This window comes from Cannabis sativa, chromosome 9, assembly GCF_029168945.1.
Source record: "Cannabis sativa cultivar Pink pepper isolate KNU-18-1 chromosome 9, ASM2916894v1, whole genome shotgun sequence".
In the NCBI taxonomy this organism is placed as follows: Eukaryota; Viridiplantae; Streptophyta; class Magnoliopsida; order Rosales; family Cannabaceae; genus Cannabis; species Cannabis sativa.
Genome location: NC_083609.1, coordinates 52513453 through 52585541, shown reverse-complemented (window position 1 = coordinate 52585541; position 72089 = coordinate 52513453). Strand labels below are relative to the sequence as shown.

General features: G+C 31.9%; 3 protein-coding genes across 3 annotated transcripts; 1 reads left to right on the top strand and 2 right to left on the bottom strand.

Annotated features, from left to right (window-relative positions):
• Positions 1 to 33855: 33855 nt before the first annotated feature.
• LOC115723681 (triacylglycerol lipase 2-like) lies at positions 33856 to 39403 on the bottom strand. The gene is made up of 9 exons (XM_030653163.2): positions 39203 to 39403; positions 38848 to 38955; positions 38585 to 38725; positions 38335 to 38445; positions 38049 to 38195; positions 35645 to 35688; positions 34562 to 34641; positions 34333 to 34428; positions 33856 to 34250 (listed from the first exon to the last, which is right to left on the bottom strand). Exons 1-9 carry the CDS (start codon positions 39401 to 39403, stop codon positions 33934 to 33936), a joined length of 1245 nt encoding a protein of 414 aa, XP_030509023.2. The 3' UTR covers positions 33856 to 33933.
• An 18933-nt stretch (positions 39404 to 58336) lies between these two features.
• LOC115723680 (triacylglycerol lipase 2-like) lies at positions 58337 to 62277 on the bottom strand. The gene is made up of 9 exons (XM_030653162.2): positions 62012 to 62277; positions 61800 to 61907; positions 61550 to 61690; positions 61331 to 61441; positions 61089 to 61235; positions 60964 to 61004; positions 60645 to 60724; positions 58814 to 58897; positions 58337 to 58732 (listed from the first exon to the last, which is right to left on the bottom strand). Exons 1-9 carry the CDS (start codon positions 62219 to 62221, stop codon positions 58413 to 58415), a joined length of 1242 nt encoding a protein of 413 aa, XP_030509022.2. The 5' UTR covers positions 62222 to 62277; the 3' UTR covers positions 58337 to 58412.
• Positions 62278 to 63907: 1630 nt separating this feature from the next.
• On the top strand, positions 63908 to 65454 carry LOC133030978 (uncharacterized). Its single transcript, XM_061104134.1, has 2 exons — positions 63908 to 65105; positions 65213 to 65454. The coding sequence occupies exons 1-2, from the start codon at positions 64406 to 64408 to the stop codon at positions 65239 to 65241; spliced, it is 729 nt and encodes a 242-aa protein (XP_060960117.1). The 5' UTR covers positions 63908 to 64405; the 3' UTR covers positions 65242 to 65454.
• Positions 65455 to 72089: the final 6635 nt, after the last annotated feature.

Genomic DNA, 72089 nt, shown 5'->3' with positions numbered 1-72089 from the left:
GATCTAAAAATTGAAAGCTAAAGTCCATCAAAGTAGGGGTGTTCATAAAATAGCCGATCTAATCCAATCCACACGATCCAATCCAATCCAATCCGCAAAGTGCGGATATCCGCACTTGTGCAGATTGGATTGGATTGGAAAATTCAAAATCCGCACTTGTGCGGATTGGATATTGATTGACATGTAAAAGTAACCGATCCAATCCAATCCACACATATTTATAACAAAATTAAAAAATTATTTATACAAATAACATTTTAATGTAAAGAAAATAGTAATTTAAAAGTCTAATACATATAATACAATTATATTGCAAAACTTAATAGATAAAATGTATATTCTATTCTTATATTTTTTTTTACATACAATTTAAAATAAAATTAATTATTTTTTTTATATATACATTTTTTTTTCTTTAAATTTGTTATTTGTTATTTTATTAATTTAATGTGTTGTTGTAGACATAAAATAACTATAATTTATTTTATTTTGTTGCTAGTTATGTGAAAAAAAATATTTTTTTTTATAAATATTAAATAATTTAATATTAAAAAGTAACCAATCCAAAGTAACCGATCCAATCCGCACTTTTGCGGATTGGATTGGATTGGATTTGAGCTATTGTGCGGATTGGATTGGATCCAAAAAATGAAATGCGCACTTAGTGCGGATTGGATGTTGTTTGACCAAAAAAATACGGATTGGATCGGATGAACAACCCTACATCAAAGTTTCTAGAGTACATTTCATCATAATCAAAGTACGTAAAAGTGAAACAAAACTTTTATTACACAACGAAATGCACTACAGTTATTTCGTAGAATAAAAAAAAATAAAAAAAATTCATTCCTGTTATAAATATCAATAATTATTTGAATGTCCAAATTTTTTTATTTATTACCATTAATTGTAATTAACATTCATTTTTTCTTAGTTTTCATTTTTCTTAGTTTCTTAATATTTGACTCTTGTATTTGTATAAATAAGGGTTCATCCCATTAGAATAAACTACTTAGAAATTTTTATTCATGTCTTTCTCTCTTCATCTTCTTCTTCTTTTCTTCATATCTATTTTATATTATTTTATAATACGTTATCAGCACGAGTCTCTGCCCAAGCTTCAAGCATGAGTCTCTGCCCAAGCCCCAATGTAAGTATTTTGTTAAAGTTCTTGAGCTGTTTCAAAGTCACAATACAATAAATATATAGTTCTATATATACTCATGAGATTGAAACAATTTCAAGAATCTTTTATTTTCCTTTTTCTTTTTATTTGTATATCTATATATTATATATGTATATGCTTTTATATGTTTATTATTGATTTCATATATATACATATTATGTTCTTATCATTTATAATATTTACAATATATGTGTGCCTATGATATGATAGAAAAAATCTATATAAATTATACATATATCCAGAAGACTATGTATCCTCGATAAAATATTGCATATATCCTGAAGATTATGCATCCTTAATAAAATATTGCATATATCCTGAAGATTATGCATCCTCAATAAAAAATATTGCATATATCCTGAAGATTATGTATCCTTAGTAAAATCTTGCATATATCCTGAAGATTATGCGTCCTCAATAAAATCTTGCATACATCGTGAAGATTATGCAAACGTAATATTCATCATATAGTTGACGGATATATAATGAAAGAGATGAATACATATTCATATATATGTTCTTGTATTCTTTGAGGACAATGAAAAGTAATCTAATATCGATATAGATTTTGACAAACATTTCCTGAAGTAAATGTTTTATATTTGTAAAAAAAAATATTGTATTTATGTGAATACAACTAATGAATCATTAAAAATGATTATTATTGAAGCAATTTTATAGAGAGTCTTGAATACAAAAAAAAAAAAAAAGAATGTTAAGAAAATTGCATTGAAACATCAAAGTATAAGAATAATTATGAACATGACTAATGTTGTTTAAAATACATGATACATGTATTTATTGTATTCATCATTCCCTGCAGAGAATGATACGAATTGAATTCAACTACTTTTAAAGATTGTTCGTATTAGTCATGTTATTATACATTGTTATTACTTGCAATGTTGGAAATTATTGCATGTGACATATATTAAAGATCAAATTTTGCATACATCTTGAAGATTATGCAAAAACTGTATTCATATATTCTTTGAAATATCTTAAAAGAAATTGTTGAATAATTTCTTATATTTTTATGGATGAACAAGTAATAAATTTTTAAAAAATTTATAATAATAATCTACTTGTTCAACGTTATTCCCTGAAGTGAATGCAATATGGCTTACTACTCAAATATTTCTAGAAGAAAGTGGAAACAACTAAAAGATGAGATACCACACACAATCAAAGTACATGTAATCTATATATCATGTGTGGAATTGAATAATAGTAGTCACGTACCTGTAGTACGGACATACTTATAATCAAGATAAAAGTATATTTGATTATTGAATAGAATGTGATTTGTACAAATTTATTGTACATTTAGAATATTTAAATATCATTCCTTGAAAAGAATGAATAGACATGAAATTCTATTTCAAAGAATATAGATTTCACATATATTGGTAATACCAGAAGCTTACATATTTTATTATTTCTTGAAATCAATAGTTTCAAACTATTGTTGGTACAAGATATGTATATATACAATTACTATTTAATTCAGTTTGCATATTCCGAGAAGTGAATATATAATTTACTAATATTTGTTAGTGATCCAATATAATCAAAGTGATAAAGAATCACAAAATCATTATTTGAAAAGCTTCCTAAAGAAGTCTTACATACAATTGCTACTTAGAGTAGTAAAATATTTTTCTATATACCTAGATGTATAACTTTTATACGTACTGGTTGTACATTTAAATATATAATATATCAAGTCATGATAATTAGACTGATAAATAGTCTATTAATAAATTAGACGACTTGTTAGAAAGATACAAGAAAAAATGAATGATATATTATGGTTATATCTATTTGACCATTACAATAACATGATGAAGCTGTCATGTAAATTATACACATCATTGAATTCATGATAGTGATTAATATAAAGTTTGATAAATGTAATAGTGACTTCTAAAGAGCGTATATGGTTTGGAGAAAAATATAATTATATTATTCGTGTATATAAAAATGAAACCTGTAATGATTATGTTGTAGTGATTTTACATTACCTTATGAAAGTTTTATTGAAATACAAATTATAGAGAACCTGAAGTTCATGAATTGAGTTATTTTGACATGATCAATCATATGCAATAAATTGTCAAAGGATTTGACTAAATTTTATTGAAGAACCAGAAGATTCTTCTCATTGTTAATTTATAAGGCTCAAAAGAAGAATGTGCATATATTTGCACATAGAAAATATTTAAATTATATTTCTTTAACAATCTTGAGCCATTGTTAGATTTTTATTGCATAGTCTTTTTATCAATGTGATAAGATCATATGATCATGGATTTACAAAATTTCTAAATTTATGTATTTCTAATTATACATGTTTGACTCATTCTTAGAAATGAATTAAGTTCATAAGTATTGAACTCGAACCTGAAGTTTATTGAACTTGAAGTTCAATGTCATATAGTATATATGAGTTTAAATAAATATTGATTCATTGTGATATATTGAAATCCCTACAGCTGTATTAATATTATTAGATATCATAACTTTTAAAAATTCTCTCAATCAGGGGGAGAGAAGCGGTTGGGATCGATGATAATTTTTAAAAAATGATCCTTGCACAAAGTATATAAGAACGATATAGTTTAAAATGATGTATACCAACTGTAAATCAATATTATTCAAAGTTGAGTTATAATGAGTTGAAAATGCCTGAAGCGTAAATGAACAATGTAGAAATTATTAGTAAATGTTCATTTGATATGTCCTAAAGTTGTTAAATTTAGAGGCGCTCATGAAGATACCTTAATGTTATAAAGTATTGATGATAACCGTGATGGAAACGGTACTCTAAAAGAGACTCCCAAAAGAAGGTAGACATAACACATTTGATCATAATTATTGAATCACTGAAGTGGTTTTATATAGGTACCTATAAATGATAAACATATTTGAAAAATATGTAATTTAAAGAGATCTTTATAAGTTATGTCAATATAGGAGGAAATTATCATATAATGAAATTTTTATCGACAATAGATGTTGAATGTGTGCATATGCAATAAACTAATATGAGATAGCAAGGATCATGATATTAGATTTGTCGAGAATTATCGACATACATTTTTTTTGGCCAAAATATTACGACGCAGTCTAGGCAAGTTTACTCGCATAAAGTGAAGTAAGACCTGTAGGGTGTGCAAATAAATATTTATAATGAGAAATTTACATATACGTATTGTACATAATGAATTGTTGTACAACCTTTGCATATACATGAGATTGATTGAAGTAAGGCTTAAATATTGAGAAAATATAACTATGATTTAATTATAGTCTGGAATATATTCTATGAGGATTTATAAGCGTCACATAAATGTTGCAAAAAAAAGTTATTTATTTGGAGCTCCTAATATAGTGAGAATTTAATACATGTCTTAAGTGATATAAATTCAAAGTCGCGCGCACTATATGACAAAGATCTTTGTATGAAATAAAAACATGTAAGTAAATTATTGTTTGAAAAATACGTATGCTTGTCTATGCAGTATAAATTCGTGAATTATACGTTGTGATAGACAGTGACGAAGCCAGAAATTTGGCTAAGTGAGGGCTTAAATAAATATTAAGTCAAAATCTTTTAAATTTTCATCTTCAACAAAATAAAATAAAACATTGTCAATAGTATTTTTTTTTAATAAAGTGTTATTTTTTTTATTATTTGTATTGGGCTACTTTTAAAATGGGCTTGATTAGAATGAGGGTAGGCTTATGAATTATGATTAAGATATTGAGTGAGGGTTTTTGTGGATTGGGCTTTAATAAATTGAGTGAAGTGAATTAATATATGAACATATCTACATGTGAAAAATTTAATGTATATATTTGAGTGAGGGCTTAAGCCTACATATAGGCATAAGTCCCTCAGTCTCTGGTGATAGACTCTTGAAGAGTTTTTGATTAATTGAAGAACAAACTTTTATTTCTTTTGTATATCGAGAAATATTAAATGTATAAAGTTTGTTCATTAGTAGAGAAGTCCTGAAGTACTTCATATGCATCAAGAATTATCGATATATGATCATTTGATATGGAAATTAGATTATATAGCAAGAATGGAACAAAATATGGTCTTGGAGTATCATCATTGTCACAAATAAAAATTTATAATATCATTAATGTGTTATGTTCATATCTACTTGAAATGTTAAATTTTAGTATGAACAAAATTGTGTACACACATGAATGATACAATTAGTTGGATAAAGATTAATGTTCCACGAACCCCTCATCTATAATTTAGAAGTTCACACATACTCTGGAAGAGTTATAGAAAATATATGATCATAGATAGTATATGGTGATATTTTAAAAGTGATAACAATAATCTTATGAAATATATTATTAGCAAAAGAGTTATGGATCATATGTGCATGAGGGGGAGACATATTCATGTTGCACTCTTTTTCTCTTAGTTCAGGTTTTGTCCCACTGGGTTTTCTGGTAAGGTTTTTAACAAGGCAACTGTTAGAGATTTTATTACAATGGAAGAAAATCAAGACATTACAACACTATTGCAATATAATAGATGGATCAACAAAGAGATTAAATAAATGTTACAATACATAATATACAATATATATACACTACATATATTATATATAAGAAATGTAGAAGAAGATATATAGATTACACAATATTATATAACATATATATATATTATGAAGAAGAAAAGAACACATGTAATATAATATATATATAACAAGAGAATAATATATACATATATATACACTCACTCACAACCTTGAGTGTAGATTAGTGGGGATGACCATGACTTAAACAAGGTATTACACCTTTGTCCAAAAGCTTATTTCCCCTATCTCTAAGCACTAAGGGAACTCTCTAGGAAATAGCTTTAGGAATTATCAAGCCTTAGGGTTTTCTAGCAATGTGCTTTTTTAATAGAAAACTTCATCTCAATGAGCACATTAGACTCCTTTATATAGTGTTTAGATGATCACTCTTAGGATTCAAAATACCACCTCATTTCTCTCCCATAAATGAGTATTACATTTTGTAACAACTATATCATCATAATTTTGAAATCCTTAAACCAAATTGTGTAACAACCCTTTTATTACACTAATAATGTGTGATCAACACAAGAGTTACAAATGACAACAAATTGTAACTCCTCTCCAAGTTACTATGTAGGTTACAAAAGTGTAGGTTAAATTATAGGTTACACATTTATTTACCATACACTTAATATATATTATTCACATAATATTATATATTACCACATTTTAATCTACATATTATTATATTAAAAATAATATAACAATCCCCCACTAGATTAAAATGTGTGACACACTTGTAACACACTTGTAACATTTATTTAATCAATCAAAATATTATATCAAAATATAACATTCTCCCACTTTGATTGAATAAATACACACTTTTAAAGAAGTCTTGCTTAGGTGTATTAGGTAAAATGTCTTTCGACTTGAATTTTACCTTAGTGTAGTTACCACAAAGTTTGATGAAATTTTGGTTGCCGTATCATTGAACCACTATTCTTTTAGTACAAACCGGTGATAACACACACACCCTCACTAATGCTCACTTGAGACCACATGTCTCGCTCTTGCACCGTTAATGGCCATGTGCAAAATTCCAATTCATGGACTCTCTAGAGAATACTCCCAATTCTCATAAGAGGCGGCACCACCTCTAGCCCATATAGGTGGAGTTTTAGTGTCTCACCACTCTTTAGATACTTCTTAAGCTTAAGTGAGTTTTCTTAAGCTTAAGCTCTATTAAAAAACCTTTTGGTTTTAACTCTCAATTTTCACAACATGTACTCATCCATAGATGGGACAATTGAGTACCATATTCACTCTATTGACTTGTTATTACCTATTGAACTTAAGACTAGATGTTTACTAGTGTTAAGATAGGTTACCATCAATGAGCAAAATACTATGGGAGTTTAGGTCCCATCCCTAAAAAATTCTTGCTTTAATCTTGTACGGAGATTAAGCGATTTGTTATAACCTCTCACTATTGATTCCATGTGAATCATGCATGCCAAAATATAGTGTTCACTTTGTGACCACTTTTCTCCTTAAGTACTTAAGCTTTGAAAATTCAATCATAAAAGATTACTCAACTCAAATTCTCAATAATTTTGATACCAAGCATATCAAAATTAAATACTAATTTAAACACCAAACATGTCTTAAACTTTTCACATTAGAGTATCACCCCCACACTTTCACATTTTATTATCAAGACAATATCTTGATTTTAAAATATAGAAGACCACTTTGTCTTTCTCTTAAATTTAATTTCCTTTTTTAATTATTTTCACATATGCACATAGCCAAATTTGACACCAAATATGTTAAAATTTTCACATATGCACATAGCCAAATTTGATTTAGAATTTGAGTTCAAAATCAAATAAATTAATTAATAATGTCTCAACACATTTTAATAAAATTTGTGGCTCACCCCCACATTTCTAGCATAAAGTGTACTTTTGTGTATTTTTCTCTTGAAATGACTCTTTAAAGTCACCTTAAAAAAATATCATTTGACATTTTTAGTTTTCTCAACAAAACTAAAATACCAAACTCACATTACTACTCACAAAATAATGTGATTATTTTTACCCATAATTTTAAGATTCTCTCCACATTGAGATTAGCCCAAAATTATACCAAAGTTAACAAAATTCTCATTAATTTTGTTCACAACTTTGATTATTTAAGATTCAAAATTGTTTTTTCAATTTTGTTATCTTTTCACAATTTCTTGAATCCACATTGATTCACTTTATTTGAGTCTAAAATTACTCTTCCAATTTATGGCTCATTTCACAAGTTTGGATCCACTATGATCTTAATTGTTCTTGCTTATGACAATGCAAGTCCAATAAAAGTGTAACTCACTCTCATAGTCCACTTTTCCTTATCTCAAATATGAGATGATTATCTCTTATAACCCAATAAAAGATGTAACTTCTCAAAAGACATCTTTTATTATCTCATAAAGTGAGATGTTCACTGCCAAATTGAAAAAGAATTTAAAATATTCTTTATTCACAAAATAGATAATAATAATTTCCACATCAATAGCAATAAACAATATTATATTATTACTATCAACATTATTATCATACTATATAACTCATACATTAATATAATATGTATGTTACTAATCAACATCTTATATGTAACATACACATAATGTCAATATTAAATTCACAAATAAATATGTTACATATCTCATATACATGTAACATATATACTTTAATATATATATATCATATAAACATAATATATATTAATTACACAACTATATATGTTACATATCTCACACATATATATAACATATATACACTTTAATATACATACATGATATATATTATATACACATAATATATATTATATATACATGTCTCATATAAATACATAGAAAATAAGTATTTCTACATATTTAATCTCGCAATATATATATGTATATTATATTATATCTTATCATATATATAATACACATAACTCATATTCATGCTATATATTATATATCTCATATATATATATATATACATATGTAAACATGTTATAAATTTAAATATCATATTATATACTACTATATATATATTAATATGATACAAACACATGATCACATATGTGTCACATATATATCTCATATATATATATATCATATATATTATTATCATATAAAATAGTAAATCACATAATATTCACCATCATGCTCACCCATGAATGGCTTTCACATAAAATCTCTTATCCTTGTATTCTCACAATCTTGATTTATCTCATCTTCCATTGAAAATGGATAAGCTTTTGATTGTTAGAGATTTTATTACAATAGAAGAAAATCAAGACATTACAACACTATTGCAATATAATACATGGATCAACAAAGAGATTAAATAAATGTTACAATACATAATTTACAATATATATACACTACATATATTATATATAAGAAATGTAGAAGAAGATTTATAGATTACACAATATTATATAACATATATATATTATGAAGAAGAAAAGAACACATGTAATATAAAATATATATATATATATAACAAGAGAATAATATATATATATATATACACTCACTCAGAACCTTGTGTGTAGATTAGTGGGGATCACCATGACTTAAGCAAGGTATTACACCTTTGTCCAAAAGCTTATTTCCCCTATCTCTAAGCACTAAGGGAACTCTCTAGGAAATAGCTTTAGGAATTATAAAGCCTTAGGGTTTTCTAGCAATGTGCCTTTTTGATCGAAAACTTCATCTCAATGAGCACATTAGACTCCTTTATAGTGTTTAGATGATCACTCTTAGGATTCAAAATACCACCTCATTTCTCTCCCATAAATGAGTATTACATTTTGTAACAACTATATCATCATAATTTTGAAATCCTTAAACCAAATTGTGTAACAACCCTTTTATTACACTAATAATGTGTGATCAACACAAGAGTTACAAATGACAATAAATTGTAACTCCTCTCCAAGTTACTATGTAGGTTACAAAAGTGTAGGTTAAATTATAGGTTACACATTTATTTACCATACACTTAATATATATTATTCACATAATATTATATATTACCACATTTTAATCTACATATTATTATATTAAAAATAATATAACAGCAACTTGCAAATAGTTATGAATATGAAATATATATTATACTCTTTTTTCCTTAGCTCAAATTTTGTCCCACTGGATTTTTCTAACAAGGTTTTTAACGAGTTAACTTTAAATCATGTTAACATACTTGCACTTTATGAAGCAAGTAGAGAATGTGTGGGAGTGAGATCATTGACATAACATATTCGGAAAATATTTGGATTGCACTCTATAAAGAAGTACCAACACAAGCAGTTCTCTATGAAGATAATACTGCTTGCATCGCTCAACTAAAATGAGGGTACATTGAAGGAGATAGAGTTAGAACACATTTCAAGAAAATGCATATTAGTTTTCAACAAATTCAATCAAGTGTCAATCTTGCAAACTTATTCACAAAGTTATTACCAACATCAACATTTGAGAAGATGACAGACAAGATTGAAATTCGTCGATTAAAAGATCTCCACGAATGCCTAAATGAGGGGGAGTTAGTTTACACTATACTCTTTTTATTTGATCAAGTTTTTCAGCCAGATTTTTAATGAGATAGTTATTATGGACATCCAAGGGGGAGTGTTACAAATATTAATAATTATGTGGATGTTCAAATCTTTTATTTATTACCATTAATTGTAATCAACATTCATTTTTTCTTAGTTTCCCTTAATTTTTCTTAGTTTCATAATATATGACTCTTATATTTGTATAAATAGGGATTCACCCCATTGGAATAAATAACAGAAAAATTTTCATTCACTTTCTCTTTCTCTCTTCATCTTCTTCTTCTTTTCTTCACATCTATTTTATATTATTCTATACTATTTTATAATAATTATATAACAATTGAAATCACTTCAATTTATATATATATATATATGAGCACACAAAAGTATTACCATATATAATGTGTCAAAAAAAAAAAAAGTATTACCATATAAAGCTGAGGCTTGTAAAAGGCTTAGAAGAGGTTTGAAAAATAAGAATGAGACAAACGCAAATTAAGTAACAAACTTAACAAAAAAAGAAATAAAAGATAGAATTCATGAAATAAGCAAGTCTCTCCTGAAAAGCTTTCACATAATCCTTGTGATTATACCAATACATATACAATATTCTCCTCATCAATTTTTTCTTATATAAAACCGAAATTCCACGATTCCTTAAGCTTTATATATACTTTTAATATAGAAAATATGGCTGAGAAGAGTAGAAGATTGATGAAACTCATCATACACGTGAGAGAGCTGAAGAGAATTTTCAGAAAATCTAAAAGAAAAAATCGCGACGACTATGAGGCGAAAAACATTGAATTATCATCATCACCTGCTCTTGTTTGTTGTGATGAGCTTTTCATGGCGTCAGATAAGAAGAAGAATGGTAAATATGCACAGAAGAGTAATTCTGATGAACCTTCTTTTATTGCTTATAATATTGTAGCCCAGAGACATTTTTCTCTTAGGCCTAACATCTACATTTAAGAGGTTTATTAGAAATGAATAAATATATTATATATTTGGATAAGTACTTCTTTAAGCTAAAACTGCATTTATATCTTGTTTTCTCTCTTGAGCGTGTTCTATGTTGTAAATGCTATAGAGAATAGTAAAAACAAAAGGCTTAATAATGGTATTTGTCTTTACTTTTATCCTTATAACTCATTAAATAATGCTATAATATGTATAACATTTAAACTATTTATGATGTATTAAATTTAATTATTTTCAATAAATGTTAATTTTTTAAAAAAAATGTAATGATATTTAAAAATTGAAACAAATTTACATAGAGTGACATATATATCGCCTAATTTTAATGATTACGATTAATTTTTCTAATAATATATGGACATGAGCTTTATTTTGATATAAATTTGATTATTATTAAGTTATTTGCGGCTAAATCTCTAATTTTCACATTCTATAACAATTGACCCCTTGAATTCTTTTTTTGGCGGCTAAACCTGCTAAATTACAATTTCGTTTGCAAATTTAGTTTGGCGGTTAATTTTATCTGTTTTGTGCTATGTTGGACTGTGTTGTGATGAAACAACAACTCAACAAGAACACATTAAACAAAACAAGAATCAATGAAAACCAATTCAAGACAATCACTGTGTTGCAGCAAACATAAAATCGGTAATAAGAACATCAAATGTACATAGAGAACACACAAACTTAGCGAGGTTCAAACAAGATAATGGTGAATCACCTTGCCTACATTCTCGACCAGAAAACAGCCACAATAATGGCCTTAGAGAATCTTTATTAACTGGTCTTCAATGAGAGATTACAACAGTTCAATTACACAACATGAGAAGCTTAGCTTCTGCAACTGAACTCACTAGTGGTAGTGATGACAAACAATGTATCACACCATTACATCACTCAAAGGGAACTCATCTCTCTCTAAACAAACAACTCATAATCAACCCTCTCTCTGCAATCCATTTTTCGTTGAAATCAGCAGCCTTGAATTGAATCAAATTTAGTCTTATATAGTAGTACATGAGATGGTTTGTGAGACTTGATCACCAACTATCATAACTGACAGTTGGTTAATTCTGTTATGCACAGTAGGGGTAGTTTAGGGACTTTGATATTTGGCCAACACTTCAACAATTATCCATCTTGGCCATATATCAAAAACAGTAGCATCAAAAAATAGTTGTTCTGGTCTTGACATTCTAAGCATGTGAGAATGCTTAGTTGTCTGAACTTAGCTTGTGGAACATACGTAGTTAAAATGTCTGTAGGATTCTCTTTAGTTTCAATCTTCTTGACTTGAATTTCTTTCCTTGTAATGACTTCTCTAATAAAGTGTAGCTTGATATCTATGTGTTTTGATCTTTCATGGTACATTGGATTCTTCATTAAGTGTATGGCACTTTGATTATCACAATGCACTGTGATATCCTTTGCTTCGAATCCAAGTTCCTCTGAGAAACCTTTTAACCAGATCGCCTCCTTAATGGCTTCAGTTGCAGCCATGTATTCTGCCTCTGTGGTAGATAAAGCTACCACCTTTTGCGAATTCAACTTCCAACTTATGCATCCACCAAAAGCTGTGAATGCATACCTTGTAATGGACCTTCTAGTGTCTATACTCCCAGTATAATCTGAATCAACAAACCCTGCAATTTCAGTGTCAAACATTGCATTGTTCTTGTACAATAATCCTACTTTTGTTGTCCCTTTGAGATACCTTAAAATCCACTTCAATGCATCCCAATGTATCTTCCCTGGATTAGAGATAAATCTGCTAACCATGCTCAATGCATAGGCCAGATCTGGCCTAGTGCAGACCATACAATACATTAAGCTCCCAACACAGGAAGGATAGGGTACAGAGTCCATGTACATTATATCTTCTTCATTATCTGGTGCTTGATTTTGAGCAAGTTTGAAGTGTGAGGCAAGAGGGGTAGTGACTGTCTTGGCCTCACTCATGCAAAACTTGTTTATTATCTTCTGAATGTACCCTTCTTGTGACAAGAAAACAGATCTTGGTCTTTGTATTTTAATGTCTATCCCCAATATTCTTTTAGCTTCACCAAGATTCTTCATTTCAAATTCTGAGCTTAGTTTATCCTTTAGCATGTTTATGGCCTTTCTATCCTTTCCATTGATTAAAATATCATCCATATAGAGCAATAACCATATAGGTGTGACATTGTAGTATACACAAGGATCATACTCACTCCTTGAGTACCTGTTTGCAACATGCATTCATGGAACCTTAAGTTCCACTATCTTGGTGCCTGCTTGAGGCCATACAGTGATTTTTGAAGCAAACACACCTGTTCAGCCCCCTTTCTCTTGAATCGTTCAGGTTCTTTCATGTAGAAATTTTCTTCAAGTTTTATAGGCAAGAATGCAGTCTTTACATCCATCTGATCCATTTCAAGATCAAACATGGCTACTTTTGCCATCATGATTCTAATAGAAGTTTGTTTCACCATAGGGGAGAAGATATCATTGTAGTCAATACCCTCTGCCTAATTGAACCCCTTAGCAACCAATCTTGCTTTGTACCTTACTTCTTCACCAGGAAGCCCTTCTTTGTGTTTGAAAATCCATTTGCAGCCTATGATCCTTTGTCCTCTAGGTCTAGGTACTCTAATCCATGTCTTATTTTTCTCAAGTGAACCCATGTCATCATTAATGGCACCAAGCCATTTTTTGTTATTCTTAGCAACTGCTTCTACATAAGTAGTAGGCTCACCATTTTCAATTTCTTCAGCTGCAGGAAGTGCAAATGCAATGCAGTGAGCATACCCTAGTCTCTCAATGGGTCTCACATCTCTCCTAACTCTCTCTGACAAGTTGATAGTCCTGCAGCCCTGATGGTATTTGTTCTTATCCTTGTTCTTCATCTGAACTAGCTCACTGTGTGTCGCAGGTGTATCCACCTGATTTGCAATTTCTACATCCTCTTTGTCTGTTTGAATCTCAACACTTTGTTTCCCATGACCATTATCAGTATTGGTAGCTTTCATTGCCATTTCATGCTCTTTTATACACCACATCCCTACTGATGATACATTTCTTGTATCCATCTTCTAAGCACCACAGTTTATACCCCTTTACCCCATCAGGATATCCCAAGAATAAACACTTGATAGCTCTAGGCTCCAATTTATCTTGTCTAATGTGTGCAAAAGTTGTGTAGCTAAAAACTTTCAGATGGTCATACCTTGGCACTTCACCTGTCCAAAACTCTTAAGGAGTTTTAAATTAGAGGGTTGTTGATGGAAATCTATTGATGAGATAGCTTGCAGTTTGCAAAGCTTCTCCCCAAAATTTCTTGTCTAGGCCAGCACCTCTCAGCATACATCTCACTCTTTTAAGCAAAGTTCTATTCATTCTTTCTGCTATTCCATTTTGTTGTGGTGTTTTGATCACTGTCTTGTGTTTTTCTATGCCATTGTCTTGGCAAAACTTTGTGAACTGATCTGAGAAAAACTCTAGTCCATTGTCTGTTCTTAGCTTCTTAATCCTCCTAGCAATTTGACTTTCTATCAATTTCTTCCAGTTAACAAAAGTTTTGAAGGCTTCATCTTTTGTCTTGAGTAGAAATACCCAAACCCTTCTGGTGTAGTCATAAATAATACCCATGAATAACTAGCACCCCCAATGGTCTTAGTCCTTGAAGCACCCCAGAGATCTGAGTGCACATAATCCAACTTGCCCTTGGTTGTGTGTAATCCTGGAGTGAATTTCACTCCGCTGCACTTACCATACACACACTCTTCACAGAACCCCAATTTGTTTCTAAGTTTGCCTTTAAGAGTGCCCTGCACTTACCATCACTGTTCTTAACAACTAAGTTTGTTTTTCCAATAACAGTCTTCCTTTGCGGATAGTAAATCCCATTCTTGATTTCTCCTTTCATTACTATCCTAGTACCCTTCATTACTTTCATTGAACCATCTATATTTATAGTGCAGCCTCTAGATACAAGTTCACCAAATGAAAGTAAATTTTTCTTGAGTTTAGGGACATACATGACTTCTTGTATGAGTCTGACTTGACCATCATGCATTCTGATCAAGGCACTTCCCGTTCCTGAGATTTTGCAGGCTTTGTTGTCCCCCAACATAACTGATCCACCCTCAATCTTCTTGAATTCACTAAGCAGTTCCTTTCTTGGTGTCCTATGGAATGAACACCCAGAGTCAAGAATCCAATCACATCCAATTTCTTGACTTGTCACAACCAAAGCTTCAGCAGACTCATAACCATCAAAGGAAATGTATGCATCACCTCTTTCCTTTACCTTTTTCTCTGTTTAATTTTGCCTTGAGTGCCCTACATTCATCTCTGAAATGTCCTTCCTTCTTACAGTAGTAACACTGTTTTCCTTGCTTGGATTTTGTCTTTGATTTGTACCCATGATTGTGTCCCTTGTTGTGATTGTTCTTGTAATTTGTCTTGTTGTATCCACCCTTGAAATCTTTTGATTCATTTTTTCCTTTGACAAATAAGCTGTCTGCAACACCATCAGACCTTTCATCATTCTTTTTCTGAATTTCCTTGGAATTGAGGGCTGCCTTGACCTCTGTCATGGTCAAGGTTTCTTTCCCATAAAGGATAGTGTCCACAAAGTGTTAATAAGATTTAGGTAATGAACTGAGCAACAAGATATCCTGATCTTCATCTTCTATTTTCACTCCTATGTTGCTGAGGTCCAGAATGATTTGATTGACCTCATCAAGATGCTTTCTAAGTTCTCTTGAATCTTCCATCTTGAGTGTGTATAGTTTCTTCTACAGATATAGCTTGCTAGCAAAGGATTTCTTCTGATAAATCGAGGCAAGTTTCTCCCATAATCCCAGTGTTGTTTCCTCATTTGACACTTCTCTCAACACTTCATCTCCCAAGCTTAACAAGATGGCACTATGTGCTTTTGTTTCGATTTCTTTAATCTTCATTTTGTCATCTCTTAACTCCTCCAATTCTTCCTTGTCAATGGCTTGATACACTCCTTGAAGAATCAGAAATTCTTTCATTTTATTCCTCTATAGTCCAAAGTCATTGGCTCCATTGAACTTGTCTACTTCAAAGCGTGTAGAAGCCATGGATCACTTTCTTGATTCTGTTTTTGCTTTAAGAAACCTGAGCTGTGATACCAATTGTCGTGAAACAACAACTCAGCAAGAACACATTAAACAAAATAAGAATCAATGAAAACCTATTCAAGACAATCACTGTGTTGCAGCAAACATAAAACCAGTAACAAGAACATCAAATGTAAATAGAGAACACACTAACTTAACGAGGTTCAAACAAGGTAATGGTGAATCACCTTGCCTACATCTTCGACCAGAAAACAGCCACAATAATGGCCTTAGAGAATCTTTATTAACTGGTCTTCAATGAGAGATTACAATAGTTCAATATTAGAGATGAGAATAGTCCAGAGGTCTCAGATTTTTTCTCTAAAAAACTCAACCCAGATGTACCGTGAATAATCATCAACAAGGACCATTACATATCTCTTTCCAATGAGACTTTCATTTTGCATGGGTCCCATCAAGTCCGCATGCTTTAGTTCCAACACACTTGAGGTTAATAGTTTGTTGATAGGAGGGTGAGATACCTTAATTTGTTTCCCTTACTGACATGGTCCACAAATTCTATCCCTGGATACTTTCATCTCTGGAATTCCTTTTACTGCTTGAAACTTCATCAGTCTTTAGAGGTTTCTGTAATTTAGGTGCCCCAGCCTGTAGTGCCACAAGTCCGGTTTATCCAGGAAGGTTCGATTGCACATGATGATATTGCATACTGCATAGCACGAATCTACAATCATGTTTCCTATCAAGACAACACACCCATTAGTTGAAACTAAACACTGAGTTTTAGAAAAACTTACAAAGGAGTTGTTGTCGCACAGTTGACCAATGCTAATGAGATTGGCCTTGAGCCCTTTTACATACAAGACACCTGTTAACTGAGCCACACCATTTAGGTTTACATCACCTTTACCAGCAATATTTCCCTTATTTCCATCACCAAATTTCACAGCCCCCTCCTTTTCCTCTTTGTAATTAACCAGCAACTTTTTATTTCCAGTCATGTGTCGTGAGCATCCATTGTCAAAGTACCACTGTTCCTATACAAAAGCAGACAAAGACACCTTAGCCACCAATCCAACATTTGGTCCGAGGTTAGATTTTATTTTCCATTCTCGACGAGTTTCCCGCCTTTGAGGTTTATTTGGTTGTGGAAAACTATTTGTTCGATTAATCATCACTTTCAAGAAGTTCTACGGTTTATAGCACTTGGGGCGAATGTGACCCTTCCTGTTCCAGAAATGACATATTGGAATGAATTTGTCATTTTGTGACTGATTTCCAGTGACAATTCTTCTCCCTTCAAACTTCAATTTAGTGGGTTCAGATGGAACTTGACTACTCACAGAGGAATCTGGTTCGTTAACTGTAGCAGGGATGTCTGGTTTCTCATCATCCTTTTTGGTCAGATCGACAGTTGAGGTGAGTGAATTCTCAACAGACAAATCGTTTCCCTGTTTGTACAACATTTTGTAACCTAAGGAGGTACGATAACCATAAGGTTTCCGGAGTTGTAGGGTCTGATTGATAGCAGCTGTGCCTGGGGGAATGAATTGCAGTGCTTGTTTAGTTCTAATCAGATCTGTAGTGAGTTTATATATCTCATTCTCCTTCTCATTAAGAAGTCTATTAAGATTCTTAACTGTGTCCTCTAACTTACCTTTCTCAGTCTCCACTTGCTCCAAGGTGCTTTTTAGACCTCTAATCTGTTTAGTCATGTACTCCCATTGGGCAAACATCTCCTCGTAAGCATTTTGTCTACCCACATTGTCCCCTTCTGATGTAGTGGAAACTGCATCATCTTCAGACTCAACTGAGTGATAACTTTGGGCCATGAACGCTAATACTTGTTTGTCTTCATCTGTGCTTTCACTGGCAGTAGAATTCTTTTCCTCTTCACTGTCACTCCATGTTGCAGCAAGGTGTTATACCCAAAATTTGGTAAGCACATTAGAGGAAGACACGTGTCGAGCTGGGAAGAACGAAGAACTCAAACACGCAAACGCAAAGTACACTTAGCATGGAACAACTCGTTGGAAATATAATTCACAGGATATGTTTATAACTCGGCTGGCTGAATAGGCTTCTGCGAGACAGAAACGTATGAACTGCTAACTTATGTATTGATGAGAAACTATGTGGGTGCACGTGTGCATGACGAGGCCTCAACCTCGCTGTGTGAAAGAGAAACAACAACACTAAAAACACTTAGTGTATATTATCAAATATACAAACCGAGTATAGATAGTCTGGGAATCAAGATAAAAGACAGCGAGGCATTTATCTCGCTAGAAGATGGTATGCATGCAAGGAAGATCATCTCGACATCAAAAAGTATAGTTATCAGAGTTAAAACAATACTAGTCCCAAGAAGTCAAATGACAAGCAACTGCTCGCCATCAAGGTTAACTTGGCTCCATTCTCGGCGAGGCATCCCTATGGGATAAGGCTTACCGCATATCTTTAATTACGAATTCATCTCGGCCCAATAAAAGTTAGATATTCACAGCTGTGTAAAAACCTCATTTATTTAGCTTGATTTGTAATCAAATCCCCTGATTTGAGGGAATAATTGCTGTAATGATTATTGTCAACTTTTGTAAATTACTGTCCACTATGTAATTATAAATAGTGGCAGACAAGATCATGGATGGGGGGGACAAAAAAAACTCATCTGAAAGAGGCCCTAAAAAGAATACTCAGAAATCTGAATAAGATTGACTCGTGGACTATGCAGAATGTTAACTTCAAAACCACGTAAGAAACCCTGTGTTCATATCTTATTTTTCTATAGCTTTTATTTTTTCTGTGTTGAATTATCATCGTGTGGCTCAAATTTGGTTAACAAAAATCTACGTTAACAATTTGGTGCTTTCATTGGGAGCCTCTTTGAAAAAGCTCAGAAAAAAGCCTCCTGACATAAAAGTGATGGATGACACCAAAGATAATAATCCTCAAGAAGGAATCAATCATCGTCCCGAAAAAGAACCATTGGGTCCTCAGGGATCTATCGAGTCATCGCATGAACAGAATGCAAGCCCAAGGAAGACCCAGTCTTGGGGTGTTGGGTTTTGTGCCCTAAATAAAACCCATTTCAATATAATCAGATTTACTTATTAATAAAGATCAGAAATAACATTTTATGTTGCATGGTTCACATGATTTATTTCATGATTATATATATAATGTATAAATTCTATTTAAGTCCAGAACATATGAATTTGTTAATGATTATAGTGTTGTCAGCACAGTGGAATATAATCTTAATTATATGTTCGAAAGTTTATTCACTGATTTGTCAGTTCACTGGATTTAGACTGACATGATAATCAGCGATAGGTATTCTTACACCTTGGATAAGTGTTATGTCCTTTTCAGGGCATTGGCAAAGTTTACCAGTATCGAATGTATGGAGTATACATCGGAAGGGACCGATATTGAACTTTGATTAGATATATTTAAATTTACTATAATATCTATTCAATTCAGTATCACCTATTTGATCCTAGATCAGATGATCTTAATCCTGATATGGTTAGGTTCGATCTCAAGAGTACTATACATGTTCTTTGATTTGTTAGTTAAGCCTACTTTTGGGTCAGGGTGATACGTACATTTTGGGAACATGACAGTATAATTTAGTGGGAGCGCTAACATAAATATGGAGTCTATAACTTCTATAGGAATTTAGAAGTGAAACGATGATATCCTTTGAGCTTGGCTAAACAGAGATAAATGGTGGAGATCTCATTTCACTTCGCTGAAATATCATTTATACGGAGCTAAGTGTTTTAAGGATAAAATACATTGAAGGTGTAATGGTAATTTAGTGCCTATTCAATGTAGATCATCTATTAGAGGTTCATTGATCAAATTAGGATTATAACAATGGATAACGAATGACCTATCTATATCGTGGAACATATAGAGCATTCTATATGACTGAGAGTGCAATTCCAAGTTCTAAGTGTGGATTCAATAAGGAATTAATAAGTTAGGGAATTTACTTGGTAAATTTAGTTCGACTTATTGGAAGCTCGGTTTTATAGACCCATGGTACCCATACTAGTTGAGACCATACTGCTTGTAAGACTCAGTTAATTGATTTTGATTAATCAATTATAATTCTAAAATTAGACTATGTCTAGTTTATGAATTTTCAGTAAGCAAGGGTGAAATTGTAAAGAAAAGAGATTCTAGGTTTATTTATTAATTAAGAGACTTTATATGTCTAAATTAATAAATATATTAAATGATAATATTATTTAATAATTAATTTTTAGTTATTAAATAATTAGAATTGGTATTTAAATTGTTAAATTGGAAAATTTGCATTTTTGAGAAAATTGGATTGAAAAATGACAAAATGGGAAAATTGCAAAGTGAGGCCCATTATCCACAATATGGCCAGCCACTTTGTATAGGGTTTACCATTTATATTTTTCATTATTTTAATGTCATACAATTCTAACCTAAACCTAGATGGCATTCTATAAATAGAAAGTGTTGGCTTCAGGAAACTATATGACTTTGCATATTGTTCCTTTCAGAAAAAGCCATGCGCCACCCTTTCTTCTCTTTCCCTCTCTTCAATTTCGAAATAGCCTTGACTGATAGAGTAGTGTCCACACACATCAAGTGGTATCTCAATCATAGTGTGTAAGACTGTGGAGAATCAGCATCAAAGAAGGAGAGAAAGAGATCCAGATTCATATCTTGATTATGCTCTGCTACAGAAAGGAATCAAGGGCTAGAGATCTGAATGGAAGGAGTCATTATGTTCCGCTGCACCCAATGTAAGATTTTCTTAAACTCTTATGTGTTTATTTCATTGTTTTAGAATTCATATTAGGATGTTAATGAAACATACTTAGTAGTAAATCTAGATCCTGGTAAAATATTTCCAACAACTGGCACCAGAGCCATGGTAATGATTTACTTTCATGAAATATGAATTAAAACGATAATATTTGTTGATTTGGATGGTTTCATGTTGATCTGTGTGTTATATCATGATTGATTGATGCTTGTGAAATTTTATAAAAAATAATTGAATTTTTGTTTCTAGAATTATTTTTATTGGATAGTTTGGAAAAAATTAAGTAATTTCCTTTTTTACAGAACTCAATTTCGATTTTATTTGAATTAGTTATGATTTTTTAAAGATTTGAAAAAATCGGGGGTGGTGACACACCCTTGTGCGCGTGGCTGGCTGCTGGCAGCACCCTTTGTGTGCCCAAGAAGCCCCTTGAGCCCAAGAATGTGCACCTGGATGGTGTGCTTTGCAGACCATCCGTACAGCTCACAATTTTTTCGTTTTTCTTCGATTTTTCATGCTATTTCATGGAATTAACTTCCGATTTTTTGTGTAGTTTTGTATTTTGATTTTTACTTTTCATATTTCAAATCTAATTGTCAAAAATAAATTAATTTGATTTTTTAAAATTAATTTTATATATTAGTATAATTTGAATTTGAAAATAGGTAAAAATCTATTTTTGCTTACTTCTTTTCTTATTTTTTTAAAATTTGATTATTTTATCTTATTTTTAAATCTAAGGTCAAATATTAAATTTCTTTTATAAAATATTATATTTTAAGTAATTTGACCTTATTTAAATTTAAAATAAGATTACTATAATCATGGTATTTTAAATAGAAATAAGATATTTTTACTAACTTTTAAATTTTGTTATTTTTACTTAAATTAAATTATAAAATCAGAAAAGGTATGCATTTATCATTTTATTTCATTGAATATTTAATTTATAAAATAACATGAAATTTAAAAGGTGGTTAGCAATTTTTTTTTTTTTTTTTGAAATGATATTTAGGTTAGTTGAAACCTAATTTTTCAAAAATGAAGGTTTATTTTTTAATTTTTTTTAAATCGAAAATATTTTTTTAATTTAAATTTATTTTCGATTTTTTTTATTAATTAATTTAAAATTATATAAATCCTACATCCAACTATCCAATCTAACTTGTTGCAGGAGTATGTGTTTTAGATTGTTTGTAACTTTTTCTAAAACCTATTATTGCTTGATCTAAATTCCCATGGTTAACTTGTTGACAGATCCAATGACATGATTTTAACCCATGGTTCAAGTGTCAATAGGTCAAGTAAATAATTTGTAACAGGTAAATTTTACATTCTTCTTTCATCTGTGTATGACCTAGGAACATGATAGGATCCATCCAAATCTGTATGCCTGTGTAAGCCTATATGTTTAGATGCATATAGGTTGTTGCTAAATAAAATGTCACACCATGATAGATTTTATTTAGGCCCATTTAGTTTTTGGGCCTATTCAATTAATAACAGTTGTTCATTTTAAGGTTAAATTCCTCTCTTTTGGGCCCTGTGTGAGAGTTGAGGGTCAATAGAAGTGGGTACGACATACTGAACCCAACTCCCCTTTACATGAACTACCCCAACTGTGAAGGCCCATTTGCCTGATTTGGATAATTGTACTAGGTTAATTAAATTAGTTTAACCTAATAAAATTGATTAGTAACATAATTAATTTCAAAGTTTTTTTTTTTGAAATTAATTTAATAAAAACACACTTAGTTTAATGAATTCATTTCTAGGTAAACTATTTGTATTTTTCTTGTATTTAATTAAATAAATAATTTTAACTAACTAGATTCTTTCTGAAACTTACTTTAATTATTTCATTAAATATTCTTATTTAAGTTATAAATTAGTTATTTCTAACTAATTTTCCTTATTAACTTAAATTTGAATATCTTTTGAATTTAATATTAAGTTGAGGAATTCTAGGAATTGGTTATTGAAGATTCTTAAGATATTTTTTAAGTTGATTTTAAACTTAAAATGGAATATTCTTAAATTAAGTAGTTACCACTTAATTTTGATATTTAATTAAATTTCATTTGGAAACTTTTTAAGTTGGTTATTATAGATTCTTTCTATAATAACTTAAATTAGATATTTTCTAAATCTTGAAAAGATACTTAGTTAAATTGAGATATTTTCTAGATAGTTATTTCTATACTAATTATTATTTCCAATATTAAAATAGGAAAATATCATTGATTGTGAAATTAATTGTTTAATAATTAATTTTGGTACAATTCAAGTTAAGAGTATTTTTCCTAGTATTAAATTAGAAATTAATAATTAAGCCTTCTCTATACTTAATTATTTATTTCTTGAATTTAATTCATTTATCTAAGTTGATTTTCATCATGATACTTAAATATTGTTATTTTCAGGGAAAAAAACAGAAAAATACAAAAAAGGAAAAAAATTACAAAAATACTTTGGGCCGACCCATTAAATATTTATACAGTCCACATACAAATATTTACAAAAATACCACATTCACTAAGCCTTCAGCTGTACAGAGCGAACCATGAAGGTGAAAATACCGCGATCGTTTCAAAACCGCAAAACAACCAAAATGAAACCAAAACGATAAAAATACAACTATTACTTCTGGCGAAATCAACTTGAAAAGAAGACCTGCAATGATCTAAACAGAAAATGACGAAAAAAAACTCAGAAAAACTGTGAAGAAACTGAAATTACACATTTGTTTTCTATTTTATTCGATCAAAATAACTCCCCCTAATATCGAAATCTACATTCATGAAATGTAGATCTGTAACAAACAGATCTGGAGCTCCCACCAAATCCAAAACAATGTATGATGTGAAAAATTTAAAAAAAAAAAAAAAAACCTCATGAATAATACATCTACGTTATATACAGTTGCATTTTGATTGATTACTGGTTTCCAATATATATATTTTTTTAGAAACACAATAAGAAGAGTAAATTCGAATTAAGGTAAAACCAGTTACGTATAAGTCAGTTTATTTTTTGTTTTGGTTGTCTTATAGTTGCATTATCGTTTTATGTTAGTTTATATATTATGCAGGAATTTAATTTGACGGGGACTAAGAAATAGTAGTTATACATAGTAAGTTTTGTGCAAAATAGTTGCATATTAGTTTTATAATAAAATTACAAATGCAAGTAGCAAAACTATAATAAAACTACAAAACAACTGTATACAAACTAAAATACAGGAAAAACTCTTTGAACATCAACATCTATGATAAATCTCATTGTTACCCATTGACGATATAAAAATGGACAGGAAACAACTAGACAAAAAAACATATTAAAAAAAAATACATACAGAAGGTGTTTACACTATTAAAAAACTATGAAAAAACTATTACAAAATGAGAAATAATCAAATGAAGAAACTGAAATGAAAAATAATAAAACATCTCGAAAAACAAAAACAAAAAAAAAACAAAAAAAAAACAGAAATTAAGACCGCAACGGAAGCGATGGTCAGCCGACATGGATTCCATGAAAAAGAACAAAGTCTGGGAATATGTAGACGCACCCGATGACTATAGTCCAATCAGATGTAAGTGGGTTTACAAGAAGAAAAGAGGTGCTGGAGGCGAAGTCGAAACTTTTAAAGCTAGACTTGTAGCCAAGGGTTATACCCAAAGAGAAGGTGTGGACTATGAGGAAACTTTTAGTCCTGTTGCCATGCTCAAATCCATCCGAATTCTTCTCTCCATAGCTGCTGCTTTCGATTATGAAATCTGGCAAATGGATGTCAAGACTGCCTTCCTTAATGGGGTACTTGAAGAAACCATCTATATGGAGCAACCAGAAGGCTATGTTCTTCCAGGGCTTGAAAAGAAAGTTTGCAAATTAAATAAGTCTATCTATGGACTTAAGCAAGCTTCTCGCTCTTGGAACAAAAGGTTTGATGAGGTCATCAAGACCTACAGCTTTCTTCAGAATGAAGATGAACCTTGTGTTTACCAACTCAAGGAAGACCAAGTAGTAGTATTCCTGGTGCTTTATGTTGACGACATTTTGTTTATTAGAAACAATATCAAGAAAATGACTAACATCAAGGAATGGCTTAACACTCAATTCGATATGAAATATTTGGGTGAGGCAGCCTATGTTCTTGGTATTCAGATTATCAGAAACCGGAAGAACAGATCTCTTGCTCTCTCTCAAACAACCTATATTGACAAAGTTTTAGAGAGATTCTCCATGAACAACACTAATAGGGCGAACATACCTTCTAGATATGGTATTCGTCTATCTAAGGAACAGTCTCCTACTGATCCTCAAGAGATAGAGGACATGGCAAAAATTTCTTATGCTTCTGCAGTTGGAAGTCTAATGTATGCAATGTTATGCACTAGACCTGACATTTGCTATGCAGTTGGAATCGTGAGTAGGTATCAGTCAAATCCAGGACAGGAACATTGGAATGTAGATAAGTATATTCTGAAATACTTAAAGAGTACAAGAAATCTTGTATTAGTCTACAAGGGTGGTGCTTTAAATCCCATAGGCTATACTGATTCAGATTTCCAGGCATGTCTTGAAGACAGGATATCTACATCTGGGATGGTGTTTACTCTTGGGGGTGGAGCAGTGGTTTGGAGAAGTGCTAAACAAACCGCAATATCAGACTCGACGATGGAAGCAGAATACATAGCTGCAGCAGAAGCTGCTAAAGAGCTTGTCTGGCTAAGAAAGTTCTTCACCAGTATCAGTGTCGTGCCTGGAATGGAAAAGCCTCTGGTCCTACTTTGTGATAATAATGGAGCAATAGCCAATAGTAAGGAACCTCAAAGCCACAAGAGAAGCAAACACATAGAAAGGAAGTATCACATCATCAGAGAATATGTGGCAAGAGGGGATGTACTGGTTGAGAAAGTGGACACATAAGACAACTTAGCTGATCCATTCACCAAAGTCTTGGTAGTAGCTGCATTTGAAAAGCACTGTTAGAATTTAGGATTAATTGATATGTACTGATTAGTTTTATATTAGTGTAAGTGGGAGTTTGTTGGGTTTTATGCCCTAAATAGAACTCCAATTCAATGTAATCCATTTTATTCAACATCAATAAAGAAACAGAAGTATTTTTCATTCATTTGTGTATGTTTTGGTTCATGTTATCAATTGCTTGTCTATTTGATTTATAAATTCATTTCAAACCCTTTTAACATATTTAATCCTGTTTATTGTGTTGTCAACACAGTGGAAAGTAAACATGACTATGTGAATAAAGATTCCTAGATTTATCAGACACAGGGTTTTGCTGATATGATAATCTACAACAGAGTTTACTTGCATTTGGTATAATGCTATGTTTTTTCCAAAGCATTGGTTAAAGTAAAGCTTAGGTTGGGTGCATGGAGTATGCATCGTTAGGGACCGATATTGAACTTTGACATAGATTTGTTGAACTTACCGTAATATCTATTCAAGTCAATATCGCCTAGTTGATCCTAGATCAAATGATCTTAATCCTGATATGATTAGGTTCAATCTCAAGAGTGTTATTCGTGTTCTTTGATTTGTTAGTTAAGCCTACTTTTCGGTCAGGGTGATACGTACATTTTGGGAACACGGTAGTGCAATTGAGTGGGAGCGCTAACATAAATATGGAATCTATAGCTTCTATCTGGCGAATAGAAAGTAAAGGATGATTTCCTTCGAGCTTGACCAAACGAAAATAAATGGTGGAGTACTCATTTCACATAGCTGAAATATCATTTATACGGGGTTAAGTGGTTTAAGGATAAAATACATTGTAGGGTGTTACGGTAATCTAATCCCTTTACGGTGTAGATCATTCATATAGAGGATCATTTATCAAATTAGGATTATAACAATGGATAACTAATGACGTGACATCTACTATGCAGTTGGAATCGTGACATCATTCCTTATGCTTATACAGTTGGAAGTCTAATGTATGCAATGTTATGCACTAGACCTGACATCTACTATGCAGTTGGAATCGTGAGCAGGTATCAGTCAAATTCAGGTCAGGAACATTGGAATGCAGTTAAGTATATTCTGAAATACTTAAAGAGGACAAAAAATCTTGTGTTAGTCTACAAGGGTGGTGCTTTAAATCCCATAGGCTATACCGATTCAGATTTCAAGGCATGTCTTGAAGACACGAAATCTACATCTGGGATGGTGTTTACTCTTGGGGGTGGAGCAGTGGTTTGGAGAAGTGCTAAACAAACTGCGATATCAGATTCTATGATAGAAGCAGAATACATAGCTGCAGCTGAAGCTTCTAAAGAGCATGTCTGGCAAAGAAATTTCTTCACCAGTATTGGTGTCGTGCCTAGAATGGAAAAGCCTCTTGTCCTACTTTGTGATAACAATGGAGCCATAGCCAATAGTAAGGAACCTCGAAGCCACAAGAGAAGCAAACACATAGAAAGGAAATATCATATCATCAGAGAATATGTGGCAAGAGGGGATGTACTGGTTGAGAAAGTGGACACAGAAGACAACTTAGGTGATCTATTCACCAAAGTCTTGGCAGTGACTGCATTTGAAAAGCACCGTCAGAATTTAGGATTAATTGATATGTACTGATTAGTTTTATATTAGTGCAAGTGGGAGTTTGTTGGGTTTTATGCCCTAAATAAAACTCCATTTCAATGTAATCCATTTTATTCAATATCAATAAAGAAACAAAAGTATTTTTCATTCATTTGTATGTTTTGGTTCATCTTATCAATTGCTTGTCTATTTGATTTATAAATTCATCCAAACCCTTTTCACATACTTGATCCTGTTTATTGTGTTGTCAACACAGTGGAAAGTAAACATGACTATGTGAATAAAGATTCCTAGATTTATCAAAACACGAGATTTTACTGATATGATAATCTACAACAGAGTTTACTTGCATTTGTTAAAATGCTATGTTCTTTCCAGAGCATTGGTTAAAATAAAGATTGGGTTGGGTGCATGGAGTATGCATCGGAAGGGACCGATATTGAATTTTGACATGGATTTATTAAACTTACCGTAATATCTATTCAAGTCAATATCGCCTAGTTGATCCTAGATCAAATGATCTTAATCCTGATATGATTAGGTTCAATATCAAGAGTGTTATTCGTGTTCTTTGATTTGTAAGTTAAGCCTACTTTTGGGTCAGGGTGATACGTACATTTTGGGAACACGGTAGTGCAATTGAGTGGGAGCACTAACATAAATATGGAATCTATAGCTTCTATCTGGCAAATAGAAAGTAAAGGATGATTTCCTTCGAGCTTGGCCAAATGAAAATAAATGGTGGAGTACTCATTTCACTTAGCTGAAATATCATTTATACGGCGTTAAGTGTTTTAAGGATAAAATACATTGTAGGGTGTCACAGTAATCTAATCCCTTTACAGTGTAGATCATCTATATTGAGGATCATTGATCAAATTAGGATTATAACAATGGATAACTAATGGCGTGTCTATACGGTGGAACATATAGAGCGTTCTATATACTGAGAGTGCAATTCTAAGTTCTATGCGTGGATTCAACGAAGAATTAATAAGTCAGTGAATTTAGGTTGTAAATTCTTGATCTGCTTATTGGAAGCTCGGATATATAGACCCATGGTCCCCCACTAGTTGAGACAATATTCCTTGTAAGACTCATTTAATTGGTTTTGATTAATCAATTATAATTCTCAAATTAGACTATGTCTATTTGTGAATTTTTCACTAAGTAAGGGCGAAATTGTAAAGAAAGAGTTTTTAGGGCATATTTGTTAATTAAGATACTTTGTATAGTTCAATTAATAAATATGATAAATGAAAATATTATTTAATAATTATTTATAGTTATTAAATAGTTAGAATTGGTATTTAAATGGTTGAATTTGAAAATTGGTATTTTTGAGAAAGTAAGATGTAGAATTGATAAAACTACAAAATTTGCAAAAGTGATGCCCAAATCCGTAAAGTCATGGCCGACCACTTTTATAGGAAATATCATCTGATATTTTCATTATTTTAATGCCAAATAATTCAAGCCTAACCCTATGTGGTATGCTATAAATAGATAGTGAAGGCTTCAGGAAATATACACTTTTTCACATCTTGTTTCCTTCAGAGAAAAACGTGAGCCTTCTCTCTCTAAACCTAGCCGCCACCTTCACCCTCTTCTTCTTCCTTGAATAATTTCGAACGTCTTTGTGATAGAGTAGTGCCCACACACAACAAGTGATACCTCAATCATAGTGAGGAAGATCGTGAAGAAAGACATTCAACAAGAAGGAGATTCAACACTAAAAGAAGGAGAGAAAGAGATCCAGGTTCAGATCTTAATAATACTCTGCGACAAAAAGGATACAAGGGTTAGAGATCTGAATGGAAGGAGACATATTATTCCGCTGCACCCAATGTAAGGTTTCTCAGACTTTATATGTGTTTAATTTATAATCGTTTTAGAAGTTCATATTTAGGGTGTTAATCAACATACTTGTGAGTAGATCTAAGATCCTGGTAAAATATATTCAACATTTTATGACAATTATTAAATACATAACAGACTGATGTGGACACTAACAAAATATTCACATGTAGTTACAATAGATGAACACCACAGATAAGACTAAAATCACTATTAATATAATCTGTCAAAAATATGAACCTTATAGACGTGAGTGTGTGCGTGCATGGGTGCGGGCTAACACGAGTGCGGGTGTAGGTCGGGCATGCACAGGCGCGGGCTGGTGTGCAGGAGTGGGCTGGGCACGTGCGTGCTAGGCGTGTGAGGGCGATTCGATAGAGTAGGTTAACTGAACTTCCGTTATCTACGAGTACTCGATGGACCCTAGCGTTGGCCAGTTGAACAACCAATACAAGTGGGTCCTTGTGGGGAAAGTGAACCCCTCGTGCATCTTCTTCTGTGAACATTATAGAGTAACTTTCCTCTTTTGAGTTCTTGACGGTCTTTGTTCCAGGTTCATCACCATAGGTGGTTGTTGGGCTTCCCAGGCATACGTGTCTCTCCCCTTGCGAATGTCTCCCCTTATTCTAGGCCCTCCGCAAATAGTCCTAACATCTCTTATCACCTTTGGGGCCTCGTGGGGGTGTTCCGCCTTTGCTCCTTCCCCCCTTTCCTTGGGGCATCTTTCCTCTCTTCGGTAGCCTCCTAAGTACCCCCTTTGGATCCGGTCCTCAATTTCCATTCTGAGGTGGGTACACTCTTCCGTGGTTTGCCCAATATCTTTGCGAAATTTTCAAAACTTATTGGGATCTCTCTTGGACCTATCTTTTCTCATTGGGGGCAGCTTCTTGAACGACACTCGGTGTTTGTTTGCCATAAAGATGCGTTCCTTTGAGCATGTGAGCCCAATGTAATACGTGAACTCCCTATGGCGGGGCTCTTCTTCCCTCTGCACTCTCTTATTTCGATCATTTTTGCCTCCATCGAACTCCATCTTCTTTTGTGACTCTTCATGCGCGCGAGGGTTGGCTAACCCACCAGGCTCGCTCTTCCTCTTGGTGAGATTTTTGTGCACATCCTTGACCTAGATGTATTTTTTAGCCCTTTTGTAGAAGTGTTCTAGGTCCTAAAATTCTCTCTTGAGCATGTTGTTCCACAACTTACTCTTTGGACGGACACATGTCGCGATGGCCATCTTGTGCTCATCTTTTGTCAGCCGTCCTACCTTGGCTTCTTCAGCGTTGAATGGCTGGATGTAGCTTTTGAGGCTTTCAGGCTCTCCTTGTTTAATATTTTCCAAGCTCGTTCAGGGGATAGTATAATCCCGGGATGTGTGGTGTTAGGCCAATAATTCATCAGTGAATTGCTTCTAAGAGGTGATGGATCCAGGCACCAACTTGTTGAACCACGTATACGCTGCCCCCTTCAGCATCACTGCAAAATACTGGCACCTTGCATTGCTTATGACCCTCTTCATTTTCACTATCTCATTGAAGGCATCCAAGTGGTATTTTGGGTCTGTCAAACCTACACACGGGAGCATATTAGGCTCCTTAAAATTTACGGGCAAGGGCTACGCTTGAATCTCTCTTGAGAAAGGGGACTCCTCGTCAAAGTCGTCATCTTCCCAATTACAGTCTTCGGACCCGGCTGAGGCTATTCTTCATCACAGGTCTTCCATTTCTTTGTCTAACTCCTTTATCCACCTAGTCAACTTCTCCCGTAGATCAGTGGTGGCTGGCTTCACCTTCTTCTCATCTCGAAGAGAGACTACAATTAGCGAGTGCTTTTCGACTGTGGCCTTTTGGCAGAGTTTCTCCCTTAAGTCTCCCTGGACAACCTTAAACTTTATTTTCTTAGGTCGTGAGGAGGGCTCAAGATTTTTCCGAGTTGAAACCTTACACGGTGAGGACTCAAGGGTGTTGTTTGTCGAGTATCTTGAAGCCCCTTCGTCCCTCGGCTTGTCCGTTCTCCTTCTCTCCGCCTCTCGTGCTTCTCGCCCGACTAAGGGTACCTCGGAGCGGCCTTTAAGGAGTTCCTCCAATGCCATTTGCATGTTTACGACTGTCTCTTCCAGTTGCAGGTTCCTCAGCCTTAGTTCACTCATTTCATCATCCTGCAATCGGGTCCGTGAACCCAAACTCACAGAGTAGGTTCGCTTCTTCTTTCCCTATCGATGGCGAGAGGTTCCCGAGTCTTTTGACCCAAGCGACTGTGGGTGTCTTATCGGAGACAGAACCTTCGACCGTCGGGCTCCGTTGCCTTCTTCCAGCGTGAGGGAGGCGGTCATTCCATCCTGGGGATGGTTCACCGGATCATCCTCGCCCACCCATTTTCCTCGTTCGTCAAGGGCCTTTTGCCATTGGTACCTCCTCCATTCTATGGTGTCTCATCACCAGCGGCTCTCCCTTCGACGGCTGCCACTGGCGGGGGAGGTATCAAAGCGATCAACTAATGGTCATCAAGCTGTACTTCTACTTCTTGACGGTGGCGAGAACGTCTCGTCATTTTTGTGGTAACTCAATGTAGGGAAGAAACGTTGCTTTTGAATGTCGCTTCCCACAGACGGCACCAAAACGTTAACGGTCTGAACTCGTTAATGATATAAATAGACTTTTTCAACTAACGTTGCAGATAAACTTTAATGAAATCTTGAATTAAATACCAAGAAGAAAGAATTTCAGAATCTTTGATGTGTTTGAAAATAATATCTCATAAATGCTCTTCCAACCATCCAATTTCTAACCCTCAAAAAATTCAAAAGGAAAAAAATCCCCCCTTTCCCTTGGACTAGAGAGTCTAATTTATAGTCAGCCCTCTTCTCCTTGCACCTTCAGCTTCCCCATACACCCTATGACCAGTCGCTTTCAACTATTATTACACTGTCCCCTAAGCAACCTTCCATGTCTAGGATCCTAAATTACACTAAAAAAATTCCTTTCATTTTTTACCTTAGATAAACTAAAATTTTTTCTTGTTATGTAAGTGAGTTGTCCCGTCGTTGTCCCTCCTAACACCTTCTCAGTAGCTCTGCCGATGTCAAGAAAGAAAGGTGGATGGGTGAACTGTTGAGACTGCGGGCATCAATATTGTAAGTGGGTGAAGGGACGTGGGTGAGCAGACGTTAGTGTGGGTGTGCACAGGTGCGGGCTGATGCGCCACGGGGCTGGGCTGGCGCGCAGGCACAGGCTGGGCGTGCGCATATAGCGCGTGGGCGTAGGCTGGGCGTGTGGGGGTTGGGCATGCGAGGGCCTGCGGGCGCGGGCTGGGGCCAGCGTGCGAGGCCGCCTGCGGGCGCAGGCTGGGCGTGTGAGGGCTCGTGCAGGCGCAGCCTGGGACCAGCGTGCGAGGCTGCTCGCAAGCGCGGGTCGTGGCCTTCGGGGTCTGGGGACGTGGATGCATCCAAGAGATGCATGACTCGATTTGACTAAAGAATATTTACAAGCAAAGGACGCGGGTGCCGCTTTTTGTCCTTTTCTGCTTGTACGAAATATCTAGTGCCATTCATCTATCTGCTTTCTATTCATAGAAACATTTTACTTCTCCTATTTTTGGTGGTTAACACTTCTCATGGACTAAACCAATATACCAAATCTTGCTAAGATCATTAAGAGAGCCAAAAGCTGTCAATATAATACTATTGATTTGGTTCCTTGCATAATTACAAATAGTATATATGACTTGGAAACAAAAGTATTACTTCATCCGTGGGAAATCAACACCATGAAAGCTGGTTTGATACGTTGTATTAAGTTATATTGTATTATATAGAACTGAATTATATATCATATTTTTATATAATACTATGTTAAACTTTAATTTATACTAAAAATATTATATATTTAGGTATCCATGCATAAAAGTCAATACCACATTCAATTTTACATAAAAATATTAAATAAAATACAATTCAATATAATATTATACAATACAGTGTAATATGACATATACCAAAACGAACCGTGATTGTACTAGGTGTTATAAAGAATAATCCAAGTATTTACTTAACTTTAATTATTATTTCATTATTCTCATCATCAATATAAGACATGCATGCATCATGATATAAATATATACATATATATACAGTAATATCATACATCAGTGTACATGAATTGAGATGTGAGATTAATTATAATATTCTATAATATTGAAACTATGTATGATAGAATTCATGGGGTTTCAATATTAAGTACAATATAGGTAGTTATGGGAGGTTAATTAATGTTGAGCAATGAAGGCCATTAAAGGTTCAAACACAGCTTGTCTGGTATTGTTACCCATAACAAAATCCATATGAGCATAATTCTCCAAATACTGTACTGCCAACTTGTCCTTGTCATGATCTTTAATAGTCTCAAGTAAAACCTCCACATCTTTTACATCTGAAAGATAATCATTCTTTCCATAGCTCATGAAAAGAGGAAAATCCTTTGGAATTTTACTCATGTCGTATGCAGGAGGAGTTGCCTGATTATATTGCTTCATATTTTCCGATGTGTTATAATCGTACTTTCTTATTGTTCCAGTTCTGATCACTACGTAAATAAATAAATAAAAATATATATATATATATATATACAATGATTAACTAGTAGTGATGGTTTTGATCGTACTTACTCTGAGAAAGATGAACCAAATTCTTCATGGAGGTTGGCTGAAGTTGATGTTCAACATAACGTTCTATTGTCGGTTTATCTATACAGCAATTTGGGCCTATTTTTATTACAACAATTTAATTGGGAGAACAAAAATCATTAGTTTATTATTTAATAAATAGGGGCAATATAGAAAATTATTTTAATTAAAAAGGAGAAACTTGAAATTAACATTTTTAAAATTAATTAACCTGATAAAGCAGTCTCATAGGAGACGCAGTCAATGCCTTGTAAACTACATATATATCCCAAAATGGTGGCAACTTCCTTGCTATTAATGTGTTTTGAAAAGAAAACATATAGTTAATATAATCATTATAATTAATCATTTATAATTGGGTAAATATTATTTTAAACTGTGTGTTTTATAAAAATGATCGATTTAACTGTTTTGTTAAACGTTAAAATGAATTCTGTATTTTTTCAGAATTATAAAAATAAGATCCTGAGTTTAATTTTTTACAATTTTTTTTTTAAATATAACCAACTTGAAGACAATTCTTAATACGGACAAATACATAAAATGTAAACATATTTCAAAAAAAAAAAAAGTAAACAATTTTGTCATAGCGCTTTTAGATCGGATAATAATTAAATTTTATTTTGATATTTCAAATCACGGTCCTATTTGTACTATTTTAGAAAATACAGGATCAATTTTATCATTTAACAAAATAGAGGGTCCAATTGATAACTTTTACAATATATGGTCCAAAGTAGTATTTACCCATTATAATTTGAATATTGAGTATTTTTTTTTTCATTTTTAAAGTGGATATATATTGATGAGTAGTTATTTATATACCTATACAAAAAGCAAGTAATAATTAAATATAGTTCATGTAAAATTGACAAATAATCACTAATAAGTAATCTCTTTCTTCAACTTAGATCCCATAAAAAATTGTGTTATATTTGACATAAAAATAAAATTTTATAATATGTGCAGGAAATTTGAAAATGCTTTCACACATAATTCAAAATTTTACACAAAATTTAATATTTCATTAAGACTTCTATAATATTTATAGAAAATATAAAATAATAATAATATTGTAAAAAGTTTATTATTTAATACTTATAACTAAATATAAAATAACATAAAAGTAAATATTCATACATTGTGATAAATTTTGTGTCATGTTATTTTGTGTCTCGAATTTGACATATTTTTTACTGTGTTAAATTTGAAACAATTTTTAGTATATAAAGATATTATTTTAAGAAAATAGTGGATTATATTTTTCCAACTGCATTTGTAACTCCATTCTTACCTTGACGGATCAAACTGATGGATGCCCAACAAATTGATGGATGTCTGTTTTATAAGAATAATCAAACAATAATTATTATTATATAAGAAATGTACAAAAGTTCTACATTATTGAAAAACTATTTAAAAGTGCATACTTAATGTAGTATATAAATAAAGCTATTATTTTTTTCACTTTGATTTGTCTTAATATTAGTTTTTGGAGTGATTGATTAATATCTTATCCAATTTGTTATATTTCTTTCTAGTTCTCCTTAAATTTATATAATGAATTGTTTTCAAAAATTAATTTTAAAATTTAAAATTTTAATTAATAATTTAATAGTAATTTTTTTTATAATAATTGTAGATAAGTTATTTCATGATTATTTTTATTTTCAATTATTAATTAAATTATAAGTTTATGTATTAATTATTTTTATATTAAATATATTATACATTAATTTTAGGAAATTAATTTTTATTATTTATATAAATATGAATTTATATATTTTTCTAAATTTTTAGTGGTTCAACATGTATATTTTTTGTAATTTATTTGTATATATATATCAAAAAAAAATCAATATATATATGGGTGCACTTTTAATGGGTATTACCCATGAATGGATAATAATTTTTCTATTTAATTAGAAAAATCTCTCTTTTTTTTCATTGTATAAGCTGAAGTTGTTCCATCGGCTGAAAAGAAAATAATAATAAAAAAAATTCAACAAAAACATGATAAAAAAATATTGAGTTTTACTTAAATATTTTTCATATAAATTTATTATTGATATACTGTAAATATTTTATTTTGCAAATTATAAATTACATTAAGTATTATATTTTTTATAATATTAATTGTAGATAAGAACACTAAATTTTACATCAAGTTTTGAAAGTATGAAAGTATAATAATGTTAAAAATTGATGCAAATATATTATTTTTTGTGTCAAATGTAATATAATTTTACATCTCCCATTAGAGATAGTATAACACTCATTTGGTAATTAGTAATATAAAAAGATTACAATTTTTGTTTAACACTGTCCAAAATGTGGTTCTCTAGTATTTATATAAAGAAAAATACAAAAATAAAAAGATTAGGCTTTACTAATTTTTTAGGCTTTCATATTTTAAGAAAAAAAAATAATATAAACAACTTTGATATCGTATAGTGTCTGTTTTCAAAAGAATCACACATAATTTAGGAACTATATAGGTACTATAGTTGTATATATAAGTAAAATCTTTCTTTTTCTACTTTTACGTGACAAGTATAGCTAAAATATGTCTTTCTTTATTATGTATCACAAAATTAATATTCTTTATTACGAAGTACTAAATATGTACGTAAAACATTCCTTATTTACGCTAAATAATTATTATAATAAATAAAACAAATACTATGACAAACCATTTAATCACTTTTTTTTAAAAATCTTTATCGGAATTTAAAAACTAAAAAAAAAAAAATTATATATTATATATTTTTAACAAATAAAAATATTTATTAGTTTTTGACATTTTAATTTTAGAATTATACATAATTTATTTACCCATAAACTATCTAACAATTTTATATATACAAATATAATTAAAATTTGATTATGGAAAATAATTTATAAATCATGGAAAAAAATATATTAACTAAGAAAAACTTATTAATCACGTCAAAAAAAACAATTACTTCATATACTATTTTTTTAATTTTTTTTTTTTTAAATTTACGGTTTGAGTTTTTAAAATAGTTGAAGCGCTAGTTGTAATAGGGGTTTTTATACGATTTTTTATTGTAATTTATGTTGCAACGCTAGTTGTAATAAGAGTTTTTATGTAGAATTCCGTAAAAATGTAAAAAAAAAAATAGTTTAAAGTGTAAAAATAAAAAAACTCTTAAAAAAAAAATTATTGATTTAGAAAAATACTGTAGTAGGGCTTTTTTTTTTTTTTGCCCCAAGGTATCGGATTGATTCATTTTTCTTTATAACTATTTTTTTTAATAAATGTTAATTATGGAGAAAAAATTTCAACAACTACAGTAAACTAAAATTAGTTATAGAAATAAGTAATTGCATGTATCAAGTTTCTTTTCTTTTTTTTTTTTTTTCCTTTTTTTCAATTTGTATAAAAATGTAGGTGTATTTCTTATAAAATAGAAAGGTAATTAAGCGTACAGTTAAAAAAATAATTTAAGTTATAGTATTTTGTGTTTCTTTAAATTCCATGTAATGAGTATTTTGGAAATATGACGTGGTAAATATTTTTGGTTAGTAATACTCATATATATAAGCAAATAATTGATTATTTATTTGGTATAGCAAGTTGAAGAGATGTGTGGAAAATTGCTGGAATTAAGTGTGTATTAGAGTTTCCTAGTTTCTGAATAAAATAAGGTGAAGTAGGAGAGTTTGTTATTTACCTCAGCTAAAGAGAATACAGTAATCTCTTTTAATAACGTGGAACCAATTTGATTCATATAAGCAATTGGACTAAGTAAAGTGGCCGATCTTATCATGTCAATCTGCTTGAAATCTGTAGAAAATGCTGAAAGAGCCATCAAAGTTCCCTGTGCCAACATTCATCACACTTTTAATATTGATTTCAATTTATTATAATAACAATTTCATTACTAATATCATTGTCAGTACGTAAAAAAATAATCAATTAATTAATTAATTGCATATACATAGAGTGAGATTAATCACCAAGGAGTGTCCAACATAGTGTAGCTTCTTGCCAGTTTGATTATGCACACCTTCGATGAACGCAGGGAGGTCATAAGCACCCAATTCAACCCATGACCAATCCCAGAATTTCTACACCAGTAAATCCAACATACATAATATTTGTATATGATATTCAGCATTCAAATCAATATTAATAGTCTTATATATATAGATCAATGTAAAGTAGTATAATGTATTAAGTAGGTAGGTGGTAGAAATGGAATGGAACCTCGTCATTAGGAGAAAGTGATGTGTGGGTACGACTGCAGGCTGTGCCACGAACATTGGAAAGCCATACATCATAGCCATTATCAGCCAATATGAAGGGCAAACATTGTTCTGGGGAACTGACTAGATATAAGGCAGCATCCTATACGTACATACATATAATAAAAATTCAAAATATGAAATTTCAATTTACTATACATACATACACACACATATATAATTGAAAAACATTAATTAGTTGATTAATTAAGTAATTAATATTACCGCGAGAACCCCATGTTGTACCAAAACGGGTGGTTTGTTTGCTTTCTTGCCTGACCTTCCAGCTGGAATCCTCTGCATCCCAAGAGTGTAACCATCCTCTGTTGTTACCTACAAATACACCACCACATGTAACAAAACACCCACTACTTAATTTATATGCCTTAATCACTAGACACACGCATATATATTAGTTTTGTTTTACTATATCAGCATTGCTATTTGCCTATAAATATGGCACCACCTATACAGAGTGCATCTGTATGCATATGCAGAGTACAAGTTTCCAATTTATAATTTGTAAGAAGGAATTAATATAGGGTTTATAATGTAAAAATTTATTAAAGCGGTACTTAACTTGATAATGTTGGCAAGTGTAGCCTTGTGGCTCCACCAGAGTTTTGCAGATGTCATTATCTGCAAGTGTGGAGGCTTGAGGAGGAGATACCATTGCTGGTTTATGGGGGAATACATCTCTTATCGCTGCTGTTTCTGATGGAATATTGGATATGATAAGAGCCACGGCCACCACAACCAAACCAATAGCACCACCAACCATATTCTTCTTTTATATATTTACTATGAGTTTTCGATCAATACATATGTACATAGATCTGCATGTCAATACACATAATAATCTCATTATATTCTTCTTAGCTATTATTGCCTTCCTTTCACCATTTTGATTTAATAATAATAACAAAAATAAAAGTTATCAACAATGTTCATAATCATAATTTTACACTTACTAGTACTTCTTACTTCTTGTCTTGCCTAAAGGAGGAAGAAAAGGAAAAAGAGAGAAATGTTAGAAATCGATATATAGTTTTTCTATTTTCCTATTTCAAAATGTAATAGAGGAATTAATATATATAGCCAGATGCCCATTCGATGCCAGATTCTAAAATAAGAAAAAGGAAAAATCGATCTGTTCAATTTGTTTGAGGTAATAGGATATAAAAAATGTTAAAACATAATAATCAACTAACATAATTAAGATTTTTTATCTTCCAAACAATTGGAAAGATGTTAATAACAAGCCAACTTCGATAATTAAATAGACAATGTCTTCCTCTATATAGGATATATCAGTTAAAAGCTTATAGAATTGTTTTATCGTGTGTATACATGAATATATTTATATATTAGCGTAAGTGTAATAAATAAATTGCCTAATTAGAATTTTTATCCCTTAAATTTTAACATGTACCAAATTATGCTCTCTAAACTATTGAAATTATTGGGTAATGTCTGTCATATGTCGTATCAAATTTACTAATTAATTTAATTCCAATACTTTGAACTATTTTAGTATGAAAGTAAGTACGGGTCATTCTACGAGCTCTACAATTAATTTTTTATTCACTATCAAATAAAAATTAAAGGGGACTCTTAGTTGCAATTGAATAGCATAAAAAGAAAACAAACAACCAATGAAAATTACGAATTTAAAAACAGTTAATAATTATTCTCCACCTCGAACAATCAATCAAGAACAACAATGATTAATATTATATTTTATTTTAAAATTAAACTATTAATCCCGCAAATAATTAATCACTTATCTCAGTCTCGCTATTACAATTAATTATGACTAAGCGCTCAATAATTAAATCTTTTTACTAAGCAATAGATCCACGAAGCATGTAATCTATTTAACCTAAGAAAAAAGACAGGTTAATCTAAGCAACAAATTAATGTAGCATATAATTTATTTAATATAGGTTATATTCTTCATTAGAAATAATAATACCTGTCACAATATCATTAAAAATAATTTATCACTTATACCTAGAATCTTAGACAATTAGGTGATAGAAATTTTAAGAATGATTATAGAATAATGTAAAGTCTAATTTAGTGACAGTCTAAACAAGATCAAAATATTAATCATAAAATTATGTATAGAAGAATATAAACAATTCAATATGAAAGAATAAAATAATAATATTAATCAAAACATTCAAGAATCATGTCTCGAGTTTTAAAATAACCCTTAATCTAAAAGAAGATAATCTCAAACATAATACACTACAAGAAAAGCCACTTTTGCCTGCGCATAAGCTCGCCGGCAAAAGTACGTGTAACTCGCTGGCAAAGATTTTGGCGCGAACCAGGACATTTGGAGCCTGTTTTTTGCCGGCGAGTAAACAAAACGTTAATTAAAAAAATAAATTTAATTTTAAATTTATCTATGCCGGCGACCCATGCGCCGGGAAAAAGTTTTTTAATTTTTTTTGTTTATTTATATAATACTTTTGCCGGCGCATGTTACGCGCTGGTGAAAGGTTTTTCTTTTTTTAAGAAAAAAAACTTATTTATAAATTAAATTTATATTAAAAATCAAAATAATACTAAATATAATATCCAATATATTATAAAACCGAAATTTATAATGTTATTACAAAACTATATATATTAAACGTCATAAAAATTAAGTTAAAGTATTCTGAATTCATATACAGTAATATCTACAGTGTAAAGTAAAAAAAACTACAAATCAACAGCATCATCTTCGTCATCAGCGGGAGGGGCAAGCTGTGAAGAGGAACCAGCTGCATGGCCAGGAGGCTGAAATGGTGGAATTAGAGGCAGATTCGGCATGGTAAACCCTGGAACAGCGCTGGCCAATTAGATCATTTGTTGTTGGAACGCACTCATGATCTGATTTTGAGTCATCATCATTTCTTGTTGCCACTAGTTCCGTGCCTTTTGTTCTTCCACCTTTCGCTTCAGTGCCTCATATTCCTCTTGAGTGACACTGGCCTGCCCAGATGCACCTGCCCTGGGAGTTGCTCCTTTTGCCCCCGCCTTAAGTCTTGGCAACTGTCCGAGTCCTCTCAAGTGGCGTGACCGCTCACCCAATACATGTGTCATGATATGCGTATCTGCCGGAAATTGGGTGGGGTCGACACTGTACTGGCGGGGGGCATGAGCTGGCGTTGGTTGAGTGTCACGAATCTCAACCATTTTGGCCTGCAAAAAATTTCATAATGAAACTGTTAGAGTGAAAGAAATTTAAATTATAAAACAAATTTATTAAAAATATAAAGTTACGTACATGCAGTTGTTTGGTGTGCTCATCTCGCCACTTATTGTTCTTGCAGTGGAACTTTGCAAATGTATCCACAGCACTGGGAAGCTCCCCCGTCTACAGATCAGTCTAATTTTTTACAAAATTGGAATTAGAACAATGTTATTAAAAAATTTCCAAGTAAACCATATTTTTATCATATATTGAAAATTTCATACCCCGCTGACAATGGTCGACACTATGGTCTTAGATCCCCATCCACCTTGAACCTTCATGTTACCTCAGTTTTTCGCATTTTGCTCAGCTCTTGCCTGTAATTTGACGTATAGTTATTCTTAGCAAATTGAGAAAAAAAATAATATTAAGTAAAGAAGAAAAATTATTAAAACTTTCAAATAATACCTGTTGTTTCGGGTCTTTCCAGTATGCGATAACCTCCGCCCACACCTCCGGCGTCACCATATCTGGACGTGATCTTCTGTTTGCTTCTTCATCCCCATATTTTTCAATATTCTCCTTCCATGCCTTCTTCGTGTCTGATCTCCAGTCACGTAATCCTTTTGACATAGATTTGGTGACGTAATCCACGAACATAGGATTATTAGTTGGCAACTCAATCTTGGTCTGAAAAAAAAACACCAAAGTCGTATATATTGTATTTTTTATATAAGGATTTCGTTTGATGTGTTATTAAAAAAAATTAAAATATTACCGCTATTCTATCCCATATAGTTTGAATGAGTGTAGCCTCAACGTCCTCCCCACTCAAACTTGTTCATAGGAATAGTATTGCGAACAAGAAACTTTATGTAATTGTTAAACTTGTTGCCATAGTCATCTACAGGGGCCCCAGTCGCCATATGAAATCTAAATTTCAATTTTTGACCTGCTGGCAGCTTGGCCAGTTCTTCCTCAATATTTTTTCCCTTGTACTTTCCCCTAACTCTTTTTTTCTGACAACTACTTGAACCTGCATCAGCCATTCTACAAATACAAGCTACGAATAATTAATTAATCATACTATTGACGAAAGAGGCATGTATTTCATTAAATCAACAGTGACATCTATATTACAATACTTGAAAGTCTACAAGTCATCATAATCATCATCATCATCATTAACATCTACATTATTTTCATTATCACTATCACTAGTGTCTTCATCATCACTATAAACAATGAAGCCATCTAAATCTTCACGGTTAGACTGCTCATGACGACCCATGTTATCGGGCACTTGAATTGGGTCAACATCATCACGAACATATTGAACATCATCCAACTGTGGAAGTTGAACGACTAAAGAAATTCCCGAAGAGTTTCTTTCTTGTATAGTTGTGGTCTCATCATCATCCTCATCCGAAAAGTCCCAGACATTGCGAGGGGTGTAAAAATTGACAAGGTTCCAATCAACTCCATTCTTCAAGTGAGGAATGTAATATATTAATTTTTCTTGGGATGCAAGTATGAATGGTTCATTTTGGTACCATTCACGGGCAACGCAAACACTAGTGAAAAAACCATCACTTTCTGTCCTGTTACAGTTTATGTCCCACCACTTGCACCTAAAAATAATAACACTACAATCCTTCAAGTAAGTGAACTCGTACACTTGTTTGAGTACGCCATAAAAATTGTTACCATCCTCTCCAGGCACTAAAATACCACTATTTTGGGTCTTACGATTTTCATCCCGATCCTCGACTAAGAATTTAACACCGTTAACAATACATCCAGGATAACAATAACATGTTGGCTTAGAGGGATTTGCGATGGCGTACAACTCATCTGATACTTCTGCAGGATTATCTACTCGGAGTTGATTGATCTATCATTAAGAAAAATAATTTAATCATTGATGCTAGATTAATTCACAGTATTTCAATAACAAAATAAGTAGAAAGCAATACTTACTCGAGACTTGAACCAACTAGGAAACTCATTCTCTTGAATTGTCTCAAGATTTTGATGACCCCTAAGTTGTAGCTCGTTCCTATGCTCACTACATGAAAAATGGGGAAAATGTTAGAGAATGTCGTCACTAAAGAGAACTAAATAGAATATGAAAAAAGTTATCTTACGTGATATACTTCTCCACTTCATTACAATTGTTCAGAATGTACTACTCTGCCTTCAATTTATCTTGCATTGGTAAAGCAACAATGGTCCTCTGACCAATTGGTCGCCCAACATGCTTAAATACAGAGAATTCCCTTTCAGGCTTATTTGGGAGAACATCACTATTTCGATCTTGACGATTAAATCGAGTTTCTACTTCCCGGAATTACATTGAACAGAAGGTTAAGGCTTCGTTAACTGCATAAGCTTCAGAAATAGATCCTTCCGGTTGAGAATGATTTTTCACGTATTGTTTGTACACAGACATGGCTCGTTCAATTGGATACATCCACCTGAAGTGCACTGGTCCCCCAAGCATCGCTTCTTTAGGTAAATGCATCACCAAGTGAACCGTTATGTCAAAAAATGCCGGTGGGAAAATGGTTTCCAATTTGCAAAGAATGTCTAGAATACTTTTTTGCATTATCTGCAAGTCTGTAACATTCAATGTTTTACAGCACAATTTCTGGAAAAATACACACAGCTCAGTTATGGTATCCCTAACTTCTTTCTTCAAGAACTTTCTAATGCCACCGGGCATCAAGCGTTGTAGCAACACATCACAATCGTGAGACTTCAGACCAAAAAATTTGTCTTCAGTCTCATTGACATTTTTCTCTAAATTTGAAGCGAATCCGTCTGGGAACTGCACAGACTTAATAAATTTGCAAAATTCACGTCGTTCAGGAAGAGTAAGTGTGTAACTAGCATGCAGTTTCCTTAAATTCACGTTACGGTCTTCAAATAACCACAACTCACGACGTATTTTAAGGTCCTCCAAATCCAATCTTTCCTTGTCTGTGTCCTTAGACTTCCCCTTGATACTTAACAAAGTTCCAAGTACACTTTCACACACATTTTTCTCGATATGCATTACGTCAAGATTATGTCGGAGAGACAAGTCCTTCCAATACTCTAGCTCAAAAAATATACTCTTCTTTGACCAATTTAACTTAGTTACAGAATGTTTACGTGTGACTCCACCAAATTGCTTGTGTTTTCTAGGCAAACGAAATTGTAACTGCTCAAGCTGAGCTAAAATATCGTCCCCCGACAATTGTGGAGGAGGTGGTCTTTTCTCAATTTTCCCATCATATTTTTTACTTCTACGCCTTGGATCATCCATTTCAAGAAACCTTTAGTGCCTAACATAACCAATCTTGCTGCGTAATCCACTGGAAGGAGTGTGTTCGTTACAGGTGGGGCACGCCTTGTACCCTTTGGTGCTCCATCAATACATCATTGCATACGCCAGGAAGTCATTAATGGTCCACAAAATAGCAGCTCTCAGTGTGAACACAGTCCCGTTGTAAGCATCTCAAGCTTGGACACCTGAATCCCACAACTCTCTCAATTCTCAATCAATGGTCTCATGAAAACATCCATGTCTTTTCCAGGGACAGTGCGTCCTGGCACCAAAAGAGACAACATCAACGACTCAGGTTTCATACACTTCCATGGGGGTAAGTTGTACGGGACAAATATAACAGGCCACACACTGTAATCGTTACTCATGTTACCAAAGGGATTGAACCCGTCGGTGGCCAATCCCAATCTCACATTTCTAGGCTCAAGTGCGAAGGATGGATGACGTCTGTCAAACTTCTTCCACTCTTGTGCATCTGCAGGGTGTCTAAGCACGCCATTCTCTTTAGGTCTCTTAGAGTAGTGCCCCCGCATGTCCTCTGCCGAGTGTCTTGAACTATATAACCTCTTCAGTCTCAGAATTAAAAGAAAGCACCGCAAAACTTTTCTAGCAACTTTTTTTCCGTCTCCCTTTCTCTTTTTCCAACGACTCTCGCCACAAATCGGACATAGATCTTTTTTTCATTATCTTTCCAAAATAAGGCACAATTATACTTGCATACATCAATGGTTTCATAACCCAAACCAAGGTTACGCAATTTCATCTTCGACTCGTAATGGGACTTGGGTAATTTTGTACCCTCTGGAAATAACTCAATCAATATGGCGAGTAACATATCAAAAGAATGGTTACTCCACTTATTGAGAACTTTGCAGTGCATCAGCTTCACCAAAGCGTTGAGCGCTGATTTTTTGCAACTCGGGTACAATTCAGTTTCCATATCCTTGAACAAATCGTCGTGCTTTCCACCACCATTCACAGTGGGCTCATTAAAGGAAGCAGTGGTAGAACTTGGATCGTCAAAACTAGGATCTTCTCTTAAAATATCGACCATTACATCTGCCATTTCTTCTTCTTCGTTGTCTAATATTTCTACAGCCGGTTGCGTGAACAACTCCCCATGAAAATACCAGGTCGTGTACGATCGTTGGATGCCGTGCACAAACAGATGTACCCTAATATTATCTGGATTTTCAAAGTTGACATTCAGACATCTCATGCAAGGGCATCGTGTAACTCCGGCAGAATTTAGTTGCATTCGAGCAACTCCAACAAACTCATCCACACCCCTACGAAACTCTACAGATCGTCTGTTTGAAGTCATCCAGCTTCTGTCGCTCACCATATTGCTACACAATATGAAAACACACAATTTAAATTAAAGTTGAAAATGTGTCCTACTCCACCTTGTCACTCCATTTCTAAAAGGGTAAAGAACCTATCCCATTCAGGCTTGTGATATACATATAGTGCAATCTATTCTCTTAAGATTGCTTTTTTTTTTCAAAATTTCGGCAGTACCTCCCTACATTTCTCATAAGTAAGCAAACTATTACCAAGTATGCCAACTTACAAGAACATGCAGCGAGGTGGTGTACTGGAATCTTTAACAAAGAAACAATCAAATGAACAATAGATCACACTATAGGTATAAAACAAGCCCAAACTATCTATGTGGACATAAAAGTCCTGGATAATTTGGAGAAGCGTATTTAAGAGTCCTTACTGACTCAGCCTCTCCAAACGGGTCTAAGGAAAAATGTGTGTGTGAAATAAATTATCACTATGTGATAATACAAATAAAATTGTTCTATCCTATCTATGGTTTATAACCAAAGAAATCAATTCAGGATAAAAATTTCATTTTATGCTATATTAAAATATTTTATGATATCTTATAATGTTTTATGCTATATTAAAATGTCTTATGATATCTTATAATATTTTATGCCATATTAAAATGTCTTATAATATCTTATAATGTCTTATGCTATTTTATGTACCACTTATGTACTTTTATTAATTTTATTATTCATTCAATGTTATTTTATAATATATTATATACCACCTATGTATTTTTATTAATGTTATTATTAATGCAATGTTGAATGTTATTTTTTATTCCAAATTTTTTCATTTCAATTACTTTTTTTTTTAATGAAAGTTGAAAACTTTACTTAATTAATGAATTTCACCTATTAGTGATAAATATAGTTTTTTTGCAAACTTTAATTATTTTTTCAATTATTTAATTTCTTGAAATTAAGGGATATTAGCGGCTAAACCACTTGAACTTTACAGTTTGTAACACTTAACCACAAAAACTGAATTTTTGGCGGCTAAACTACCTAAACCCTGGTTCCGTTTTGCTCTGCACACCTCCGTCCAAAAATTACAGTTAAGTGCCATGGTGGACTGTCCACGTGTACACACTTGTACACGTGGCAAATTTTTAGTGGTCCACGTAATATTATTTTTAAAAAATAATTATAAATATTTAAAAAAATTAAAAAATTAGAATTTTTCTTTTCTTTTTTTTTTTTTACTTTTTTTAATTTAAAAAAATTATATTTTTTTTTTACTTTTTTTTTTTTCTTTTTCTTTCTTCTTCTTATTTCTTCTTTCTTCTTTCTTCTTTCTTCTTTCTTTTTCTTTTTCTGCAGAAACCCTCCCAGCAGAAAAAGAGGGCAAAACCACCAATAGAGAAGCTTACAAACCATTAATAAAAGGTACCACCTTAGCCGACAATATATATACCTATATTTATATAGAGAGATACATAAGAAAAATACAACTTAGTATATAGCTATGGCGATTGACGGAGTAGAAGAGAAGATGATGAAGGAGGAGGTGTTTGATTCAACAACGGCGTCGTTTTTGCTCAAAGAGTTGAAACAGAGTTTCGCCTCTGGTAAAACTCGGAGCTATGAATGGAGAGTTTCGCAGTTGAAGAGTATTTTAAAATTTGTTAACGATCACGAACAAGATGTGGTCGATGCTCTTCGCTATGACCTCTCTAAACCTGAATTCGAATCCGTCATCTATGAGGTTCTTACTCAATTACTCGAATCCGTCATCTCTAAACCTGAATTTGAGTTAGGCTTTTGAGTTGAGGGAGGCAGTGAGTTGAGAGAGAAGAAGAGAATGATGTATTTTTAGGGTTACAAAATGGAGAGAGGTTGATAGACATAGAGAGATTGGCGTGAGATTTTTTTAATGTAAAGTAACTCCATTGATTGAGCAATATATAAGATCCAAGTTACAATTACAATAATAGATTTGGAGATGGAGTAGGAGACGATAAGTGGTTTTTAAGCTTCTCTGGTTTTGCGCTCTTCTTTTGCTGGGAGTGTTTCTGTAGAGAAAGAAGAAGAAAGAAGAAGAAGAAAAAATAATAATAATAAAAAAATTAATTTTTAATTTTTTTAAATTAAAAAAAGTAAAAAAAGAAAAAAAATTTTGATTTTTTATTTTTTTAAATATTTATAATTATTTTTTCAAACTAATATTACGTGGACCACTAAAAATTTGCCACGTGTACAAGTGTGTACACGTGGACAATCCACCGTGGCACTTAACTGTGATTTTTGGACGGAGGTGTGCAGAGCAAAACGGAACCAGGGTTTAGGTAGTTTAGCCGCCAAAAATTCAGTTTTTGTGGTTAAGTGTTACAAACCGTAAAGTTTAGGTAGTTTAGCCGCCAATATCCCTTAAATTAATAATTTGTAACATCATAACGAAAGCAAATGAAAATTTTCAAATTATCATTAATAAGTTTTTAATTTATCAATATTTTAACTTAATAAAGTTTTAAATTATTGTTTAGTAATAAGTAAATTTGTAACATTTTAAAATTATCAAGTTATTTAAATTATTAATTTTTAATTTAAATTTACTTAGTGATGTTGTAATTATTTTTCAAAAATAAACTATTACTAATATTTTTATCTTATTATCATATTTATAATATTAGTGATGTTCTAGTAATTTTTTAAATATAACCTACAATCAAATTGAAAATGTTATGCTACTGAAAATTCGACAGCATAACACTTTACAATTGAGCATTCCCAAATTTATAACACCGACACAAAAATCATAAACACAATACCAAATTAACAGTTTACATGCATATTACATTATACCTATTATCATATCTATAATATTAATGATGTTCTAATTATTTTTTAAATATAACTTACAATCAAACTAAAAATGTTATGCTACCGAAAATTCGACAGCATAACACTTTACAATTGACCATTCCCAAATTTTTAACAGCTACACAAAAATCACAAATACAATACCAGAACAATTTACATACATATTAATTTATGCTACCCATCCGACCGCAGTATATTTTTCACAGAACCTACTTCACTATGGAGGAATATATTAGATATTCAAACTCTACCAATATGCATTTTCAAATAAACTTTTTTTTTAATATTATAAATAATATAACATAGGCATACTAACCTTCCAATATGCCGAGAAGTGAGTTTTGCCAAACACCGAAAAAATGAATACCACAAAATCTATTCACTAAAAAAATAAATATTAACTACTAAATAAAATTAAAAATATAAAACTATACGTAATATATGCATTTACATATACATATATATATACATATACACATATATATACACACAAATATATACTTTTACATATATATATATACATATATACACATAAATATATACATTTACCTATATATCTTTATATATACATATATATACATTTATATACATTTATACAAATACACATATATACTTATACACATATATATTTATACATATACATATACATATACATTTACACATATATACAAATACACATATATAAACTATTATACACATTTATATACACATATACACAAAAATTTCTAAAAATACACATGAAACTATAAAAATTTACACACATATTTAAACTTAAAAAACAAATTAAACACAATTTTATACACAATAAATTAAAATTATTATATATACACAAATAAAAAAAAAATTAAATAAAACTAAAATAGAGGAAAAAAGGGTACCTGCGGTGATGTGCGGCGGCAAGATGGTGGCAGCTCGGGCAGCGGCGGTTCTCGGCGGAGTCCCGGTATAAATGTGGTTTTTTGGAAAACAAAATGAAAAAAAAATGAACAATAAGAGAGAAAAAGAGGTTGGGTAGTGGAAATGGGGTTTTGGGATGGTGAAAATGGTGTTTGGAGGGGGAGAATAAGGGCTGCCGGCAGTGAGGTGCGAAGGTTGCAGAGAGAGAGAAAGAGAAAGAGAAAAATGGGGGAGAAGGGTTCGTCCTTGGCTTTATTCAGCATCGACTTTTGCCGGCATAATTAGGTGCGCCGGAAAAAGTCGATGCTAAATAAAAACGCACAAAACGCAGCGTTTCATTTAAGTTTTACCTTTTGTCGGCGCATCTAATTGCGCTGGCAAAAGTTTACCACAAAATTTCCACACACGTTTTCATTTGGGCGGGAAGTTGACCGCCAAAATTTTCAGGGCTTTTCCCGGCGCATTAATGGTGAAACGGTTCCCACTTTTTCCGGCGCACTGTGATGCGCTGGCAAACCCCCTACCTACTTTTGCGCGCACGTTTTTTAACTGGGAGGGAAAATTAACCGCCAAGTTTTCTCCTACTTTTGCTGGCGCTACAATGCGCCGGCAAAAGTAAATAATATTAAAAAAAATCATTTAATGGTTTTGCCGGCGCAAGTAACTGCGCCGACAAAAGTGGGAACCGTACAGCCAACAATTCCCACCTTTTGGCGGTTTGGCTCCAACTTTTGCTGGCGCAATTAGTGTATAGTGCTGGCAAAAGTGTCTATTGCCGGCGAATATAATCGCCGACAAAAGGAAGATGTGGGCAAAAGTAGTTGACCACTATTGCCGGCGACTTTGTTGACTTGCGCCGACGCAAGTAAGGACTTGCGCCGACAAAAGTACACATTCTTGTAGTGATAATAAACATAATTATCAATGAAAATTGAAAGAGAGTTTAAGAAGAAAAACTAGATTTAGATGTAGATTCTCCTCTTTTATTAAGTTCTCTCCAAAATGCTATCAAAACTTGCTAAAAATAAACTAAATGTCTTATATATTGTACCCTAAAAATAAACCTAATTTAAACTTAAAATTTAACTTTTTTTTTTCCAATCGTAGGAGCTCCTTCCTATATGTTTTCACTATCGCATGCTCAGATGAGTATTTTATCCATAACATCTTCAATATTGCTTAGAATTAGACGATTCAAGATGTTCTGAAAAGCTGAGAACTGGATATAAAACTTTCATATTGAGCTCCACTTTAAAGGTGTCAAAAATGGCAATTACGTTTCGCCTTGTAAACCCAAACTCTCCCACCTCCACCATTTACCAACAAAATGTGTTAAAATCACGTCAAACAGCTCAAAACGTATGATTAATCATCAATTCTCCTAATCAGATAAAACTACATCAATAGTTCAATGAATTGAAAAAAAATACTAATAACACGAGTAAATGGCCATATTTATAAGATAAATATACACTTTTTAAATTCTCCCACACTTGACTCTTGCTTGTCCTCGAGTAAGTTGTTAAAAGGTTAATTAGCAATTCCCCCCCCCTAACTTTGACATATACCAAATCATGCTCCCTGAACTTTTTTGGTCGTTAAAAATTCCCCATGAACTATTGAGATTGTTAAATTTAAGAACTTTTGTCTAATTTCATTCAATTTTACTGTTTCAGTGATTGTTTATGTACTAAACCATGCTCCCCAGACTTTGATATCTACCAAATCATGCCCCTCAAACTTTAATATGTACTAAATCATGCCCCTGAACTTTCATCCATGTTAGAATTTTTTTACTAAAATTAGATAGAAGTCCTTAAATCTAACAATCTTAATAGTTCAGGGAGAATTTTTAACGGCCAAAAAAGTTCAAGGGGCATGATTTAGTACATGTCAAAGTTCGGGGGAAAAAAATTGCTAATTAGCCTTGTTAAAATGAATGAATCTTTACAGATTGGTCTTTACGAAAAATAATTTTAGTTTCAAAAATTGTACCTCCACTTATAATTCTATGAAAAATCCAAATTGTTAAGTTCTTTTTGGAAAATTAGTTGACAAAATAATTTTTAATTAATTTGCATTTTTATTGAGCAACTAAATTGACTTTATTGTAATAAATGCATGCCTTAACTGCTCCATTTCTTTTATGGAAAATTCTATTCCCAGCTGGTTGCAACTTTTTACGAAATTTTTCTTGGAAGAGAAGAAATTCTCTATATGGAAAGTTGCTTATTTTTGGGAAACTTGACTTTTCTTTTTTCTAGTTGATGAATTCGGTTTTGATAGGTTTTTAGCAAATCAAATGAACTTTATTTGGCAGGTTTTGAAGTCCAAATTGTGATCTTGGTCATTTTGGAAAAGTTTCCTTTCTAGTCTTGATCTGGTGCAGCAGAGTCCGATTATGATGCTGCAAATCAGGAAATATTTTAAGAAAGTTTTGTACATTTGAAAAATTGTGTTTGTGGCTGTCTCTAGGGTTGTTATGTTCTATTAATAAGACATAGAGATCAGCCAAACGATTCTCACCTCTTTGAGCTGCATTTTTTATATTTTCATCTTTGTGAGGAGAGAGTTTGTTTTGTTCTTATACTGTTTGTATAATTGGTTTAAGAACTTGTTTGAACAAGCGTGGGTCTTCGGGAGAAGACTTTTTCAAGTCTCATTTTGGGAGGAAGTGAGCATATATCTCCGAGAGAAGATTTGTTTAAGCCTTACTTCGGGAGGAAGTAAGCACACATCAATAGAGGAAGGAAGTTCACTACTTTGTGTGTTTAAAAGGATTAGCAAGGTGGATTACAAAGGATTGCAGCAAATTACTAGAGGGAGTCTAAATTTGTTTAAGTCAATTGATTTTGTAATTTTTGATACTTCACTAATTGATTTTATTCTTTGGGCGTAGCCCCATGGACTAGGAGTGTTTGAAAGAACACTGATACCACATATGATTCTCTTGTGTCAAGTTTTTTCAAGTCTGCATTTATTTATTTCTGGTTCCAGTTTGATTCTACAAATTTGTGTTCTGCAATGATAGGATTACAATCTGTTGCTGCAGACTATTACAGTTGTGTTTTTACTAAAATTTTGTAAAATTATTGGTATTTACAAATACTGAATTTTTCAATTAGTATCAAAAGAAACTAAACTCTTAGTGTGATCCTTTAATATTTCCTTGCATTTTTGCATTATGTTTCCCTTTGCAGAAAGAAGTTTCATTTTTGTCCACTACTCCTTAATGATTCTAACTATCCTTATTAGAAGGTTAGAATAAGGGCATTTATCAAGTCTCAAAATGAGAAAGTATGGAGAATAACTCTTTTAGAATGGTAGATTCTAAAGGTAATTCTAAATTAAAACTTGAACTTGAATGGTCTACTAAAGATGATAAGTTATCTGCTTAAAATAGTAAAGCTTTACATGTTATATTTAATGGAGTAGGTGAAAGTTTTATTAAGCTTATATCTTCTTATGAATTTGCTAAAGATGCTGGGAAAATTCTTCAAACCCAATTTGAAGGAACAACTGATGTTAAGCGATCTAGATGCTGGGAAAATTCTTCAAACCCAATTTGAAGGAACAACTGATGTTAACCGATCTAAATTTATAATGCTTCAAACAAGGTTTGATGATCATAGAATGTTTGATAATGAATCTTTGTCTAAATTTTATGAAAGATTATCTGATATTGCTAATGAATTTCTTGCCTTGGGAAAAAAACTTGATGAATCAGTGATAGAAAAATTATGAGAGTCCTTCTAAACAAATTCAGCGCTAAGTTATTGGCTATGGAAGAAGCAAAAGATTTTAGAAAGATGAAGGTAGAGGAGTTGATGGGGTCCTTGCATACCTTTGAGTTGAATCAACAAATCAAGCAAAAAGACAAATGAAAGTCCACAGTTGATAGAGGTAAACGTATTGCTTCTAATGTTGCTAAAAAAGAAATTTCAAATGATGAAGAAGATGATGAGATTGATGTTTTAACTAAAAACTTAAAGAAATACGTGAAAAAGATAAGTGGCAAAAATAATTTTTCAAAATTCTCTAAAGGTAATACTTTTTTAAAACTTTTAGTGACTAACAATCAAAAGAGAATTCCACGCAGGGAATGTGAGGTTTTGGTCACATTCAATCTGAAAGTGCAAACACTTTGAAAAGAAACAAAAAGGTTTATAATATTATTTGGAGTGATGATGATTCAGAAAGTAGTGAGGATGATTTAAAAAATGTTTCTTTAACTTCTGTTGTTCCTAACATCTTTTGTGATTCACATGTGAAAGAAAGAATGATATGTTTGAATAATTCCATTAAGGAAGAATCTAATTCTGATGATCTGAAATCTGTGAGGAGTCCCTGGCTGAGTCTTGCAAGGTTAAGTATGAAAAGTGGGTACAAGTTACTTCTGAAAATAGATCAATGTCAAAAATAAATAAATAATTGTCTCATCAAATTGAATCTCTTGAATTGAAAATTAAAGAATAGACTGATTTTTGTTTAAAAGATGAGAAAATTATTCTATTAAAGAAGGAACTTAAAAATTTCAAGAAAAATATTCAAATGTTAAACCCTAGATCTTCTATTTTTGAGGAAGTTCAGAATGCAGGTCAAAGAGGCTTGGTTAGTCTTGGATCAAATGGTACTGAAAGTTCTAGAAAAATAAAATTTATAAAATCTAGTGTTCCAATAAATTTACCTGCTGCACAAAGACGTCGTCTGCAGAAGCAAAGTCTCTAGTAAGGAGATTTATTCCAATTTGTCATTTTTGTGGTATTAAGTGGCATACTAGGCCTAAATGTTTCACCATGCAAAATATGTTCAAAACAAATTATTTTGGTAATTTAAAAAAATTTCAAAAGAAATATAGTGCTTCGAAACAAAAGCGGATTGAAAAAGGAAAATGTCTTGTTTGATTTTTTGATAAAAGTGTTGCTTCTCAAATTTGATATTTTTACAATGCTTATTCTAGACATATGACAAGTGACAAGAATTTTTTGGTGAATATCAGACCAATGCAATGTGGTGAGGTCACATTTGGCAATGGTTTAGCAGGTTATGTCATTGATTTGGGAACTCTAGAAGGATTACCAAGGTTAAAAAATTTTATGCTTGTTAAGGGACTAAAAGGTAATTTACTTAGCATTAGTTGGATTTGTGATCAATGGTATACTATCAATTTCGACAATGATCATTATTTTATTCGTAACAGTGATAAAGAATACATTTTACAACGTTTTAGACGTGTCGATAATTATTATACTCTCACTTGTCATACTGCATGTGATAATATCAGTGCTATATATATTTCCAAAAATCATATTCAACATTCTCATACAAAACACATTGATATAAGTCATTGTATTAGGGAACTTGTTGACAACAAAACATTGCTGTTCGAATATGTTGATACTGTAAAGTAATTGGCTAACATTTTCACTAAAGCCCTAGATAATTCAAGTCGGTTTGGCTCCCTCAGAAATTCTTTGGGGTTTGTACACTACTACAATTTGGACTTTTAATAACATTATTTAGTGACTCGCACTTTTGTGCGTGTCACTAAAGAATTAAGATTAATTTTTAGTGACACGCACAATTAGACTCTAATTAAACTATCAGTATTAGTCTCTTATAATGTGTGTCAATAGAAATAGGAGGTATCACTAAAGAATAATACCCATAATTTTTTAATTTTTTGTATAGTGACACGCCAAACGCATGTTGGTAAACGTGTCCCGACATGCTAAGCGTGTCACTATAGCATTTACTTTTTTCAAATTTAATTAATATTTTTTTAAAAAAAATATTAATCTATAGTGACACGCCAAACGCGTGTGGGTAAACGTGTCCTGACATGCTAAGCGTGTCACTATATATCATTTTACTTTTTTCAACTTTAATTAATCTTTTTCAAGAAAAAACTTTAATTATATATAAATATAATCAGATATTTTATTAATTAAATAAATAAATATCATATTTATATAAAAAAACCTATTCATATATATCTTATTTTTCTAACTCTTTCTCTTCCTTCATAAATAAAAAACCCTAAATTTTCTAAACATGTAACTGCACCCTTCTCTTCTCTCTTCCCAGCAGCCGCACTTCTCTCCTCTCTTCTCAGCCAGCCTCGCGCACTTCTCTTCTCAGCCAGCCGCAGCCGCACCTGCAGCTGCAGCCGCACCTTCTCTCTTCTCAGCACCGGTGGAGCTGTGACCACCGTCGACCACCTTTCTCTCTACAGTCAGTCGCCTTCTCTCTCTCTCTCTCTCTCTCTCTCTCTCTCTCTCTCTCTCTCTCTCTCTCTCTCTCTCTCTCTCTCTCTCTCTCCTTTCGCGCACAAACCTCAGCCAGACAAAAGTTTTGAGATCTCCATCACCATCGCCCAAGGTAAATAGTTTTTTTTTCTATTTTTTATTTTTTTGTGCGTCTCGCTCTCACTCTCTCTCGTGGTGACGGCGTTTATTTTTTTTGTGCAGTGATCTCAGGTGACAGCGTTTGAAGCTCGCCATGGATCTCAGCTCGGGGTTTGTTTGAATCACGCTGTGGATCTCGGCTCATGGTTCGTTTGAAACCCGCCTGTGGAGCTGATTTGTTTTAGGTTTTTTTTAGATCTAATGGTCTATTTCTGGGTTACATTTTTCTGTTCTAAATATTGTATCTGTAAAAAGGAAATTGGGTTAATGTTTAGGTACTGACCTAATTTATTTTAGTAGTTTTTGTTGAATTAGTGAGCTCTATAATGTAATAATGTAAATATTGTGTCTGTAAAAAATAATGGGTTAATATTTTGTTCAGTAATAGATATGTGTTTTATTGAAATTAATTGTGTAATTTATATTTTTTTTTTTGTTGATTAAAATTATTAGTGTTATATTTAATTATAATTGCATATAAGTAATATAAATTATTATTTATAATATATAAAATTTAAATTAAAATAATTAAATATTATATTTTTTAAAATAATATTTAATTGAATTTTTATTTTACTTTTTAGTTTCAAAACAAAATAAATAAATAAATAACAATATTAATAAAAGGAAAAATATTTAATATAGTGGCACTTTTTGTGTATCAATATATCTCTAAAAATATTAATAAAAAAATAGGATATAGTGACACTGTGTGTGGCTATTACCTTTTTAGTCTGACACTATACGCCTATAGTGACGCGCAGAAAATGAATGTAAAAGATTTCAGTGAAACGTGTAAAGTGTCACTAAAAACTGTCTTTCCAGTCACCCTCGTTAGTGACGCGCGTTGAAGTGTCACTATACACTTTTAGAATTACTCAATATGTGTCACTAAAATCCAATTTTTTAATAGTGGTATTATTTAATTATTTTTGTTTAGTTCTCTATTTTGTACAAAAATTTTGAGTAGTTCTTTCTTGCATCTATCCTTCTTTTATTCTTGGTTAACAAAATATGTTTATGTTTTTTTAGTGATGATTAGCTTAATGACTTGTATCCTTCGTATTTTTGAGGTTGAGCTAAAAAAATTCAAGTTAAAAAATTATTTTAAATGAATCATTGGTGGTGATAACTATTGACCCAAATCTACATTTTCTCTTTCTTCCAATCAATCGTTGAATCACTCGTTCAAAAGGGTGTTTCCCACCAGTTTGACTACATCTCTATCATATGACCATCATAGTTAAACAATGTGCATACTTAATTGTCATTATAATATTCACCTGGTATATTTACAAAAAATGTGTACTATAGGACAAAAAAAAATTGTCATATATAATAGGATCTCTATGTAAGAATATTAAGAATAATTTTTAATTTATTATAAAAAAAATTATGTCATAATTTAAGTTACTTGTAAAATAACTAGTTATACATTTTTTTAACTATCAATTAAGAAAGTATACTTTACAATAATTATATATAATTTATAAAACTATTTAAGTAGAATTAATAATTTTATTTTAAATTATAATACAAATATACTCAAAAATTATTCTATCTATATTAATTGTTTACTGTTATTATTGTCTATATTTTATTCTTCTATTTTATATAATATTGATAACCAAAAAGAAATGGCTAGTTATTAATAATGAAAGATATATATAATGATTGGAGATAAAATTTCAATATATATATACAAGATTTGAGATGCATGGCGAACTAGCAATAATGAAAGATATATATAATGATTCCCAATGAAGAGCCGAATCAAGGTAAGGTACGCAGCTAATTATTAATTAATGGAGCCCAAAGAAGTCCATTAAAGGGTTATAGACAACTTTGTTAGCATTGTCACCCATAACAAAATCTAAATGAGCATAATTTTCTACCAACTGAACTACCAACTTGTCTTGCTCGTGATCTTTAAGCTTCTCAAGTAAAACACTCACATCATTTACATCAGAAAGTTCATCTTTTCCTCCATAGCTCAACAGAAGAGGAAAATTATTTGGAATACTACTCATATTGTATAATGGAGGAGTTGGCTTCCCATATTGCTTCATGTTCTCGTCTGCATTACCATAATCATACTTGGCTATTGTGCCTTTTCTAATCACTATTCCAAAATTAACATATTAATAAATTGTGTATAATATCCTCGGTTATTTTATTATTAAAGAAGATTTGAGGTACTTACTTTGAGCAAGATGGATTAAGTTCCTAGTGGCAGTTGACTGAGGATCAACGTCTATGGTCGAGCTATTGATACAACAATTTAAGCCTGTGTATATCAAATAAGTGGAAAATACAAGTCAAACTTGATATATGTAGATAGATTATTTTAAATGAGTATTGCCCAACTTCTTAAAATTTACTATAATTAAAAATCAATTTTTAAAATATTAATTTTTAAAAATATAATTTTAATTCAATGACCGATGATAATAAAAAAAATTATAATTTTTATGCTTAATATTACTATTTAATTAAAAAAAAAAAAAAATTGCATTATATCAAAAAATATATATTTATATTTAATATTGCTTTTATCCCTCTATTGTTAACTCAAACTTAATTTTTTATTTATCTGTCTTGACCCGATAGAACAACCTCAACAATATAATGCAAAAATAAAGAATTTTTTTAACAAGATATTAAAATTAAGAATAGAAACTTAAATTTTTCTAATAATACATATTCATAGATAATACTCATTAAGAGTATACTCATACATAATATATACTAGTTAGATATTACGTGCGAGGCACGTATATTTAGTTTTATGCTAGGTGTTTTCTATTTTATTTAAAAATAATACAATAAATAATTAAAAAAAACATATAATTAATTATTATTTGAAATTATTTTTAGGTATATTAAATAGTAGTATTGTAAATTGTGTGTCAGTATATTTTATAAATAAAACATAATTGTATCTATAAATTTATGATATGTACATTGTTATTAATAATAAAAAGTACGTTAATCTTAATATATACATACTCGTAGTTATCCTTGACGTGAAATTTTTGTATTTTTTTTTAGGAAGCATGGGTTCTCTCCCTTAAGCAACTCAATTGATCATATACTATCTATATGATAAATAACAAAGTGAAAAGTATTCCTACAAAATTAATTATTATTTTTTCAATTAGGGATTTGTTTTTAAATTATTATATAATTATTAATTAAATAATAATTAATAATTATAGTGATGATTATTTTTTCAATTAGGGATTTGTTTTTAACTGGCGCAGAAAATTCACAACAAATATCAGTTCAAATATTAATGAGATTTGTTTTATTTTTATTTTATTATTTTATTATATTTAAATAATATTTTATTATTTTATTAAATATAAATAAAAAGTTACACATGAATTTCTCATATGTACTTAGTTGTATAAAATAATTTTTTATTGGTTTATATATATTTTTAACTGTATAATTAGTTTTTTAATATTATTTAATAAACAACATTTTTTATATTAAAAATATTTAATTTTAGTACTATTTATAAAATAAAATAAAAAACATAAAAATTTATTATTAATTATAATTTTAGTTTAATTGTACTAATTTTAGTTTTATAATACTTTTTATTTTTTTTAAATATCATACTGTTTTTCTCTTTAAAAAAGAAATAATAGATATTTCTTCTTGGTAACTACAATAGCTAATGAGATTAATTCTTTAAGAAATATAAATATTTTTTTATTGTTTAAAAAGAAAACAATAATAGAAATTTTTTTAAAAAAATAATATGTGAATTGGGTTTAAAAAAAATAATATAAATATATTTTTTAAATATGTATAATAAGTTTAGATTTGAATTGTAATATTTTAGAAAAAATACTATATATTATATAGACACATTTAATATAATATAAAATATAAAGAAGGATATACATATATAATAAATTTAAATTTAACTGTAACATTAAAAAAAATTATTATATAGTCATATTAAATATATAAATAAGGCAGATATGAATTTTAATTAGGTGAGAAGTTATTGGAAAATTAACCTGTGAAAGCAGCCAATATGTCTGAGCAATTAATGCCTGGTTTACTACAAATGTTTCCCAAAAGTTTGGAAACTTCTTGGCTGTAGTGTAAAGAGATTCAAAACAAAATCATTGTCATTCTTGATCAAGATATAGATATACAAATGTTTAACAAGAAAGAAAAAATGATATATATACAAAGAAAAAAAAATGATATTGAATTTATTACTAGTCAATGTACTTATTTGGAAATATGTAACTTTTATAATTTGTTTAAAGAGTACAATGAATATATATGTAATTTTGAAAAATAGAAAAACAAGCTAATAAATTTTCATACCTTTTTGGGATAAACTCATGGAGACCCAACCAATAAAGTTGCTACAATCAGAAAGAAAGAATAAAAGAAAAGATCACGAGAGATATAGTAAATTTAAATAAAAGATAAATACGGTAAAGTATTACATCGCCTAAAAAGAGATAAGCTGCAGCTTTGGTGAGGAGTGAACGGATTTGATTAAGATAAGCAATTGGACTGAGTAAAGCGGCTGATCTCAGCTTGCTCGACACATTGTCGTCTTCAGATAAGGCAGCAAAAGCCATCAAAGTTCCCTAAAAAACGCACATATTTAATTATAATTACAGCATTACAATTATACATTATTTTTATTTTTATTTAACTAGTGATGATGAAATTAGAACGATACCAAAGAATGTCCAACGTAGTGTATATTCTCGCCTGTCTGATCGTGTACATATTGGATAAAGGCAGGAAGGTCATAAGCAGCCAATTCATCCCATGACCAGTTCCAATAATCCTAATTTGTTTGTAAAAGGAAAATAAATGACTCATAAAAATTATATGTATATATTTATTTATATGGCACACAAAAAAAAATAAAAATAAAGAAGTGATGAGTACGTACAGGATCATTAGGAGTAAGCGACTGATGGCCACGGCTATAAACTGTGCCTCGACTATTAGCCAACCACACATCATATCCATTGTCAGCCAATATGAACGCCAATGACTCTTCTGGGGAATTCCTTACCCATGTCACACCATCCTATATATAAAACAACATATGTAATATACATATAGTTTTTCATGATTTTGGTACTAAACATAAATATATTTTTGTCACAAAAAATAAAAAACAAATTAAAATTTATTACGCTGAAAATTCCATGTTGCAGCAAAACAGGTGGTTTATCAGCCTGCTTCCCAGATCTCCCAACTGGTATCCTTTGCAATCCAAGAATGTAACCATCCTCTGTGATTACCTACAAAAACCATATCAAGAATAAATTATTAAAATTATCCTTATCTATATGACTTAATTAACACAATATATAAATATATATATGTATTATGGACTTATAATTACTTGATGTTGTTGGCATGAGTAGCCTTTTGACTCCACCGTTGATTTACAGAAATCATCTTGGAAAGGTGAAATAGTATTAGTTGGGTTTTCATGGTGATCATGGACTACTGCAGTTGTGTACAATTTAGTTCTTGCTTCGATTTCTGATGGAATAATACTGAAAATTATAATAGCCACAATGATGGGAAGAATCCCTATTGCGCCAGCCATTGATGATAAATATCGGAAACAATTTTTGGTATGTATATATATGCATGCTATATGCTCACTATTATATATATTTATATATATAGCAAGCATTGACAGAATACAAACGATTTAAGAGTATTAATCAATAAATACAAAAATATATTAATACCTTAAATTGTTTCAATTGATTTATAGAATTATAACTATTCGTAGTTTATACGCTCCTTAGATGTGGAATAAAATAATTATTGTTTTTATTTGTGGCTTAGTTTGTCAATTTGATTGAATAACATTAAATAATGATAATAAAATAAAAAACCATTCATTAACTATTGACAGAAAAATGTTATTTAAATTGATATTGGTGAGCTTAGAAAATGTTGAATTTTCCTAGTTATAAATGCAAATAAGTGTAATATCAAACCAGGCATTTACAGCTAGCAATTCATATATATAATTATTAAAACAAAGTAAAAAGAGAATATAGATATTATTTGGTGAAAGAATCTTTACTTATCTGTTGATATACATAAATTTGGAAATAATGTTGTGTGTGTATCTTAATCATGTCTAATTAATTTCATTTTAGCTAGCTAGTAATATAGGAGCTTCTCTCTGTTAGAAATAATTAGGGTCACAATTGTATATATAAAATGTGTGTTGGGTCATCAAATAAATAAGTCAAATTTATGTGGTCTATTTTGGAATAAAGTTTATGACTTAAGGGCATGATTGTCATGATTTTAATATGTGGATACCAATTAGACAATTTCTATATTGATGAGGGGCCAAATAGAAATAGTCCAAAATATTGCCAACAGGTTTGTCTGTTGGTAATATAACAGGTATGGGTCCCCATTTTGCATCGTATCATATTTTTACAGAGTTCCTGAACCCCCATCATCAGGAAAATAAGGTTTCAAAGGTTTTGATGCAAAATTGGAAGATCATACCAATCAAAGATCGATTCTATGGACTCCGGTACGCTTCCGCTAATCTATATTCTATTATTTGATTCTCATGAATTAATTAGGGCTATATTCTGAGTTTACAGTATTTCTAACATGTGGTATCAGAGCATCCCTAAATTAATTCTTGAGAATATATGGTAGTGTTGATCTTCCATTAAATTATTATTTTTACATTTGGAATATTTAATTAATCATGCTATATATATATGTGTGTCCCACCGCTGGAAATTTATTCCAGGTTTCAATCGCTGGTTAATATATAACATCTGCGATTGAAGTTGTTTTTGTGTATATATTGCGATTGAAGAGTTTACTCTTTATTATCTCTGACAGAAAAGACAAATCGTTTAAGAAATATATAATGGTATGGGCGGTAGAATTTCACTGGTTGATTATAATCAGTGTTAATCGTTAAATGATAAAAATATATATATATCTATATATTAAAGTTATTGTATTTGATTTTATTTGATTTCGTGTCAAGCCCATCCCATTATATTCATTTCAAAGTTTTGATTATATATGTGACTGAACATATATAAATCTTATATAAACCTGCATGCTTTTGGTTCTGTCATGCGAATGCATATGCATTCTGTTATGTTTTATTATTATTATTATTATTATTATTATTATTATTATTTTAAATAATAATAATAATTCAGTAACAATTAAATTTAAATTTTGGTTTTAAAGTTTATTAAGGATGTCTAATATTTAATTGAATTAATTGAAACAAAATATCACCAAAGTGATCTCTTTTGTGTAGATTAATTTAATAAAAATATTATGATAATTGTGTGTATGTGATTCATAAATTTATTAACTAACCCAAAGGTGAGTTAATATTTGGATGAATTTCATGCATGTTTGTGGTGATAAATGTGTGACAATTATAAGGTATTTTGTGTGAACAATGTGTTAGTCCAAAGATTGCATATTGTTTGACATAATTTATTGTCAATGTTTGATCACTACAACAAGAGTACCGCTTACAATTAATATTACTGTCCAAAGACTTAATATTAATGTTGTGTTTGGTATCTTGAGATGGGATTAACCAATATTTGAATTTATTGTTTTATTTGGATTCTTATATGAGCATGTTATTTATGTAATTGTATTGTTCTTTTCAGCTGTTGCTAGTGTATCTGCTAACCTTAATTCGGTACCGGTCCTTAATGGTAATAACTTTAAGGACTGGAAGGAGAACATTTTTATTGTTCTTGGCTGCATGGATCTTGACCTTGCATTAAGGATGGATCGTCCTGCTTCTCTTACGGATACCAGTACCTCCGAGCAAAGGAGGATTTATGAGAAGTGGGACCGTTCAAACCGCATGAGTCTTATGATCATTAAGCGCGGCATACCTGAGGCTTTTAGGGGTGCGGTGTCCGAGGAGGTCACCGATGCCACAACTTTCCTTGCTGAAATTGAGAAGCGCTTTGCAAAAAGCGATAAGGCGGAAACAAGTACTCTTTTAAAGAAACTTATTTCCATGAAGTTTAAGGGCAAGGAAAACATAAGGGAGTACATTATGGAAATGTCTCACCTTGCTTCAAAGTTGAAGGCACTAAAGCTTGAGCTTTCGGATGACTTGCTTGTGCATTTAGTGCTTATCTCTCTTCCTCCACAATTCAGTCAATTCAAGGTCAGTTACAACTGTCAAAGGGAGAAATGGACTCTTAATGAGCTCATTTCATTTTGTGTTCAAGAGGAAGAAAGATTGAAGCAAGAGAAGACTGAAAGTGCTCATTTGGCAAGCACCTCTAAAGATAAGGGCAAGAAAAGAAAGAATGAGGCTGCTAAGGATAAAGGTCCTGCACATAAGAAACAAACTCAAACCAACAGTGATGATGGTTGTTTCTTTTGCAACATGAAAGGACACATGAAGAAGGAATGTGCTAAGTATATTGCATGGCGAGCAAAGAAAGGTACATTTCTTACTTTGGTCTGTTCTGAGGTAAATTTAGCTTCAGTACCAAGAAACACTTGGTGGTTAGATTCCGGTGCTACTACTAACATCAGTGTTTCTATGCAGGGTTGCCTGAGTTGCCGAAAGCCAAATGATGCTGAAAGAAGCATTTATGTGGGAGATGGCAAGTCGGTAAATGTGGAAGCAATAGGGCATTTTAGGTTGTTGTTAAGTACTGGTTACTATTTGGACTTAATAGATACTTTTGTTGTACCGTCTTTTAGACGGAATTTGGTTTCTGTTTCTTGTTTGGACAAATTGGGTTATTGTTGTTCATTTGGAAACAATTGCTTTAGTTTATCTATTAATTCAAATACTGTTGGAACTGGTTCACTTATGGTTTATGACAACTTATATTTGCTTGACACTGTTGCTTCTTATAATGAAACCTTGAATGTGGAATCACGTGGTACTAAGCGTAAAATAGATAATGAAAAATCAAGTTCCTTATGGCACAAACGGTTAGGTCACATCTCTAGAAATAGAGTTGAGCGACTTGTGTCTGATGGAATTTTAGATTCAATTGATTTTTCAGACTTTGATGTTTGCATTGAATGCATCAAAGGAAAACAGACCAAAACAAAGAAATTGGGTGCGAAAAGAGCTATAGATGTCTTAGAGTTGATACATACAGATATTTGTGGGCCATTTCCTACACCTTCTTGGAATGGTCAACGATATTTCGTATCATTCATAGATGATTACTCAAGATATGCGTACCTATTTCTACTTCATGAAAAGTCTCAAGTGTTGGACGTGTTCAAATCTTTTAAGGCTGAAGTTGAGAATCAACTTAGCAAAAGAATAAAGCAAGTCAGGTCTGACCGTGGTGGTGAGTACTATGGCAGATATGACGGATCAGGTGAACAACGTCCAGGACCTTTTGCCAGATATCTAGAGGAGTGTGGAATTGTCCCACAGTACACCATGCCAGGATCTCCTAGCATGAATGGTGTTGCTGAAAGACGAAACCGTACTCTTAAAGATATGGTAAGGAGTATGATCAGTCATTCAACCTTACCAGAATCACTCTGGGGAGAGGCACTTAAGACAGCAGCCTACATTTTGAATAGGGTACCAACTAAAGCGGTACAAAAACACCTTATGAGCTTTGGACAGGGCGAAAGCCTAGTCTTAAGCACTTTCATGTTTGGGGATGTCCAGCTGAGGCTAGGCCTTATAGGCCAAATGAAAAGAAGCTGGAACCTAAAGCTGTGAGCGCCTACTTTATTGGATATTACGAACGATCTAGGGGTTTCAAGTTTTATGATCCCAAAGTAAAGAATATATTTGAAACGGGAACTGCAAAGTTTTTTGAGGATATTGAGTTTGGGGGGAGAAATACGGTTAAAGACTTTGTTTTTGAGGAGGATTTAGAATCACCCACTTCTCTTGAAGATGAGTTGATTCCTATTCCAATAGTTGCTTTTGACAATGTTCAGGATTCTAATCCTAATATTGATCAAGTTTTAGATCAAGAGCAACCAAACATAGTCAATCAAACCCCAGAGGTACAAACTCAACAACCTCAAGAACAAGTGCCTTTGCGACGATCCACTAGAGAAAGAAGAAATGCTATTAATCCAGATGAATATATAGTGTATCTTCAAGAACATGAGGATGGCATTGGAATGATGGAAGATGATCCAATCAACTTTCATCAAGCCATGAAAAGTTCTAACTCTCAAAAGTGGAATGATGCCATGAATGAAGAGAATAAGTCTATGCAAGACAATAAAGTTTGGGAAGTTGTCCCATTACCAGAAGGTGTAAAACCAATTGGTTGTAAATGGATATTTAAAACCAAGAGGGATGAAAATGGTAATGTGGTGAGGTTTAAGGCACGTCTTGTAGCAAAAGGCTATACTCAGAAAGAAGGCATTGATTATAAAGAGACTTTCTCTCCAGTTTCATCGAAAGACTCTTTCAGGATAATAATGGCACTTGTTGCTCACTTTGATCTTGAGTTACATCAGATGGATGTTAAAACAGCGTTTCTCAATGGAGACATTGATGAGACAATTTATATGGAGCAACCAGAAAACTTTGTGGTTGGTGACCCAAAGAATATGGTTTGCAAATTAAAAAAATCCATCTATGGACTCAAGCAAGCTTCCCGTCAATGGTACCACAAATTTCATCAAGTGGTTCTCTTATTTGGTTTTGAGATGAATGCTGTTGATGATTGTGTGTATCATAAGTTTAGTGGGAGTAAGTGTATATTTCTGGTTCTATATGTCGATGACATATTGCTTGCCACTAATGATATAGGCTTATTGCACGAAACTAAGAGATTTCTATCCAAGCATTTTGAGATGAAAGATCTTGGTGACGCCTCCTTTGTGTTAGGAATTCAAATACATCGAGACCGTTCTCGGGGTATTCTTGGATTATCACAAAAGGGCTATATCGATAAAGTACTCAAACGGTTTGGCATGCAAGATTGTAGACCAGGTGATACCCCTGTCGTTAAAGGAGACAAATTTTGTCTTAAACAATGCCCTAAAGGAAGCCTTCAAATTCAAGAAATGCAAAAGATTCCCTACGCTTCGGCTGTTGGGAGTCTAATGTATGCTCAAGTTTGTACGCGTCCGGATATAGCGTACATTGTTGGAGTGTTAGGCAGATACTTAAGCAATCCAGGAATTGATCACTGGAAAGCAGCCAAAAAGGTTATGAGATATTTGAAGAGAACAAGAGAGTACATGCTCACATATAGGAGGTCAGATCACTTTGAGATCATTGGGTACTCTGACTCTGACTTTGCGGGATGCCAAGATAGTAGGAGATCCACTTCGGGCTACATATATCTGTTAGGTGGTGGAGCTATATCATGGAGGAGTGCAAAACAAACACTCATAGCTTCATCCACCATGGCAGCAGAATTTGTTGCATGTTATGAGGCATCCAACCATGGTATATGGCTGAGAAACTTTGTCACAGGGCTGCGTATTGTGAATGGAATTGAAAGACCACTTAAGTTGTATTGTGACAATAAATCAGCTGTATTGTATTCCAACAACAATAGGAGCTCGACGAAGTCAAAACACATTGACATCAAGTTCCTTGTTGTAAAAGAAAGGGTACAAAGTGGACAGATTTGTATAGAACACTTAGGTACAAACTCCATGATTGCAGACCCCCTTACTAAGGGTTTGCCACCCAAGGTCTTTCATGAGCACACTGCTCGTATGGGTGTTTTAGATTATGAGGACATCTAGATTCAGTGGGAGTTTGTCTTTAGTGTGTTTTATTTGTTTCATGAAACATGTGTATTTGGATATTTTTCTGATCAGAAATTATGTTATTCAGTTTATTTCACTTTGTACATTTAAGCTAAAGTTTTGATCTCCATAAAGTAAAGTAGGTCGACCAATTGAAAATTGACATGAATAGATCACCATGCATGTAATTTTCATACCACATTATCATGATTGATCTATGTCATTTGGCTATGTTGATATATGTGACCATTGATGGGTTTAGTTGTGATTGATACAACGAAAATCGCTTTGATCCTATGTTGATATAGTTAATGGACGAGATTGCACATGCCTATGGTTATGATGACAAAGTTATGAGCTCAATAAGGTTAACACATTTATATGTTTACATATGTGACCCAGTGGGAGATTGTTAGAAATAATTAGGGTCACAATTGTATATATAAAATGTGTGTTGGGTCATCAAATAAATAAGTCAAATTTATGTGGTCTATTTTGGAATAAAGTTTATGACTTAAGGGCATGATTGTCATGATTTTAATATGTGGATACCAATTAGACAATTTCTATATTGATGAGGGGCCAAATAGAAATAGTCCAAAATATTGCCAACAGGTTTGTCTGTTGGTAATATAACAGGTATGGGTCCCCATTTTGCATCGTATCATATTTTTACAGAGTTCCTGAACCCCCATCATCAGGAAAATAAGGTTTCAAAGGTTTTGATGCAAAATTGGAAGATCATACCAATCAAAGATCGATTCTATGGACTCCGGTACGCTTCCGCTAATCTATATTCTATTATTTGATTCTCATGAATTAATTAGGGCTATATTCTGAGTTTACAGTATTTCTAACACTCTCTTGACGATTGAATTAAATCTAGCTTGGAAGTATCGATCGAGCAAGGATTGTTTGTTATACAATTTTGTGTTCATTCAACCATCTTTTTAATCTTATTTTAATTGTTTTTTTTAAACTTAGTATTTGTCATTTATGAAGCATTGCGAACATAAGATGCCATACAAATGTATTTGTAAGAAACATAAGATGTCATACAAATGTAATTTTATAGATCATATCATGTATAAATGTCTTTTGCTAGAATGCTCCGTACGTCCTTCCATCACGGAAAAATGCAATGTTTTTATCGAATGAGGCCTCAAAAGAGAAGGCCTAGCAAAGGTAATGTCAAAGAAATTAATTATAAAGATGCTGATATGGAGGAAAAGGACACTGCTGACATGGAATGCAATAGATGCAATCTCAAGGAAGACCTTATTGTTGTATGATTTTCCAATAAATCTGTTACATGAAATTCTGTAATATTCCCTTCTATGTACACATGTTATATTTTAAATGGCCTTTGGCTATTTCTGTAATACCTTTGCTATATAATGAAAAGGCCTTAGCTCACAATCTTTGAGTTGATCCAATCAATATTGTCTAGCCCTTATAATTAAGAAGAGTAACATCAACATTGTCATGCCAAAGTAGCATCAAACAACCGTTGAGACCAATTCGAGGTGATTCAAGGCCATTATTGAATTTTAAAGATTGTCGAAAACGGGAAATTGAGTTCATAGGAAGTTTTATTTTCATAAGAAATAAAATATGGGGCGATTGTTATTTAACAAGCAATTGAAGATGTCTGAATGCACTCGAATTTCCCGAACCTCGTGCATTCCAACTTAAAATTTTTATAATGAATCGTGGGATTGCAAAACAATCTCCGCAGAGTTATCAATAAAGCCATCCGAATCCATATCATCATAGAAATCATTTTGACTTGGACCTTCTCCTAGTGATAAGGGAGAGGCATCAACAATTGAATTTTGGCTGCGACAACGATTAAGGAATTCCCTCATTGTTAGTGATTCGCATTGTCGTTTTGGTTAGGGTTGAGCATCGGTCGGTTTGGTCGGCTATTTTCTATATAAAAAATCTAGAATTTGGTTTTCGGTCTCGATTGGTGCAATCTAAAAACTGACCGACCAATCCAACTGACTGTTTTGAACCTCAGTTGGTCAGTTTAAACTGCCCAAACTGAACTTCTTTTTTTTTTCTTTAAAATATGATCCAGTTTATTCAATAAACACATTATTTTATATTTTACAACTACAAACATACAAATTAATTGTTCAAAAATTAATTATCTTATTTTTTAACTTTTATATTAATAAAATAATAATATATTATTAGTAACTACAATACATGAAGTAAAAAAATTTAATAAATTAATATATATATATAACGATCATTTTGGTTTTTTTGGTCGTTTACTATTACCTAAAAAACCTGACCATTCAATGGCAATTTTAACCGTTAGTACTTTTTTCAAGTTTCGGTTCCAACAGTGTTTGGTAGGTCAGTTTGAACGATTTTTTAGGTTTTCTGAATTTTATGCTCAACCCTAGTTTTGGTAAGTTTTCAAGTGGGCCATTTTCTTTGTATATTGTTGAAGTATGAATTTGAGTAGTTGTAATTAGAGGTCTGTTCGTTAGTAATGGATTAAACAAAGGAGGGGTTGTGTTAATGGAAGTGTTGGTTGATATACATGCTACTATCGGGGTTGGGGGAAGTTGCAACATGGAAAATTGGTCTTGTTACTGTCCCAATGTCAATGTCAGTTGTGAAAATTCCAAAAAGATTGGTGGCTGGTGTGAGGCTGTTGTCATGGAAGTTGGTTCTATTTTGGCTAAAGGTGGTAATGTAATGGCTTGTTGTAGAGGAAAGGAGTGTGGAAGACATATGTTGTGGTATTGTTGGCAGGGAAGTTGGATTCGAAAAGGTTACTGCAAATCGAGAATGTATTGATTGAGAAGAAGGTGGCAGGGTCGAAGTGCTGGAATATATTTTACCAAGATCTAGATTTACTAACAAGTATGTTGATTAACATCCTAAGTATGAATTTCTAAAATAATCAAATTTAAACACATATAAAGTTGAGAAATCTTACACTGACTGCAACAAAATAATATGACTCATCCCACTCAGATCTCTAACTCTTGTTCCTTTCTATCGCAGAGTATTATCAAGATCTGAGCCCGATTCTCCTTCAGGTTGTTGGATTACTCACAGTCTTACACACTATGATTGAGTACTAGACTTGCTATGGGTGGGCATGCACTCACTCACTATAAGCTCAAAATTTAATATAGAATAATGAAGGAGATTTCAAAATAGAAGAAAGAAGAACGAGGTCTCAAAAACTATAGTTGTCTGACAGAATGTAAACTAGGTTATATGAGTTGGATGAGAATGAGACCATCCTATTCCTTTTATACTATTTACCTATGGTTAGGATTTAAATTATATGAATAAAAAATAAAAAAAATAATAGCAAACATAAAGCCACAGTGGCCGGCCATATAGATGGGCCCCACTAATTATAATTTTGCTATTATTTCAACCATTTATCTTTTATTTCACAAGTGCCATATTTTCCAATTTTAATCCCATAAATGCCAAAACTATTTATTTAATAATTATAATTAATTATCTAATAAATAAACCATAAAACTGCTTTTCTACACAATTAAGCAATTGCTTAGTGAAAATTCATAAGTAAGACATAGCCTAATTTTAGAATTATAATTGATTAATTAAAACTAATTAACTGAGTCTTACAAGCAGTATTGTCTCAACTAGTGTGGGGACCGTGGGCCTATATAATCAAGCTTCCAATAAGTAGCTCTAGAATTTACCAAGTAAATTCT

Coding starts and splice junctions, on each gene's coding strand:
- LOC115723681 (XM_030653163.2), bottom strand. CDS start 39,403: ATGGTTGGTGGTGCTATTGGTTTGGTTGTGGTGGCCGTGGCTCTTATC. Junction 38,196..38,334: donor ACTATGTTGGACACTCCTTG/GTGATTAATCTC, acceptor ATGTTGGCACAG/GGAACTTTGATGGCTCTTTC. Junction 34,251..34,332: donor TTTGGTTCATCTTTCTCAGA/GTAAGTACGATC, acceptor TTATTTACGTAG/TGATCAGAACTGGAACAATA.
- LOC115723680 (XM_030653162.2), bottom strand. CDS start 62,221: ATGGCTGGCGCAATAGGGATTCTTCCCATCATTGTGGCTATTATAATT. Junction 61,691..61,799: donor TGCAACATGGAATTTTCAGC/GTAATAAATTTT, acceptor TTTTATATATAG/GATGGTGTGACATGGGTAAG. Junction 61,236..61,330: donor ACTACGTTGGACATTCTTTG/GTATCGTTCTAA, acceptor TGCGTTTTTTAG/GGAACTTTGATGGCTTTTGC.
- LOC133030978 (XM_061104134.1), top strand. CDS start 64,406: ATGGATCTTGACCTTGCATTAAGGATGGATCGTCCTGCTTCTCTTACG. Junction 65,106..65,212: donor TGCATGGCGAGCAAAGAAAG/GTACATTTCTTA, acceptor GTTTCTATGCAG/GGTTGCCTGAGTTGCCGAAA.